Consider the following 68331-nt stretch of genomic DNA (forward strand, 5'->3'; position numbering starts at 1 on the left):
GGGATCGACTCCGACCCGCGCCGCTTTGCCGCCTGTCTTCCCCCCTCTTCCTGTCAGCTCACTATCAATAAAACGCGTGCCTCTAGAGCCGCAAACACATTAAAAAAAAGTTTTTTATTTTCCTGCGTCGCTCTCATCAGCGTCACGGGTTAGCTTCGGTGTGAGTGGTTGAAATAGCACATCGATAAAGATGACAGACAAGTGGCTTATCCAATCATATGCAAGGATTTTTGATAAGGCCCAGCCTTCAATAAAGTGTCCCAGATGTATGTGAGTGAAGCTAGGCGGAGCGACATGCGTCTGGCTTGAGTCAGGTTAGCGCACGTTACCATGACGGCTGAGGTTCACTTCCTGTGTGACGTCACATCACACATTCGCTGACTGAATGGAGAGAGAGCGGTGTCTCCACTAGAGCTACACATCTTAAATAAGAGGTAAACTACGATCCATCGTTAAGTAAAACGCTCATTCCAAACACAATATCAATAGCTATATTTGTCAAACGAAAGGAACGAAATTAACCGTTCCGGGAACAGTATTTTTTTGTTCTAACCGGTTCGGGAACGTCAATTTATTGGTGGAACTCATAACCAGAAACGTTATAATTCCGTTTCTGTTCTGAACGAGCCGATTGGGGGGAAAAAATCGGTTCAAAGCCGTGCTACAAAGTGCATGGCTACAAAGTAATGGGGGGAAAAAATATCACATTCTCAGAAATCATTTTTAAGGAATATACATCTGAAAAGTGTGGCATGCATTTGTGGTCCAATGCTTTGAGAGAAGGATTTTTCACTGCAATAACAGCTGCAAGTCTTTTGGGCATTTTCGAAATAGCTCAACATCAGGGAGGTTGGAAAGATGCTGTTTATGTGAACATCCATTTATAAGTCTTGCCACAAACTGGATTTACGTTTGCACTTGACTGGGTCATTCTAATGGCAAGGTGAACTTCACAGTTTAGTTGCGCACCTCTAAAACGCTTTCTTCCAGGATAGACCAATATTTAGCTCCATCCATCTTCTTATCAAGCCGTACCAGCTTCCCTGGCTTCGCTAACGAATAGCATCCCCACAGCATGATGCTTCTATTTTCTTGTTTCACCATGTTGATGGTATGTCCCGCACATATGTCCCGTGATAGTTTTTTCAACTTGTGGTGTTTTGCACATAGGCCACAACGTTTACTTTTGATCTCAGCAGACAAAGCACATTTAGACAATTTGTTGATGTATTTCCTACATTGTTTGTGGCAAATTACAGCCAAGGATTGTTTCCCCTTTCATTCAACAGTGGCTTTTTTCTTGCTAATCTTACATAAAGGTCAGATTTGTTGAGTTTTACAACTAATAGTTGTCTTGTTGACAGATATTTCCACCAGAACTATAAGAGTTAGCATGGCACCTTGGCGGAATCCCTGCTTAATGCTCTCCTTGCTTAGCTCACAGGTTTAGGCAGACAGCCACACCTAGGTAGGTTTGCAATTGTGGCACACTCTTTCTATTTATGGATGATAGGTTGAACAATGATTCATAAGATGTTCAAAGACTGGGATATTGTTTTATAATATAACCCTGCTTCAAATATCTCTGTAACCTCAGTCATAGCCTCTCAGGCAGATTTGTACAAATTAGTTCAAAGGGCATGAACCACTTTTGCCCAGCACTGGAAACATTCCATTAAATTAGAAAGTACCTCATACACCACATAGCACAAAGCTTATTATATATTTTCCAGATAAAAACTAATGTTAATACATATAGAATACTGCTTCGAGACAAAAGTGTGCTTCAAGGCCCAGCCAAAGAACCGCCATCTAATGGCTGTTTCATTTACTCCGGTCTCTGCTTTCACTCCATTCAGTCAGGTAGCTCTCGTGCTCCTGTACGTATTTTGCTGAGGCATGACATTTCGATTGTGCATCCAATCAAATCGAGACGCAGTAAGGAAGGTTGATGAGTGATGAGGGGTACAGCGTTGCATCGAGGGTTTTAGACCAACTGTTGCCATGGTGAATCATCTCTGTCAAAACCACCAAGGTCACAAAAGCTGACCTGGAGTGCTGTGGGGTTTCTGATTAGTAAACTGTACGTGGACCTTTTTTTATTTTAGGTATATTTATTTATTTTTTTCTTCTTTCCAGTTATCTTTTCATATAGACTAATTTGCTTTCCTGCTTTTTCTCTCTTTATCGTTTTGTTTTCCCTGCTTGTGCAACAACCCACCCTTCATTTAGCCTTCCTCTCCTCCTTTTTTATATTTAAGACGGACTAAATGTGCCATTATGAGACCTGTGGTATCTCCGAATTCATTATGTATGGCCTGCGCTGTCAGTGGGTCTGAACACAGCCAGCGTTGAGTCATTACAATTCAGTTGGCCAACACGCAGCCATTGTGCAAGCGTGGGGTTAGGGGAGATGCTATAATAAAATATTGAGGGCGAGCAAGGCAGCTGCAGATGCTAGCTGTCATGTGTGAGCGAATGAATGTTATGACAAGCGTGTTTAAACATTCATGTGGGGAGGATAGTTTAGGAGGGCTTTTCATTAACACCAATATGTCTTCGTCTCCCCGGTGCAGATACTGCTGGTGGAAGCATGGCAACAACAGGGAGGAGAGGAATTAACATCTTGCGAGGAGACTGTCAGACTCGCAGACGCACAAAGACGCTCGCTCGCGCGCACGCACGCACACGGAGGCAGGAGGCGCTCGGTCCTGCGCAAGAAGGACACGCAAGCGCACGCATTTACCGTTGGCTGACTAAATCAAACAGACACCAAAACAACTTTCTCTTATTTACCGAGACAAGTACGTCAAATTGCAACATGGTGTTTGGCGCTGATCAAACAGCTCGAAGCAGAAGTGAGCAACGCGTTCAAATGAGAGGGGGGGGGGGGGGGGGGGGAGGAGGAGCGCGACGCACTCGCATCAGCCGCAACCGCGATGTGAAAGAAATGATGCTTCAAATGAAGGAGAAGGATGTGGGAGCTTTCAGTGTCAAGTGTACATCACCTTCATGCTGTTAGGCTATCAGGACATTCAACCTGGTAGCAAGAGAAGAAAAGCTGAGGCATTTTTTTATTTTTTTGGTAAGTAGAGGGATGTTTAATGTCTGAATAGCCCGTTTAGTGATAGATGAGGTGCCACGTAATCAGGGAAGGTTGCAAAAAAAAAATCCAAGTACAAAAAAAAAGGGATGAAAAACAACAAATATTTTAATCTCCTGTTAACATGTCTGAAGTGTGTGCTTGACGTGATGAAAAGAGCCGGACAGCAGAGTTACAGTCTTGTCTCAAACCATCTTCACATCATCATTTTGATACCAAGGCATAAGGCACATGCAGAGTAGCTCCCTAAAAACTCCATCTACCAAAGTGCAGAATCAATACCTATTCAAATAATCCCGTAAAGTCTAATCAAGACGTAGAAGGAAAAAAAAAAGGAGCATCACATATTCTCTATATAAGTGGCTTTGACTTGCGAGATGTTTTTGCATAACATCAGCCATACTTAATGTCATAAATGACTTTAAATGCTGCAAGCTGCTTTAAAAATGTGCACAGTCATCTGTTCCACCTACACCTTGATGCAAACATTTTGAGTTAATCTAGTTTTTACTGGTTAGGCAATTCCATTTTGATATTCAAATTTCGCAAGTAAGTGAGCCGGTGCATGCTCTCGCAAGACTGATCTAATCAGTCCTAAATCAGTTAATAAGCCAAGGACACAGAGGAGATGACTCAGCTGATGTGAGCATGAGCTAATATTAGCATCCCGACCATTTTGAGGCCTTTGGCGCACAAGAGCAGCATCGTGGGTCAGGTGCTGTGCATGCTTTGGACATTAAAGCAGCGGTTAAGTGTAACCTCCAAATTTCATTAGCACATCAGTAAATGAGGTACGACCCATCGCTGAGGATGGATGAAACATGCTGCATTTTCTCTGTCCTCTAAAAACACGGGAATTCAATTTAAGGGAAAGCCTTAGAATTACTGTTGAACGTTAAAATGAAATAAATAAGCCTTGACTACGAAGAACACAGAATCTTGGTATTAGCATGTATAAAATCAAACAGAAATCATAAAATGATCTTACTGCTGTTAGCTGTAACAGAAAAGCAAGTCATTCCTAGTTTTGCCATGTTGACTTTTTTTGTTGTAATATCATGTTATGAGATTTTTTTTTTTACTGTTTTTGTGTTAAATGGACTTAACAGACATGCTGATTGTAACTTTTAAACAGCACATTTAAATCAAACTGAATAGCCTTTAAAAGAGCCCTACCTGACAACGGTGTTACCTCAAAAAGAGCGATGGTCCGGTGTTTTACGTTGCATCACTGTCCCAGTTTTTTTTTGCTTCTATTTCAAAACAGCCCAAGTTAGTCTTTGTTGTAAGGGTGAGAAAAGTGTGGGAGGTTCTTTTTTCAACATGCTAACAAAGAGCTTCAATACAGATTTCTAACTTAATAGTACCATACATTATAATATTACCACAAACTGTAGTGTTCAATAGTGTGCAATAGATCACAACAAACCAGTGTCTAACTGTGAACTCAAAATGATTTTATTTGTCGTTTTGAAATGTTTTTTTTGGGGGGTTTTTTTTGCTAACTGAGTAGTGTACCATGCATTTGTCTATGTGCATACTAATCCATTACTCCTCATCAGAATTTAGGGTAGAGATTTGCCCAAAGACGCACGTTTTTTCTAATAAAATACACATGTGTGTTACTGCTTCTCAGTAAATACATACGGGTTTTCCATAAAGGCCCCAGAGCTGTGTTTGAGAACATTAATGAACAAACGGGATCATGAAGACACCAGAATGGTGAGGGATACATTTATGGTGAACTTTAAAGCAGTGTCAGGTTATAAAACATCATCAAAACTGCAGAATTACAAAAGTGCAAAACTGTAAAGACTTGATCTGACAGACCTCTCAGATGGAGCGATCTATGATATTGTTTATATATATATATATTTTTGGAGCAGGTATTTCTTGAAAATGAGAATTTAGTTCTCCGTGATATTTATCCTGTACAAATAAAGATCAGATCAAATAAAAGGACAACTACTTGTTGGTCAATTTAAAACTGGCAGCTTCACATGGAGAACTACATTGTTAGGAAAAAAAAGCCATAAAAAGTTCACATAAAGTTTGCTACAATCCTGTAGGCCATACTGCAGACATGTGGAAGAATATGCTCGGTCAACTTTAGCCCAGAATGAAACCTTTTCCTTTCATGAAAAATGTGAGTGAGGAACACTAACTAGTAGCACACCAGCATTTCTAATGTGTAGAAGGGGTGGGGGTTGCTGGGCAGCCTGGCGAGGGGTCTGGCAGTCCTCCCCTTAAAAATTGTGAATGAAGTAGATGCCATTTCCTGTGTTTTGCTGTATTTTAACAGGTTGTTAAACATTTACTTTTACATGCATAAGTAAACAGTATTGTAGAGACATATTCCTCATCCGACCAGTCCATACATGCAATCTTCTGTTTTTTTTTTAAACTCACTGCTGTGGCTAAGACAGTGGAATTAATGTAACACAATTTATCGCAAACAGTGACTGCAGGGGTGCATTTTACTTGTATCTTATTTATTCTTGATTTAGCTGTATGCGTAACACCACACGCCACCGGGACAAGCAATGGTGACACTTACCTACATGTTTGAACAACTTTACCCAATGAACAGGTGCACGTTTGATAACTGCTAACTGTGAACTGGGGTCGGGGGGTCGGGGGGTCGGGGGGATCGGGTGCAGAGATAGGAGATGGGTTACTTTTTCCAGCTTTAGTGATAAGCCTTCTCGTAACAAAAAAAAAAAAAGCATGCAGCCTTCATGCTCATATGTGCCATACTGGTAAGAGAATTCTCGCACTGCACGGAGAGAAGAATAAAAGGCCAATAAATAAAAAGCCAAAGTTTTGTCTCGACTTGGATTAAGCCGTTTCCAACACCCCCCCAAATCTGGGAGACTTCCTGTAAGACATGAATCTGTTGCATTCTAACCGTGTCTCTGGCACAGGCACAACAAAGAGGGTCTTGTCTGAGTGTCTCCCTCCCCTCGCGTCTCCTCCCCACTCATTAGAAGCAAAAGCAGCTGTAGTCAGGTTCAAAGACAATCTAAATTCTTTCTCTTTCAGTCACGCATTAAGACCCTCTGTCTTTTTCTTTCTGGTTTTCCCTCATTTTTAATCATTTTCCCCCTCTTTGTCCCTCTCCAAGCACCACCCCCACCACCACCGCCACCATCTCTCTCTCTCTCTCTCTCTCTCTCTCTCGCTCTCCTCTCAAAACAATGTCTTCTCCACATGGCCCAGATAATGAGTGGTGGAGTTAAACGAGAGGAAACACGGCTCACTATTAGGAGGGGAACGCTGACTGAAGGGTTTAAATAAACGGAGAGAACTTGAGGCCAAATGGTATTTCCAAAGACATAAACTAATGGAGCAGGCAGACATTCTCTGAGCAAATCCGCACTCTGTTTAAAACACCATAATAGTTGTGAAAATATACACATCCGCGTGGGGCTAACTAAGAGGGAGACTGGCGGTGGGCAGACAGAAGTATGCGTAAGCGCAGCGGTCCGCCGATGCGGGCGCCGCAAAAACAAAGCGTCCCGCGCGCGCCTTGTTTCTTTCGAGAGTGAAAACGCTCCTTACCGCGCGTTCATCGGCAGAACAGCTGCTACATGAAAACGCTCGTCTTTGTCATTAAAAACTAATTAGGCAAACATGTTTTCTTAAGTGGCGCTAATATGCTCTCAGGCATAGCAATCCACACCCGCTCATAAGCACAAAGAGAAGACCTCTCTGATGCACTCTATGGGGTTAATTGGGTTATCTGGGCTGATTAGCATAACTAATTAGGATCCTTGTTAACGGATAAGTGATATTTATTCAATTAGCTCTGTGTGTGTGTGTGTGTATTGCCAAGCCCTTTACAGATTTGCGCGGTTCCTGGCAAAAGTTCAAGTGAAAACGAAGCAAAGCGGAATCGGCATGAAGTTAGGGCAGTTTGTGCCAGCGTGTAGGTTCGCCTCATCACTCGCCTTTTCTGCGCACTCGGATGCTCATCAGGTGCCAGACACCCCCCCATCAGGATTTACAAGAACACACCAGGCTGGCAATATCGCAGCTCCTAAACCCCTCATCATAATCATTAAGCCTCTGTATGGCGTAATTAAAGCTGTTAACCAGATGTACTGAGCGGAACCAGGCTGCGCGTGCCTCTCTGTGTCTGATCCGTGCAAATTTCTCGGATGCTTTCCAACATGTAGAGGAAGATTCTTCCTGTAAAAAAAAAAAAAATAGGGTTTTTGAACACTGTCGAATATTCTCGATGACTGATTGGGCTACGGTGATGTTTGCTGTGCGTACCAAAAACCAAACAAAAAAAAATGTCCAAAGTGATGTCGGTCTTTTGTCAAGGCAAACACTTGCACTTGAAGGTTTTTTGGTTAATAGAACAATGCTGAGCTCATTCCACCAATTTATTCGTTCATGTTTGCAAATCCAGAACGCCGGCCTTTTGCGACGCTTAACATGAGCTTAAGGCCGACAGTAAACACTAGAAAAAGCAAATCAACAGCATTCGAGCTTGCAAGTGAAAACTCACAAACAGGCTCCAACACTCACAAATAAGCAGGGGGAGGAGGGGGGGAGGGGGGGGGGTGAAAGAGAGACAGAGAGAAGGAGCGCTACATTTACTGAAATTAAACATTTTCTCATCAGCCTGAGGGTGCAGCAGGCCCACTAATGTATTATTCATCCCCACTTCACAAAGGAACATTAATCAATTATGAAGATATGAGGATCTTAAAGTATAGAGGAGAGACGAAGTACGGCTCATTCGTATTAATATGCGGCCGCAATTCTGTGCCCCCATTCCCTACACCCCCCCCCCCCCCCCCCCCCCACACACACACACACACACACCCTTGGTACTCAAATCAATATTTTGCAGATTAATTTGGAGCGGTTGTGGCGAGATGGCAGGATGGAAGGAAGTAGGGGTGTGGGGGTGGTGGAGAGGAGAGTGACTGAGGTCTGAATTAAGGTGATGTTCTGTTTTTCCTTTTTCCTCTCCACATCTTGGGAGTGTGGAGGTCCATTTGCGTGGTGTCTTTGGTACTGCTAAAGGAAACAATTAAAGCCTCTCGTTTAGTGTACATTCAATATAATAGAAATATAGCTTTATTTTAAAAAATAAATAAACTAATCCATATGGCTTCTGCAAGAGAAGAAAAACATGTCTTGAGCATATACAAAACCTTACAAAGCATTCGTACACATTGAACTTTATCAATTTTGGTTACCTTCCTGCAAACTTATGATGTTTTGTACACGATCAGCACAAAGTGGCACATAATTGGGACATCGGGGGAAAGAAATGCTGAATACTTTTTTTCTGTCACATGCATTTGTAATCTGCCTTTGTCGTTTTGATACATCTAAATAAAATCAACCAATTGCCTTTGAAAGCCAACCAAAGCTAACCAAGCGGAGTCCACATTGGTGTAATTTAACCTCAGCATGTATACACGTGTTCTATGAAGACCTCAGACAAGTGTTGGAGAATATAAAAAAAAAACACATATAGCACCTTTTAAAGCAAAATCACACATTTCACAGAGAACATATCAAAATATGGCTGCCCACATAAAACGAAAAGGCTGGGCAATCAAAGCATTACTAAGAGAAAATCCCAAGAGGGCACAGGTAACTCTGGAGGAGTTGCACACATCCGCAGCCTTTACGGACGAGTAGCAAAAAGGAAATCATAGTTGAAAGTAGCATTTTCAGTCTGCTCCAAGCTATGTTGAGGACACAGCAAACATGTGGAAGCGCTGGTCTGATGAGACCAAATGTTGACCTTTTGCATGTGAAAAGCCAACATGGTGCAGGAAACTAACACTACACATCATGCTACCTACCTACACTAAGGTAGGGTGGTGGCAGCTTCATGCTAGGGGGATGTTTTCCTGAGCAGGGCCAGAGAAGCTAGTGGGGATGGCTAGCAAGCTGGATGTAACTAAACACATGAGAGTCCTAGAAGAACACCTATAAACATCTGGGGTGCGGTGAAATAACCTTGAGATTGGTTCACTGACCCTACTCACTGAAGTTTGTGGTTATAACCGGAAACAATTTGAAAGCATTTAAGGGAAATGAATCATTTTTCAAGACAAAACAAATCACGTAGTTCACAAATCACATGGAAGTACCATTTTCTTTCTGCAATAATGTTTTTGGAATGTGATATTCTGAGTTGGGGCCATGATGAAACTTATATTTAGCTGAGCTTATACTTGTTTTACAAATCTTAAATAGAGAGCCACTAATCCTAACTCTCTTTGAAATGATAAATGGATCATCTTGCACCAGAGAATTAAAAGTAGGTAAGCCAAAAATATATTCTGCCTCTTTTCTTTAACCCAGTTTAGACAGTTTTGTCTACAGCTTTGCTTTGTAGCTTGGTAAATAAATTAGTCACTAAGAACAGTAATATATTTATTTACCTTGCAGTTCAGAACGGTTGCCTTGTTCTGCCACTTTCATGAGTCTAATCATTTCAGAGCTCCTTGATTCTCTTCTTCCATTTCTTTGTCCTCCTCTTCCCCTCCTTTCAGGTGTGACCTCTGCTCTTATATTATAATTTTATGTTGTGCCCAACTAGCTTTCTCTTTCTCTCTTTTCTCTTAGATAGGCTTGCAGTTTTTTTTTCCTTAGCGATAGCCTTCGTGTCGTTACAACAGAGTAAATAAGTGTTTACTTTGTAGTTATGACATCCTCTTGCTCGTTCCCATCTCAGTCATTGCCTTTAGCCTCGGTTGTGTGAATAGGTGACAAGGTTTTTTTTTTTCAAAAAGAAGGAGATGTTTTCAGATTTACACTCAAAATCAGACGATTTTCAGCTTGTTGTGCTCAGTCCGGTTAACCTGGCCGGCCGGATTGATAATGTGTAGCCTTCTAGTTCTGCACATTAACAATCTGGGACTTCCTGTTTTGGGGAAAGGAGGGAATTTCAGCAGGATTCTCTGAGTTGATTGGGCGAAGCGACACCTTGTGCCCGCCTACCAAGGTTTAGTTTTAGCCAATCGCGGTATCAAATTAAAATATAAGCAGGCGTTATGAGAAATCAGAAGAAGGTAAGCTAGTGAAGGCCCGTCTTGCTGTTTTTCGTTCAAAGATGAAATCATGGATTCTTACAAAACAGATGTGATTAGTACGTCCTGCCCTGGACCTCAATACTGCAACGTGATTGGCCCCACCATTTTTGGTTCGGACACAAATAGTTGAAGCCGGAGCGGTACAAGAGAAATTCTCGTATGTTTATGAACACATGATTACCACAAGAATTCATCTTGCAGGCAAGGTTACAGTCCGGTGGCTGGCTTGTAAGAAACTCAACAACCAGATTTTTTTTATTTTTGTTTATTTTTTACCAATAAATGAATGTTCCATGCCTAATCATGATCAAGTTAAAATAACAACACTGTGCTGTGTGGTGCCTGTTACTGAGAGAAAACAACTCAAACTTAGCTATTTTCATTAGTGGTGAGTCGTTTCAAAATTAAATCTGAGGAAGCACAGAAATCTAGGAACCTATTTAAAAGGTAGCTGTATTTCTACAACGCACTGAGATAACATTGAGATATGTATGCAGTGCATTCAAGGTACAAGAAAGGGAAAGTGTCGGCAGAAAGAAGAATGAAGTACAGCAAAGATGTTCTATTTTATTCTTTTCAGCTTTCAACCTACAAATGTTCAAAAATATGCTGGATTTGGAAATGTAGGAGGAAATCACAGTTAAGGTAAGGATCTACGTACATTCACAAAGGAATAGAAACAGAGACTGCTGTTTTTGTAATGTTGACTGCAATAGATTCTAATATAAGATACTAAACACTGTTTAAAATGTCATTTTGACTTTCTTTTCAAATAGTAAAACCCTGCTTAACAGCAGCTCCTCTATCAGGCGCATGATGAGTTGTGGGTTTAGCTGTAAAAAATATTAATTAATCACTTCTCGCTGTAGGAAGGCTATTCTTAAATGCTCTTACATAGCAGTTCTTAAAGTGGAATTGCTCAAGTTGAAAGGTTAAAGTTTTTTTTTTCTTTCCCATACATTCTCTTACAAGTTCCGACATGTAAAATTAATTTTCCTCTATTTACCAAAGTTGCCTCTATAGGCTCCAGTAGTCAGTTTATGAGAGAATAATTCAGGTTGTATTCTCTGGGCGGGCACTTGGGTGCAAAGCACTGTGCGCTCTCGTTCCCCTGGCTAATTTATTGAGTCTTTGCCGGAATCAATGCATTAGCGAGAGAACACGGGCTACCTTCGATAATTATAACTTTTTTACTCCAGAAGATATTACGCCTTTAAACAAAAGACTGGTGCAGTCGCAGCGGCAGATGCTTTTCTTCTTCTCCCATCCACATGCACAACACTGATGTCATTTCAACTTGTGGCCAGAGGGGGCAAACATCTGCAGAAACTTGCGCTATGTACCTTTAAAAAATATGATAATGGGCCTAAACTGGTATTGGTTGAGACTTATGAAACCTTGTAGATATCTATCTATCTATCTATCTATCTATCTATCTATCTATCTATCTATCTATCTATCTATCTATCTATCTATCTATCTATCTATCTATCTATCTATCTATCTATCTATCTATCTATCTATCTATCTATCTATCTATCTATCATCTCTCTCTCTCTCTCTCTCTCTCTCTCTCTCTGGATTTGTTTTTTCTATAGTCTAACGTTTTGAAAAAAGTTTGAAAACTAACTATTAAATTATATATAAACCCTTCAGACTTCTTTCTCCCCAGACATCTCCTCCAATTCTTCTGGAGGAAGCCCAAGACATTGCCAGTGTCCAGGGGCAATTCGGAACAAATTCCTGAGCCTTGTTGAGGATGGCTGACTCCCTCAACCTATCTCTAAGGAAGTTTCTGGCCAACCGGCGGATGAAACTTGGTTTAGCCGCTTGTATCCAGGATCTTGTTCTTTCGGTCATGATCAAAATTTCATGACCATAGGAGACGGTAGGAAAGTAGTTTGATCAGTGATCGACAACTTTGTGTTTTGGCTTAGCTCTCTCCACTACAACGGATCTGTGCACTGTACGCATCACAGTGGAGGCCGAACTATATATATAACTCCAACTCCTCCTATATATATATATATATATATATATATATATATATATATATATATATATATATATATATATATATATATATAGGAAGGGAAACAGAAAGCACAAGCATATCCAAAAGTTAGCAATTAAAAGAAAATGAATTATAATAAAGTCTATGTACATTCCCTAAATGGTTATATTAATAACTCTCTTTAACAAAGCTTGATATGCACATGACTCTATAAACCTCCCAAAGTCTTAATTAGTGCATTCCCTTCTTGCCAGATAATATTTAAAAGAAAATGTGGAGATCCAAAGTGACAAGGTTGTTTGGGTTTAAATGAGACTGCTTGTGTAATTTAAGAGCAGATCCAAACAGAAACACAAGCAAAATGAAATAAAATAAAAAAACTTGCAGAAGATATCATTAAGAGAACAACCTCCGCACGCTTTAATTGCTGCTCTAAGGCTCTGTAATTACACAAACCGGCAATTAGCAACAGTACAAATGAGTCAACTCACTTGCAGAATGGATAAATGGTAACCAAACAACATGCACATAAACAACTAACATCCCTGGGTTTGCCACAAGCTCATGACTGTGGGTGTTCATTTCTGCAGGCCTATGAGTGTGAGTTAGCGTGTGTTTTAACCAGAAGCCACAGAAGACAGTAAAACAGCAGTGGGTATAATTTAGTGACACCCTGTAAGGAGGTGTGGGAAGGCCGTAAAAAACTCTGCCTTTTAATCCCAGCCGGCAATGCCATGTTTGTTACCCAAGGCTGCGAGATATGCTGGTAATTCATCACACACGCCACGGTTTCCTGTTAAATCTGGCTGCACATGAAGCGCCCGTAGCACAGCTGCCAAACCAATATCATAAAAAAGGCTTTGCCACTTCTCAGGCGGGCTTCTAAACAAGAATCATGCTACAAAAACAGTCTCCTAAATTAGGTATTTACTAGTGTGGTCAGTCTTGGAGCAACACAAAAAAATTCTGTTAAGATAGCAGAGGTTGTTTTTTTTTTTTTTTGTCTTTATATTTATATGGGGTGGGGGGCTAAATATTCAGTGGTAATAAATAATAGATTTTCCACAAAAAAAAGCTCTTCCTTTATCTAAATGTGCTCAAATTGCGCTGGCTGTAAATTCTGTTTGACCTTCCTCTCCAGATCGGAGATGACTATGTTTTTATTTTCCAACTTAAATTTTGACGCCTTCAGACTCGTATCCTGGAGTAAGAAACCAATACGACAACAAAAGAAAAATAACAAAATACTGAGTAAAAACGGAGGGAAAACCCACCCAAAAGAATCCAGAAACATATTTATTCTACTAACAGAATTACCTACCTGTACAGTATGTACAGAATCAAGAACATACCATGATATACCGCTCTTAATAGTGCCGATCTACTCTCCCAATTTCTAATATTAAGCGTAACTGTGGTTTGAGTGATAAAGTCAAAACCCCGTGCAATATATACACAGCAGAGGCTTCTTAAAAGAAAAGGAAAAGATGTGGCATGGGTGTGTTCTAGAACAACATAAACCAGAGACATCCCCTGAAAGCATATTGCTGCTTAAACTTATTTATCCAATACTTTTATATTGCTACATGGCAAATAATGTGAGACCAGTGAACATTGCGTGTACTAGGATAAGAATATATTCTAATTTGAAAGCAGCAAAGTGGTCCCAAGCCTGATGAAATCTGTGCTAGTCAACAGTAGCTACATTTTGTGTGTGTGTGTGTGTGTGTATGTGTGTGTGTGTGTTTCCCAGCGGTAAAAAATTGTTAGCTCTGCCCAAGACACCTGTCTGATTCACTAGTGACAGCTGTCACACACCCATGATGGAAGGAGAGGGAGAAGAAACAGATCTTCCACTAGTGTGTGGATAAAAACTCGCAGACACACAAGCATGTATAAAGGCGCGCGCACACACGCACACACACACACACACATATGATTTCATATTTACCAACCTCATGAGATGAGCTATTCCGCTGAAACTTTGTGCAGATTAAAAATGTTAAACCTACATTTGATCAAGCGCGTCTACACTTTTGCACCAAGCAGAGAAGGAATGGCAAGATTTGACAAAAGTGACATGTGAGTAGATAGAGAGTGCTGAAAGTGAAATCTTTTACCCGAGCAAAGAAAAAAAAAAACTTTTAGTCAAATGTTGTATAAGTCACAGAGGAAAATGCGGGGAAAAAAAACTGACTTCAATTATAACTTTGTTTTAGTGTCTAAGAGAATAAGAGAATGTGTGCTCTGCTCTTAATCCATTGATTTTCTTGATATATTTTTTCTCTCCCAGTACCTTAGTGCCACTTTTTTGAGCTATTACTAAGCCAACTAACAATGTTGAAAAGAGATGGGTGCCTAAGCAAACCGTGCAAAAGAAAAGCTGATATTTTCAACTTATACTGTTTCAAAAATAAAGGGCCAATATATTTCCCATCAGAATTAGACTTTTGTTTTTCTTTAATGTTCTGCATAAAAAAAAGAGAAACTGAGAATGCCTAGGTGTTTAAAACGTTAGTTTCCCATAACTGTAATGTAAACACATAGGAATACAAATGACAAGTAGCCTGAGACAAGAAATCTTTTATTGGAAAAAAACTCTTTGTGTTTCTGGACCAATGAACGTACAATCAAAAAGTTCAAGACAAATATTTGAGACTTCTTTTGGCAAGTAAAATGCAAATTGCAGCCACGTTTTGGCCGCAAAATGTCAAAATGCAAATGCATTCATGTCTGTCACGAGTATGTGCGTGCATTTTGTTGCAGGTCATGATTATGCGTGTAATAAACGAGTCCATGGAACTTACAATATTGTTATATACAATAAGTAGTTGCACTAAACAAATGGCACGGTGTCAGACCAACAAATGAACACAGGAATCATATTTAGAGCAATAAGCTTTGTTACGATTAGCTTGTGGACAAACAGAGCAGGATGAATGAATGTGAATGAGGACTGTGTGTGTGTGTGTGTGTGTGCGCTTGTGTGCGTGTGTATGTGTGTGTGTGTGATATTAAAGCAAGCTCTCGATTTCTCAAGCTGTCACTCAGGCCTATTAAGCAAGGCTAACCAAATTAGTCATGAATATGCAGTAATAACATGCAAATTGCCACCACTTCCCCCCACCCCAAGTGTATGTGTGTGAGTGTGTATATGTGTTTGCCCTCAGGGCTATAGACATTGGCTCTGTAAACCCAATTCTTTCTACATCATTACAGCAACAAGGCATAATTCATAGGAATAATATAAACATGCATGTAGTCTGACATGCATGCATGATCACCTACACATAGGACAAAGGTCCCTTGCGCCACCCTCCGCATGTGACAGGCCTCGTTTATTGCAATATATATATATTTTTATTTTTTTTTCATATCGAGGAACAAGTTTTGGGGTTTCCTATCTGCATGTCAGAGCTTGTAAACACACCAACACGTAGATAGTCTGTTGCCTCCAAGTCCCCAGGGTGATGTTTAACACACCCTGGGTGCTGCCACAGCAATTAACCTCCCTGTTAATGAGAGGAGCTCTGTCAAGCAGCCAGATGGCACCGCCTGGCAAGCTGCCATGCACACACATGCATGCACGTATGCCCACACCAGTGCTCTCACAGAGGCACGCTCCGGCACACAGACAAGGCGCACACACATCAGATCAAACGCACGCACACACACATTTGCAGTCAGGTCTCCCTCCCGTACGTCTAACTGTTGCTGGTTGTCAGCGTCCTTCAGCGATTCCTAAGGCACCCCCCCCCACCACCACCTCCTTCCTCACTCTCTTCACCAGCATTGTCTTCTCTTTACCGTTCCCCTCTGCTCTCCTTAGCACCATCTCTGGCAGCTGCTTATCCCTGCTGCAGCGCTGCAGATGTCAACTTGAAGACATCTGCATAACAGATGACAATTTGCCAGATGGGAACAGCGGGGGGGAGGAGGAGAGGAAATAAACTGAGGAGAGAGGAGGAGTTTACAATCTATGTAATTAACAGAGAAACAATTAGCTGGATTAAAATTTATAGATTTGACGCACGACTGGCCGATCAACCTCACTGGTTAGCAACTGAGTTCACAAAGATCATTTATGTTTTGTTTTTTTACATTACGTTTATTTGAGATGACAGGTCCCGTTGACAACAACCCTCTTCAGATTAGAAGATGTTACTGAGAGGTGAGGACTCAAACATGGCTTTTTTTTTTCTTTGATTTGTTTAAAAATGTATTTTTAGGAAGCACAAAAGCTTTTAGATGCTTTTGGAAAGTGCATTTTATTTTCACTCTAGGTCTACTTAGTCTACAGGAAAAAACACAGTAAGGAAGTAAAGCTTACCATGTTACTGATCTATGCTTTTTTTTTTAACCCTGTGGTTCTTCCATCCATTTTCTCTACCTGTTTATTTTTTCTGTGCAGGATCACAGGAGGCCCAGCAGACACTGGGCAATAGGCCGGGCACAGCCTGGACAGGTTGCCAGTCCGTCACAGAGCGACACAGAGACCTGAGGGCAATTTAGAGTAACCATTTAACCTAAAAGTGTTTTTGAACTGTCGGAGAAAGCCAGAGAACCCGGACAGAATCCAGTCCGGGTTCTCTGGCTTGTGAGAAAACCCCAGGTCGATCCCAGGGTTTGAACCCGGACCTTATCGCTGCAGGAAAACAGTGTTACCAACTGTGCAGCCCACTCAATTAATTATATTAATTGCTCAGATATGCTGCATAAATTTAAAAACATAATTCTGATAATTATTACAACGCCTCGGTTGCTAACATTGAATAATCAACGATAAAATAAAAGGATCCATAAGGCTCCTTAAGGCCTCTTTGTCATTACAGTAAATAAATTAATGTTTGAATAGTTTGACACATCTGACAAGACAATTACTGAGTAATAACCTTTTCTGCTAGTATCAAGAGAAGATATGCTATAATTCTTTGTATTTGTTTTATTTGCTGTCTGCACAAAAAACATCTGTCTAGTATAGGGCTGGACGGTAATTCAATAACAATATACATCGATCGATAGACATGTCAAAAAAAGGGTGGATAAAAAGTTCAATAGAACTATATATTTTATAAATCAATACGATTTCTATTTTATCAATATGCTTTTTTTTGTATATCGTCCAGCCTCTAGTCTAGTAATAACCTGGTGGATTTAACTGCAGCATTAGATTTCCAGTGATGCAGAAAGATACAGATTTCTACCTTTGGTCTGATTTTGATAAAATCCTAGCTTTTTTTTTTAACAATAAACACTTTAAATACAGATATTTTTTCTGAAAGAAGGAGAGAAAATGGAATCATCTAAAATTGGGGTCAAAAGGTGAGAGCTTTACAAAATCATTAATGGGAAATTGGCAACATAATCTCTGTTGGGTGCGTCTGTAATGCTTTTCACATCAAATGCGTTTCTAATAAGAAAGGTAAATGAATAGGTAGATGCATATGCTAGATAGATTGTAAAGGAGCGTGGTCGCTAACCAGGACACAGTCCACTGTGTATGCCTACCTGTATGTCCATATGGCAGCCCACCGGGCCCACATATTGATCAGTTAGCTCGGCCTAATCGGAGAAGAGGAGCCTGACCTGGGAAAGTCAATATGGAGAAAAAGAGACATATCCTCCTCCTGTCCAGAGAGGAGTGGGAGAGAGCGGTAAGGAGAGAAATGAACAGAGTGCAGAGACATAGATGGAGGTAAGAGGTAAGACCCTAGTGAGGGAAGATATCAGTGACTGCCAGTAGAACAGCTGGACAACAGAAAAACAAGGTATGCCATGAAGAAAAGTCTTTAAATAAAAATTAGGAACTTTCACTCCCTTGCAGCCTAAATATCGTATTACTTCTGTTAACAGGAAAAAGTTTGGAGTTTAAATAAGAACAGTTGCACTGAGGGATACTGCCTGTGTGAGAAATAAGTTCCTACCTTTCCCATATGACAATCAGGATATTCTGTCAAAGCATCTTTTTTTTTTTTTTTCCTAACTAACTTTCAGTATTTGACTGCTTCTGCCAAAGGAAAACAGCACTCAAGGTAACTCAAGTGTAAAAAACTCTGCAGGAGATTATACTGAGGAAAAATAATTAAAATATTGGAGGAGATGGAAAATAAAAAATAAATAAAAAAACTGACATCCACTCACACATCAATACATTGATAGATCAATGTGTGTGTGTGTGTGTGTGAGAGAGAGCCTGTGTGTGTGTGTGTGTTCTGTACACCGTTTCACCAGAAATATATAAATAAATTTGTAGATAAACAAAAAAACAGAAGAAATGGAAAAGTAGATAAAAGACTTAGGTTTCACCAAGTGAAACACACACACATACACACCGGCATACCCGGCTGAGTGATGCTACCCTGGAGGGTGGCTTCAATCTGATGGTGTTTAATGTTGACGCTAGTGGCAAGAAACACACACACACACTCACCCGCTGTTTAAACCTGCCTGTCATTTCATTTCATGAGACCTGATTTACTCATTTCATTTATTTCATTTTTAAATATATATATATATATATATATATATATATATTATTATATGTGCACCCATTTAAAACGCTAAAGGTGTGATGCAAATCCCCTCATTCCTGACAGCACAGTACACTGACTGAGGATCCATCACGGCCTTCAGTGACTTTTACACACGGCGGAGAAACCTTAGCACGGCAACAAACTCAGCTGTGTCACATTGTGTAAGACCACTGATTCCTGCTTGGCTGGCTGCTTTAATTGGCTGCACTGCAGGCTGTCAAACTACTGACTGCTTCTTTTGACCATATTTGGATGTGTTTTGGTTTCAGATGACAGATTGTAGAAAATAACAAGTGACTGCGATAGTATCCACTTGTGTGGAGAAATGAACATTCCCTTCACAACATATATTATTATGTTAAATCCTTTAGAAAAATAAATGCAGTAGTTTGCTCAATAATAATGGAGAACTTGTTCAAATAAATGACATTTAAAAACATGATAGATACATGTGCCCAATTGATTGTTCATTGTTTAATTACCACAATAGTTTTCAAATCCAAAGTAAAGAACTTAAATGAATTGTCTTTCTAAGTCTGTAAGAAATGTGTAGTAGCTTAATTTATGACTCTGGATATAATGATACTTTAATTAGCTTGTTCAAGGTGTGAAACCAACACATCTGCCAACAACAACAGAAAAAAAGGCTAATGTTCGAAACAGAACAAGTCTTGAGGGGTTTTTAGAGCATTGCATGGTGGGAAGAATCACACGGGGGATTTGCATATTGCCATGGGGACAGTGGTGTTACAGTGACTCCCTACGGGACTCAACCTCCCTAAGGATAGACAGAGTCCCCGAGGCCAGCAATCTTACCTTTCTCTGCAGGTGGTTATTTGAACATATTCATGAGTTTATGTGAGGTTGAGTCATGAAGGTAATAGCTATTTTAGTCAAGGAGGTGTACTTTTCTTGAGATGAAGCAGTTTTCATCTGGGGCCATGAGAAATAAACTCGGCTAAATGGACTGCAACTGCATACCTGCGCCAGATGTAAGCCATGAGTCCGGTACGTTTTAACTGGAAACGGTAAACCTTAAAGGTACATAGCCATGTAACATGCTTATAAAAAAAAAGACCAAAAATTGTTTAATCGTGATAAAATACGATTATATACACCAAGCCTCCATCTTGATAGTGTTTATATGGTCCTTTTTTAGGTGAAAAACAATTTGCTCTTGGGCGTGATTAACAAATATAAACAGATATGGCCACATCTTTGGACAGTATCGTAGAACTATCATAGTGCCGGTTTGCTTAATTTATAAATTAATTGTAAATATTGACAGACCAAGTCTGACCGTTTTGCAATGCCTCTCAATAAAGTAGCAGCTCAGCATGATTGCAGACCATCCGTTATTAATTAAATAAACCAATCTACAAAAACTTTAACAGCCTCATAGCAGAACATTTACTCACATCAATCTCTGCGGTCACATCTGAGCCACTGGCAGGTTTAGCATCCGTTTCAGTGAGCACCAACGTTCATACTGTATTCTCAGCGACATTCCAGTGCTTTCCCTCTTGGAATCATATTTTTTTTTTCACTTTTTTTCACTGGATCTTGGGCTCTTCTTCATTGCCATAGACATATAGGAGTAGACCCTGCATTGACTGTCGTGGTGCAGGAATAACGGCCGCCATCTTGGGGCGGTCGACCTGCTACCCTATCCTGCTGATTTAACCTGAACAGACGAATGATGCCTCAGCACTGTGCAGCATATTTTAGTTTGAATCAATGGAGTATTGACGTCAGGGCTCGAGGGATAACTTTTAACAAGTATGATAAACAGATATTGTTTATATTTTTGATTAGAATGTGATTTTTCTAATATTAGGTAGAGAGATACAGGTCTACACGTAGATGCTATAAACAGAGTCCAAGTTTTTGTGACTTAGTCTCTCCAAAATTGCATCTGCTCGGTGAAGGCATCAGAGCTTTAGACATTAGTTAGTAAACAGCATATCTATCTATCTATCTATCTATCTATCTATCTATCTATCTATCTATCTATCTATCTATCTATCTATCTATCTATCTATCTATCTATCTATCTATCTGTCTGTCTGTCTGTCTGTCTGTCTGTCTGTCTGTCTGTCTGTCTGTCTGTCTGTATATATATGTGTGTAAATATCCATGTATATATATGTATATATGTATAGATAGATAGATAGATAGATAGACAGACAGACAGACAGACAGACAGACAGACAGACAGACAGACAGACAGACAGACAGACAGACAGATAGATAGATAGATAGATAGATATATACATACATGTACAAATGTGTTTGTGTATATCGTAATAAAAAAAAAATTATTACATCCTGTCAGAATATTCTATTACTTTTAACCCCACTAAGATTATTTAAATGCACTGGACCATTTGTTATACTAGCTATACCAAAAAGAGTAAAAAACAAAGCAACTGGACTTGTTTTCCATAGTTTTTCTGTAGGTTTGAAACCTATTCAAACTACGGAAAACAAGTCCAGTTGCTTTGTTTTTTACTCGTATTGGAATGACCATGCCCTGTATGACTGAGAATCTTCACCAGTATAATAGCTATAGTTTGAAAGTTTTCTGCAAACAAAATGTGAAAAATTTTTCAATATTCAGCGAGTTATAGTTGATTAAAATTGAATAAAATTGATAATGTCTTGACTGCACCTGGTCAACACATTACACTGAGCTGAGCTGTCGACCCCGCCCCAAGATGGCGCCCCCAAATCTTGTCAGCGCCCATAGCCGAAAGCGGTCAATGCGGGGCCTACTCTTATATTATGTCTATGGTTTTAACCCCTGCTGTGCATGCACAGTTCATACTTCCTTTAATATCGGAATTTAAACAAAAAGAGGCTTTATGTACTAACAAACTGAGTAAGAACAAAGCATAAAACACCAAAATAACAACTAATACGCCCACCAGGACCTGACATTTCATAAAACCTTTGTATGCAACTAGAGTGAGCGACTAACGTATAAATAAAAAAGAATTGTCAAATAATGTGGCTATGCACCTTTAAGATCAACGTCTTGTACCTACAAAGGTAAAAAAAAATATTGATTATTTAGGGCCATGCTGGTAAAACCTTTTGAATTGTTACACCTATCAATAATTGTTTTTTATCAAGTGATTTTAGTTATGATTTGTAACCTTGATCAAATATTTTTTTCAGGCTCTAACAAGACCCATCCAAGGAGTGGCAGCTTTCTTCTTCTCTTATTTAACCATACAGAGTGTAAAAGGGTTTCATACCAATGTTAAAATACCAGGATTTTTTTATGTAAAAAAAAAAAAAAACTATACGAAGATAAATAAAAAAATAATATAACTCAATAGAAAAAAAACTTGAATTCTTTTGTGAGGAGACTTAAAAACAAACTATTTAAATAATGCTTTCCTAAAATAAATCTTCATTTTATCACCGCAATATGCATTATTAGGTGGGAGTCTCTCATTATGGTACATTTCTCATTATTTTATCTGTGAGATGGTAAGGGCATCTCCTGTGCACATCCCTCTTCAGATCACCCAACAAGTTTTAAATAGGTGTTCTGGGTTCTGGGTAGGCCACTCCAAACGTTTATCTTTTTCTGGTGAAATAATGAGGTTGTTGAACGGATGAACGCCTTGGGTCGTTGTGGTACTGAAAGATGGATCTTCTATTCAGCTGTATGGTAGAAGGTTAAAGGCTTTCAGTTACAACAACCAGTATTCATTGGCATTCACTGGGTCCAAAGAATGATGCTGCCTCCATTCAGCACTCTGGGTTTGTTTCTTTTTTGTTTAGTAGTCGTAACCTTCTGAAAACATGGCAAAAAATTTAAACATTTACTTCATCAGACCCTAACAGATTCTTTCTTCCACAAGAATATGGCTTCTGTCTCACAGACCCTGACTTAGCCTGGTAACATGTAGAATACAGGAGATTGTTGTCATATGTACTAAACACTAGTAAACTGTCATATTTCTGTCTTCCATGGTTGACTCAGACGCAGCAAATACAGAGACTCAAATTAATAAATTATCTATTATGGAGAGGAATGACTTATGATAAGAGGTTGGAAACTGGCACCGGGTACGAGGAGGACTCAGGACGGTGACTGGAAAATAAAAAAATAGGCAATGAGCACCGACAACAAGCCAGGAGGTGATTGAGTAGAGCAGAGGCTGACTTACAGATAGCGGGATGACAGGCCTCCAGAGGAGGGTTAATGCCGGCAGTGGTTGTGTGGCTGACCGTGAGCAGTAGCAGGTGGACGGCTCCGGTGTAGAGTGAGATCAGTATGGCGGACAGGTAACAACTCGACAAGAGGAGACAGCCGCAGATCCACAGGAAGGCGCAGACCCTTGTAACTGGCGACGCTGAGGAAGCCACGATGAACCAGAAGATCCAGAAATGGCAGCTGACTCTGGCCAGGTACTGGAAGCAAAGACAAGGAGTGAACAGACGGCAAATAGCAAGGAGAACAATCAAGTAGACCGTGCTCCTCCCAGTCGACTAGGTGCTGTACTCCATGACCCCTGGACGGGAATCCAAGATTTGCTGGACAGTGAGGACAGGATGACCATAGACGATCTTGGCAGGCGGAGGGGACTTGGCTGGAGGACACAAGGTGCTGGAGACAACTGGCTTGACCTGAGAAACATGGAACACAGGATGGACTTGAAGATGGTCAGGGGGTTTAAGGTGGACAGCAGAAGGACTGGTGTAGGAATCGATTCTGAAAAGACCCAGGCACATAGGTGACAATTTTCTAGAAGACGCCTTGAGTGGGAAGTTCTTGGATGATAACCATACCTCCTGACCAGTTTGATAATCGGGTGCTGGGATCCTTCTCCTATCGGCATATTTCTTATTCTGATATATATATATATATATATATATATATATATATATATATATATATATATATATATATATATATATATATATGCACAGTTAGACAACCTTATTATTGAGAGCCTTTTTGTTAGTAGATGTTCAGTGTTTCATGCCACATGTCACAGACCTTGTTCTCGTCTTTTGGATTTTCCAACCTTGCCTTTGTCGGACATCTATCCTGCCTTTGGTTTCTGGACATCAACCTGGATCCAATACCACAACCGAGAGTCTTGTCTTGCCACATGAAATTGTCTGCTTTTCTCTGTCCAAACATCCTGTATAGGACCCATGCCTGTTCCTTGTACTCAGGCAAATCTTCTGCCACCCTGCCTGTTACCGCTACAGTGAGTAAAAGCTGGAACAAACTGCCATTTGGACTCCATGTTCACTGTCAGCGGGCGTTTCAGATTGTATAGTCAAGCGTACCTTTTCCTAAATTTCCCACATGTTATGCCATGGCAACATCTGACGAGGAGGAAGAGTTCATTTTCCTTCTAGCTTTAGAGAAACAAAAGAAATGAAGGTCCTATATAAGGAATTCCGGGTCTCCTGCCTGTCTGATCGTCTACACATCCAATCATCATGAGAGGCTGTGGAGCTACATTGTTTTGGTTATTTATCTTCCCCTAAAAGAAATAACATTCTTCAGTTGAGTTGTGCAGGTTATGTCACATTAAAGGGGGGGAAATATTCTGCAATTACGTACCTTTGTCTCACTTCTTTATATCACAAAACATGCCATTTTAACAGGGGTTGTATCCTTTCAGATCTAATATATTTCCTGCTTAAGATTTATAACTTAAAACAGCTGGGAGAGTAAAAATTAAGAAGTACAAACAGATTTTCATATGTATTACAAATTGGAATGAGGTTTGACAGCTCCCAGGGGTGTTAAGTGTGAGGAGTGTCACCACTGACTAAAGCTGTGAATTAGCATCTTGTTAACAAAGCAACATGACAATATTTTCATGGGGAAAAGGGTGAAGGCATCAATATAAAAAAATACTATTATAGAAAAAAGAAGCCAGACTGATTCAGTCCAAAAAAATGTTGTCAAAGATGGAAGAATAAATGAGACTCTAATCTTTACTTTGGGTTTCCTCTTTGGAGATTTAAAAAAGACTATATCACACACAGCTGTAATGTCAGTTGTCACTTGGTCTGAAAAGGAGATAATACAAAATAGAGCACAGCCATTTGAAAAGATATTTAACAACAAAACATGTCAAAAAGACACACACACACACACACACACATGCTCTTCAGCTTAAATACCAATGACATTTCCCTGTTTCACTTGACTCTGATTCATTGTTGTTTTCTGACTAAACATTAGTGAAGAAAATTGAGAAATTTATGTCATGTGTCTGTGGCTGAAAGGGACATAGAAAACAAAAAAATAAAAAAATAAAATAATGGGAGGAAATAAGCAAAAAGAGGAGTTTAAAACAGAACACAAAGAGGGAAAGTCATGGGGCTTGATAGAGCGAGACACACAGCAGGACTGCTGAAATATCGGCCACTCTATCGCTGTGGTGACTGGGGTCACTCTTAGAAAAGGAAATCAATTGTGGCAGCAGTGACTCACAGGTCAACACGTAGAGAGAGTATATGTGTGTCTGAGTGTGCTGTGAGTAAAAGCTGGTGTGTGTGTGTGCTTCAATTATGCATATGCTTACTGTGTGCATATGTGAAACTCTGTATTTCTGGGTATAAAATACCAATGCACACCAAAGAATTACCACATCCAGCGAAGAAGCCGCTGTACACAGAAAGCAAAATGGCAGCGTATGATGTTATTCTACCGTCTCGTGAGGGAACACGATGTCTTTGAGAAAACAGTAAAATGCAGCATGTTGCAAATGTAACGATCAGCCTGGTGCATATGGTCATCTTATGTGGTCTAGTCCTAAAATATTATGTTGGTTAATTTAGTTCTTAAGTTGATTGTATACAATCTGAGAATAAAAGATATTCGGAGTTGATATTTCTTTAAATCCAAATCACTTGGTTTTAGACTGTGATCGTGAATAAAGGCATAAACATAATTTAAGGAATGAGTTTTGTGCTGCATTACTATGCATTTTAAATTGTTGGATAAAGAGCTACCTGACATCACCAGGTGGTATGCTAAACTTATGTCCATTTTACCCTTAGGAAGAATATATCATGTTCTAAATGGCACTTTAGAATATTTTTTTAAGGCTTGGTCACCAATAGCACTTTATTTGAAAGAAGAGTGGTCAAGAGTGATGTGTATCACTGTATCGAAGGATTACCACCTAGATTAAAATATTTGTTTAATTTACGAAACACCGGGATCTTGATATGATTGCTGTCAACATTATTTGCATTTCCAGTTCCATGTGTTCTTGATCTGATCATCTGCTTCCAGACGCTAATGTCCATTTGCACACCTTTTAGCTTCTCTGAAACGTTTGCTTTTACAATCATCCATTTTGCATAGCTTTCTCACATCGTTCTATAAATCGGCTTTTGTCTGTCCTCTGTTTAACATGAATATTGCATTTTTATCAAAATATGCCACATTATCTATTAATAATCGTGCAATATTCTTTTTTCCTTTCTGATAAGTTAGTTCTCTTGTGCTTTACAAATTCTACGTTAAATGATAATTTTTATTCATACTACATCTAGAGTGTAAATCTGGTGTATGCTTCATACAAGTTTTTGTCACTGTTAAGTCTGAATTTCTCCATTGTGCGAAAATACTGGTATTTCTATTCTATTCTATTCTATCTAGAAAGTGTGTTGTGTTTGATTTTCATCCTTTGTTCAGACACTTTTGTGTCTTATGTGTCTTACATAACTTATACATATATATATATATATATATATATATATATATATATATATATATATATATATATATATATATATATATATATATATATATATATATATATATATATATATATATATATATATATATTAAAAAGTGCTCTGTGTTCCATTGTTGAAGTTTGGAAAATAATTGTATAACTTACCTTGTTTTTAAAAGTGCATGGCACAACCTTTGAAGGTAAATGTTATTTATTTTTTTCCATACTTGCTCTTACAATTGCCCAGCGTGTAAAAAAATTTGTTTTCTTCTATTTATCACAGTTACCTCTATAAGCTCCAGTAGTCAGTTTATGAGAGAGTGATTTGGGCCGAATCCTCTAGGCGTGCGCGTGGGTGTGGAGCACTGCACTTTTTCGTTCACCTGGCTACTTTGTTGAGTCTCCACTGTAATCGATGCATTAGCAAGAGAACACGGGCTACCTTCAATATTTACTTTTTTTTTTTCCTCAGACGATATTGCGCTTCTAAACAAAAGACCTGTGAATTTGCAATGGCAGATTATTTTCCTTTTCTCCCATGCACGTGCACAACACTGGTGCTATTTCAACTTGTCACCAGAGGGGGCAGACGTGTGCAAAAACCCTCGAACTTGCACTGTTCTCCTTTAATATTCTAAACAACCGTTTCCCTAACCTCTGTGATTATTTTCTTATGTGTTTTCTCATAGTTCTGCTGTTTTTTCCACTAACATTCACAGAATAACTGTAGTTATACTGAAATTAAATTGCACATAGGTTGGCTCTTTCATCGTTTAGGTAAATTCTGAAGACAATTAGTTTAATCTCAATTAGGTACACTATGATTTGTGGTTGTAGCACAATAAAATGTATTCAAGTGGCACAAAAAACCTTTGTAAGGCTTGGATGTGAGAAATATCTTGCCGTTTCCACTTGCAGGTTATCTTGATAATGTGAGAGTTCACACTTAAAAAGCGGTTTTGTTTTTCTTCCAGGTGTAATTCTGGTTGCTCAACCAGAATTATTTCAATAAATGAAAGGTTCAATTTGGGTCCAAATGAGATATATACAAGCATACAAAAAGAAATTCCATCTTGGCTGAAAGGATGGACAAAAAAACCCAGGAAACAACATTTTCCCCCCCCTTCATAAAACATTCATGTTCCATTGCAGCTGCAATGTGACAATAAGAGGACCTGGCAATTGTAGAGGTCAGTGGCTGATATAGGTGGGCTATTTGTGTGTTTAGTAGTGTAGCTGCATGTGAGTGTGTATGCATGTCTTATATACCCTTGGGTTAGCAGGAGTTATGACCTGCTTACATTATTAAGGTGAGTAGTAGGCTGTGTTATGTATGCCTAAACAGCCAGTCAATTCATTACAGATGCAATCCCTTAAGTAAATGAATAAGCCCATGGCTCTCCCTTGTGCTCTGCCTCTATGAACTGTAAAGGGTGCAAAATATTGGTGTGATGCAAAGAGCTTTAGATAAATCAGAAACAGGAACAAATTAATAATAAGGAATAAAACAGCATTAGCTGATTAAGCATGTAGAGCAGCGTGGTGGCTGTAATTTACGGGCAGCTGGCTTGGGTGTCCGGAATAAGGTCTCATTGAAGATCGCTATGTATGTTTGTTTGTGTGTGATTGTATGTGTCTGTCCACGATGTTGGTAATCTGTCATCAGTGGTCTCAGTTTTATGAAAAAAAGACTTACAGTCTATGATAACGAGCCCTGGGCGGGTTATGACTACGGTAAATGCAGTTGTTAGCAAGATTGCTGTTTTATGTGTAATAACAGAACATACTTCTTGTGGTCAGATAATGGACTGCCATAAACTAAAGTCAGTAATTTAGTTCTCGAACAATTTTGCGGTGTCCTGTTTGTTGATTGCAAATAGAAAGATTGTTCGTGTGTGTATGCATATTATATATATATATATATATATATATATATATATATATATATATATATATATATATATATATAGATAGATAGATAGATAGATAGATAGATAGACAGACAGACAGACAGACAGACAGACAGACAGACAGACAGACAGACAGACAGACAGATACATAGATACATAGATACATAGATATATAATGTTTTTTTTAACTATTATAAGCTACCCGTTCTTTTTCATATATATATATATATATATATATATATATATATATATATATATATATATATATATATATATATATACACTTCTTTGCAGGGTGTGGCTGGGAGGTGTGTTCCTACAATTGCAGTTCATCAGAATTTATCAGGAGGAGCATACAGAGGAGCAGACTCACTGAAGCAGACGCCAGATTGTTTTTCCCACCAGCTTGGGACCAGTTCCATTTTCATGCATGTTGACATGTCCCTATGTTCTGGTGCTCTGCTTCCTTGGATTGTTGGAGAAACCCTTTCAAGATTATTTCCCGAAAAAAATTGCTCTTTTGGCCACCCTCCTGAGATTGCTTAACAATTTACTACATGCTCACCTGGCTGTCTTCCCTTTAATGCCGATCCCTCCTCCCTCACCATTCTTGGAAAAAAAAGAACAATAAGAGACTCCATTACCAAATTACCATTTACCACCTGCTAATTTCAGACTCTGTGCTCCTCCATCAGCACAATAAATTAGAATCTGCATGATATTTGCATCATTATTGCCGTTGGATTTTTCAAATAATAACCACTTACCTTTCCTCAGGGTCAGACTATAACCACGCTGGAAACCCAGAAGATCCATTCACCAGCTCATTGCTCTCAAGAAACCTTTCAAGCTTTCGTGTTGTGTCCGTAAATGTTGTCAGCACTACAGGATTATTCATCACAAGCTGATCTTTGTTGTAGTTATTTCCTAGAAATGTTCTCTCCGCTAAACTTTTGTCCTCCCTTGAAAATGAAAGTGGAATAAAAATAATTACCGCACGGATTTACGGAGTCACAGCACATCAGATGGACTCGTTACAGTTCCATCCTGTGGCAGATTCATTAGCAAAGGTTTACAAGGGCATAGCTTTACATATGTAAGTTTGGCCTTATGGCTGACCTTACAATGCACTTAGTATCCTGTACAGGGAGTAATGCTGCAACCACTCCTACAAGCCATTTATTGCAGCTAACGACCGTCAAGCACTCATAAATCAGCATTAGGAACCTCTTTCGCCCTCTTTCTCTCTCGTTTAGTCTCCCCTCTCTTTGGCTCCCTCCATTCCTCTGATGTTTTTTTTTTTTTGTCTATTTTTCTTGTGCTTTCTTGTCCTCACTCTAATTTACTAATTTTATGTCTTGCAATATTTTAATTTAAAAACTTGTAACTATGCTCTATTACTCTTTTGGATTCCACCAAGTCTACTTTTTATCCCATTCCCTTTTGGGTTGACTTCTATAAACTACTGTTCTTTTACCCTGCTCCTCTGGTCCTTTGTATGTATCACTGCCCTTTTTTTTTTACCATCGCTTTTAGAAAATTCCTTTTCCTGCAGAAAAAGACAGAGTCCCTGAAATGCCCAACATGGTATTGGCACCTCTATTGATTTTAATTAAGCAAATTAGTTCATTATTCCAAGGATCAAACAGGGGCATTCATTACTGCCTTGAGAGAAAAAGGCAGGGGGATGGCGGGGGTGTATGGTTCAAGCAAGGCAGCAAAGTTAATATGGTAATGAAGACGATCAATTATCACTCACAGCAAAGTCATTAACAACAGCATTAGCATAGTCAACCGTCACAACCCTTTGACCTCCCCTGCTCTGTCTTTTTCATTCTCTCTCCTTCTCTACCTCCAAGCAGCTGCTACACAAGCAAATACTTGCGTCTGTGTGAGGTCATGAGGGGGGGTAGGGGCGTGAGGAGAGAGAACGATAAAGGTCACACAGTTCAAAGGCTGTTTTTTTCGATGCAGAGCTGAGTTGAGTTTCCACATTCTCTCGTTAACTTGAGTAGAGCCATTATTAAAACTCCGGGTCCGCCAGGTTTGAAGCAAGTGCTTTCCGCATTCTGTTCCATGAATGAGGTACACATAAGTAAGCCAGAGTTATTATCCTATTCATCCTTTATCACACAAAAACGGATATATAAATATACCCATTAGAATTAATCTAACTATGGGGCTGGGGAAATAGCTGTAAATATTGTTGGAGCCCCTGCTCATCCAATTGAAACAGATTAAAGTGTGTGTTAATGCACCCACATATGTGCTTGTAAAGCTAACAGTTGTGGTCATTTTGATCATGGGGCTGTTTGATTGATTCCAGAAACGTTCGTCTTTTGAAGATCAAGAGGTTTTCACCAGGCAGCGTAACTTACAAATGCCCTTCATGTTGGACTATTTTTGTTTTAATAACAGCCTGGATAGCAAAGTTGGGTTTTGGACATCGCATATAAAGAGCTGCACTAGATAAGAAATCCTTTGCACATTACCATCGATTGGGTTATGGGAGTAATTTTCTTTTTCTGTTGCTTGTGCCTCAAACTCCAAATATTCCTGGTTGTGTGAGAATTTCTCACTTATCAATTCAACATCATTCTGAGATTCATCACAGTGGAGACATTGTTGCTATTCACTAGAATATAAATTCGTACCTATGATGTGGACAACATGAGTTTTTAAAAGCAGCAATTTAAGAAGTTTTTAGTGGTGTGGTGACAATATGAATAGAAAACAAAGTGTCAGTATGCAAAACTTAAAGATCATATTTGATATAAAGTTGATTTCTATGCTGAGAGCAGAATTGGCCGTTCTACATCTAAAAATAAATGCAGCAGAATATTTCTAAGGGGTTGATTCTTTTACTTTTCTATGATTTAAATTGACTAATTAAACATAACACACAATAAGTGTAACCTGGTGCAGTTAGAATGTTTTGTGTTTGGCAATCATAATGCAAGACACATTTTTACTGAGTCTCAGAATATGATAAAAACAAATTCAAATATCAACAACTTCGGATTTGCAGAGTCATAGCTGACTATAGCACCCATAACCTAAAGTAATCACATTTATTAGTCATTTATCATTATCTCACATTGTTGATGATAAATTATAATCTACTGTTGTTTGTATCTTTCCTTTAGTTTATTGTGGGTGGACCATATTTCCACATTATTTATTTTAGGTCAAGAACTCAACTCTGGCTGATACAGTATATTACAGTATATTTTACTATTTTTTTCCACTAACCATTTTGTTGTAGATGTGTTATATTTGGAATAAAAGTCCTTATCTTAGTTTCCGATGAGGTTCAGCTGTCTTTGGAAACAGCTCTTAGATTAGACATTAAAGTCATTTGATATTTGAAGGACGTCATTGTCCTTTTAATAGCTCATTTCATACCATCATTTTAATCCACGATCTACATCTTCACACATCCCATTCAACTTGAAAGGTCCAGGCAGGAAATGAAGGTCGAGGTCGACCCTGAGCCACCCCGAGAGGTTAGAAACAAACCCGAAATTATTATGAGCTCTGAGGGTAAAATGAGATTGTTGAACAACTATGATGATGATTATGGAACTAAATTGGGGCCAAAAGTTTTGTTAATTTGAAAAAGAAATTGATGCAAAGCAATGTTAAAGCCATAGCAACACACACTGAGTGTGCAAAGAGAGCAGAGACAGACACTTGATCCTTCAGTGTCCAGTTATAATTATCCAGGTGGGTATTATTACTGCTCGATTGTGTTTTTCAAGGCAGCTGTTGTTCTTGGTTTGACAGAAATGCCTTTAATAGGCTATTGTATGTCTTGAGGGGATTAGCAAAATGGCTGATAAAGAAGCAAGGGTATTGTCAATCAAGTCCGGGGTTACACCTTCTACCTATCAGATTCTGTGACTCTGTTTAACTGACTCCAGGACAAACATAGTGCCCTTCAAGAGCACAGACTCGATACACGATCTCACAGCCCAAAACGGTAAAGCTATACTAACTATAAAGCCGGGTGACAGCAACCGTTAATGGAATGAATGTTGTTTTATTTTAGATATCGCATCATTAATAGGTAATTTCATTTCATATCAGGTATCCTATACATCAGGGGTGTCAAACTAATTTCTGTATGGGGCCACTTTGGCATCATGAAGTCATTAAAAGGGCCGCTTGCATGTGTAGAGACGATACTTTTCATTTCATAATTTCATTCCAGTTCTCACAGTAGTATAAGAAATGCACAGTAACATAAAACTAGCACCCTTAGGCCCAGTTTATACAGTTTATCTGCAAAAAAAGTTGATATTGGGGTGAGTTACACTTACAGGAGGCACAGTTTTAGCCACTTTATACACTTTAAAAGGATATATGCCTTTTTTTTGGCTCTCGAGGGCCGGATAATTTACCTTGACGGGCCGGATTTGGCCCGCGGGCCTTGAGTTTGACACCTGTGCTATACATTAACTTCCTTATATTTGTTTTATATTCCATGCTTAATGTTTTTAAACACCCACCAATGTTTGTATTAATCATTAATGCCACTATTAAAAACTGATATGAGGGGAACATTGCTTTTGCAAAGGCTGTCTCCTGAAAAAAGTTTAATGCATCTGCCTCTTTTCTTTCAGGAGTTTTGGATGGGTCACATATTATGATAGGAGCATCTGCTGTCACACCTAGTGACCTCAGAGCCACCGTCCTGTCATCTTTACATTCAAAAGCTGTGCATATTAAGACTTACCCAGACTCACACCGTCTCCTAAAAAGGTTTCATCCACCTACCTTTTTTTTTTCTTTTTTCTTTTTTTTTTTGAGGAGTCACAGAATCTGATTGTGGAAATTAGTGTAACACGTCTGCCATAGACGTAGCACCAAAAACGTCTTTCTTTATAATAGTGGTAGTACTTCCATTCTCGTGCTTCAATTCCTCATAAGCCTCCATTAAAATGTATTTTGCTCATCTGGTTCTAAGTATTCTGCACACAACTCAGATGCCACAGTAGTATCAGTGAACCTGTGACTGACCTCATGGTCTCTAGATGAAAGCAGTGGACACAAATTTACCTGCATTGCTTAAACCTGGCTTCACATAGTAACACTTCCTGAGCTTGGTTTGGCCTTCATGAAATGGATCAAGCTAGGGTGCACTGATCACACTAGTTCAAGTTTAGTTTTATGTCTTATTCTGGATTTCTAAATTCTGCTCTTGTGAAACAGCCCTCTGCATGCACCTCACTCTCACAAATAACAACACACATGGCAGTGTCCTGTCTTTTGTTCATGTTAAGGCAAGTTATGGCTGATAGTAGCGTCCTCGGACTCTTCCTTTCTAACCAGCCCGCTCTATACATCTCCTCCCCTGCCACTCTACATAAAGATCACGTTGAACATGGTTAGACGTTTGTGGCTGATTCCCCGCCGTGGTGCTGTGTTTACTTCACATGAATTGTCTGCACCTGTCTGGTGTTTTTTTGCATGTTTCTGTGGCAGTGTCACAGCACCACCAACGGGCTGGCATTCCCACTGTAGCATTTACAGTTGTCCTGCATCCTCTCATGTGGACGCACATTTTTTCTTAATCATTTGAGAAAATTTACTGTGTTCATCTTTGTGTGGATGAGTCTTAAAGGTATATGAAAAACGTTAAATGCCTATGCCAAAAAGACCAAAATACAGTTGATTATGTATATTAAGGCTATATATTCCAATCTTTCATCCAGATAGTGTTTCAATAGTCCTATTTGAGTCTAAAGAAACCCCAGCAACGGGCGCGATGAGCTGATGTAAACAGAGGTCTAAACTTGCTCTCAGTCGATGTGTAATGCAGTTTATAGCTAGACTGAGAAGTGAACTTGTCTTTCTGTGCACTACGCTAGTATGACTAAAAAGAACTGCAAGGTGAGTCAAATCTGTTATTACATATGCTTTGACAAAAACAATGTCACTTTCAAAGCAATTTCGATATTTGGCAGAATTACAGCTTTTAGCCAAAACAGGTGTAAATTGTTTTATTCCACGAATATTGCTTCTGGGTGTACGCATGCAGCCACATGATGTTGTAATGGTAAATATAAAGAGAAAAGGCTGTATTTACTACAAAGCTCAAAGTCAAATATAAAAAAGATTTTACGCCAGCTGGACATGCAAACCTTTCAGAAAAAACGTTGTATGCAACCAGAATGAGTTACTGCCATAAAAGTTTTAAAAATGTCAAATAACGTGAATATGTACCTTTAATGACGATTGCCTAGCTGATTTAAGAATGAGTCTGCGACTAAGATGAAGCAGATTTAATTGGACAGGTTTTTATCAGAACCCCTGCAGATGCAATTGACAAAAGCGTTGTGCAAAGGGCAAAAAGCCATGAATAAGACTGAGGCGTAGTTCAGCCCTTTTCCTCCACCTCGATCAGCATCTTTGTGCCGTCTGATCTCCAAGGTAAATGCTGTATATACATTATACTGTACTGTGCTTTATATAACCAGTTTATTTCAGTACATTCTATTGGATTTTTATGCACCACATTTATACAAGTACATTTTTCTTATTCTAAACCATTTAAAAAAGTTGCAGTGTTTGCAAGGAGAGCCGGAACAGAGTCATAGCATTCCAATGTATATCAATGGGGAAAGTTGATTTGACATATGAGGAAACTGAATTACGAGCTCTGTCATGGAACAAATTAAACGCATAAGTCAAGTATTAAGATAAATTTAATGTATTTTGGGAGCTTGCATCTATACCCTAACACTTAGCTTGGCCACATATAGGAGCGATCCTCCGCACAGTTTTACCACATCATGCTCTGGTAAATGTAGCAGGTTGTCTGCCCTTTGGTTTAGCAATCTCAGCTGTATGCTCTGAAAGCACACAGGCCTTGTACACAAGTAGCCAGGTCTTTATAAAAATAAGTATCTCCCCAAAATTGTTTTTAAAATAATATCATACACACAGGAGTGTTTTTAGAAAGCTTTTCATCCACACAAACCCGTATAAACTCGCCACTGTTTCAAATATGCCAGATGCATAGGGGGCAATGTACCACGAAGCTAAAACTTACATCAGCCAGTTCTTCAGAATAAAAGCGATGTTGAACAGCATTGTGCCTGGATAAAACAGCTGACCTTCAAGCACTTTTTCTCCTTTGCACCTCAACATATTGGAGCAACTGGGCTTGTAAAAGCCAACAAATAAAAGGCTTCTGAACCAGCTGTAATGTTTATAATGTTCCATGTAAGCTCTAACTTTGAAGTCTCAATACCGAGCTGGAAACAGGAGGTCAGTTGGAAATAAACAACCAGAGATGCCATAGGTTAGTGGATTTGTCCAGTTGATTAGAAACATGTTGTAAACAGTCAATCACAACAGCAACATAGAAATCAGCTCCTTCTCTGACACCATTCATTTTTTACTAGACAGTATGGCCAAGTCTATGACAATGGCCGCATATGTGACGTCAGCACCGTGTGACAGGCTGGGCCCTAAAAAACTCTGTCTTGTCGTGTTCATACACAGGCTATACAACCAATTTTTTTTTTTGAAATCTCCACTTTGGCCAGAGTTTTCAGAATCATTCGCTATTAGAGATGTAAAACGGCGTTTACGTGTGGATGAAAGGCCTAACCGCATAAAAATGTATCTGTTTTGCCAGATATCCTGCTGTGGACTAGTCCACAGGGGCCATGATCTCACTGGATCGATTTGAGTGAAGTATTTGACAAAGTTGGGTCTGTGTTTATTCTGGAATATCAATCTGAAAGGAGCTACTAACTAATAATTGTTCAGGTCCTGTTTTGTAAAACAAGTCCAAATCACAATTCCCTGTCCAGTGTGCTTTCAAACTAAAATGAAGAGTCTGTGCTGAAATATTTGAAATATGTGTTTGTTTTTACTGTTTTTTTTACACTGAGTTTGGGTCCTGTCATCACCTGGTGTTACAAATCAGCAAATATCACTCTATAGCCTCTTCAGAAAAAAAAGAATAAATAATAGGGGAAAAAAAATAGGTAATTTATGCACATTATTTATTCATGCTATAAATATTAGAGTTATAATACTATACTTGCAATGAATGATGGATGTTCATGCTGTTTATGCTGTCATTAAACCCCAATTTTATTGATTAACTGTATATTTAGGCATTTTTAGGGGTCTCCGTTACTGTTATTTTGTAGGTCTAAAGCTAAACAGTTTGAGAACTGCTGCTTTATCTTGGTAAACTTCTAAAACGTAAACTTTTGCAGAGGTGCCCAAATTTGTTGTTAGTCGGTTACCGGTACTCATATTCATTTGATTAGCATGACCTGGCTTGGTTAGGATTTGGGCTGACTGCAGAGGCCTAAGTACTCAGTAACCCAACAGTCCAAATTTGTATCATTTACCAATTTTGAACGTCATGCAGTGTGTTTGAGAACACATCATTTTAGGGCATGCTAACCAAGGAGGAAAAAATTATTGGAGCGTAGAGAAAGAGACAATAACTCTGAGATTTAAAGATTAAAGCATTGAATAAAAAAGAAAAAGAGAGAAAGACAACTTTGTAAATACAGAACTGGTATCCTGGGCACCTGAAAGAAAAAAAAGAATTGCCTTTAATACAACATAATTGATAATTCAAAATTTTAATTCATGCACGTTAGCAATTACCAACCCTTTAAGAGGACATATTTTAGAATCAAAGCATGTTACCATGGGGCAGCTTAAAGCTAGGTTTTAGTTGCCTGTAGGTGTTTTGTTTTTTTGTTTTATTTCCTGTGTGTGTGGTTTATAAGGACAAGACATATTTGTAATATGGATCCTTTGGAACACAATAAATGATTTCTGAAAAAACGTAAAAAAAACATGCACTTTTTTTCTGTCCTCAAAATTGTGCCAAACATTTAAACTGGTATTTCACTCCCACAAGATAACAGGTTGGGATTACATGCAGAGGATATTTTAATACTGTTTCTGTCTGTCCATGGATGACAAACAGGGGACAGGCTAATTGTGGTGTTCTAAAACAGAGAATACAAGCCTTGGGTTTGATGACATTACGACCGCAAAACAAACTCTGTTTAGTGTCTATTAGAGTTTGGCCCTTTTGTGCATCAACAAGACCATACACTACGATTCAATCAGACGTTAGCCAAGCTCTTATTACAGAGCTCACTGCATCGTTTTCATGGTGGAACGGTCCATAAGTACCTCTAAATGCTCCTCATTTGATTGGATTTCACATTACGGACATCAGAGCAGAAACACACTATTGTCCCCTGACTATCCTAATAGACTGTTGAGTGAGGCAGTCCATTTGTTTGTATTTGTTTACCAATGTAGACTCTGAAAATATACAAAGTAACATGAAAAGACCGTGAGAGGATCATTTAAAATGGCTGAAAATGGGAAATAATAGGCTAACAAGACGGAGCAGTCGCAGCAAGACAACGTTTCCTTGCACAGCTTTATTTCGGGAACCAGAATAAACAGTTGGGTGAACACAATCACAGATATTGAGCACTTTTTATAGTCAGTAAAAAATGATCAACTCCAACAGATTTTTTATGTCATATTAAAATATTTAAGAAAAAACTAAAATTAATGTCAGTTAAAGATAACACGAGTAAAGACCTAATGCAGATTTCAAATGATTTGATCTATCAAAAGGAATAAAACTACCATACTAACCTGAAAAAAAATAGCTGCCTTTTTGTGCCACTCGGTAATAACTGGCAATAAGGCTTTGACATTGCTTTGAAGGAATTTTGGCACAGTCTTTATTTTAGTTATTATAATTCAACCCCATTGGCAGGTCTTTGTGCATGGAAAGCCTGTTCAAGGTCAGATCACTGGATCTCGCTGGAATTTAAAGATGGATTATTACATTGCCATTCCAAACTCCTATTTTTTTAATTCATTTTTTTTTTTTTTTTTTTTTTTTTGTCATTCAGGGATAAACTTGCTGGTAAACTTTGGAACAATCTCCTGCTTTATAAGCAGAGTCATCTTTGAAAATTTTTCCTCAAAATGTTTGTGTTGGTTTTATTCCAGACTGCACACACACTTCCCAAGAAGTCAATGTCTGTGGCATCAGCCCACACATTACTTTCCAAAATATGTTTTATTTTATTTTTTTTATAAAATGGGCCTTTGTGCTAGTTGTTCTAACTGTGGCATTCTCTATTGATTCCATTCTTACCAAGCCTCTTCCTTATTAAACCATGGGCAATGACCTTAACCGAGGCAAGTGAGGGCTGCAGCACTGTAAATGTAATTGGTTATTTTGTGGCCTTCTAGATGGGTTGCTGAAGCACTCTTGCAGTAATTTAGGTTGCTGTCTCCTTCTGGGAAGGTTCATCACTGCGCCATGTTTTTTTTTTCTTTTTTTTTTTGTAGATAATATCGCTCACTCTGATTCACTAGATTCCCAAAGCTTAAGAAAGGAATTTTGTGATAGATGTCAATGACTTTTGTGATAGATGTCAATGACTTTGTCAACTACATTTAACTTTTTTGATCTTTTATCCAACTTTATGTTGTCAGACTGGTACTCTTCAGGATTGTTTTTTTGATTCTGCAAGTCTGTGAGTAATCCGGTATGGATGTGGCATTTAGCCATTGAAAATAATTGTAATCACAAATAATTTATGATTTGTTGAAGTGGGGATGTCAGCACAATATAAACCTATTTACAGAGCTCAAGATTGCATTGAGTAGTTTTTTTTCCCCTTTAATGAAATATTAAATGAAAACTGCTTTTTTACTTTGGTATTTTTATTTTTGATTATATGAAACATTCAAATGTGACCAAAAGCAAAAACAAAATATGTAAGGGACTACTTTTTTTTTTTTTAATTCAATTCAATTCAATTTTATTTATATAGCGCCAAATCATGAAACATGTCATCTCAAGGCACTTTACAAAATCAAATTCAATCATATTATACAGATTGGTCAAAAATGTCCTATATAAGGAAACCAGTTGATTGCATCAAAGTCCCGACAAGCAGCATTCACTCCTGGGGAACCGTAGAGCCACAGGGAGAGTCGTCTGCATTGTCCATGGCTTTGCTGCAATCCCTCATACTGAGCAAGCATGAAGCGACAGTGGGAAGAAAAACTCCCCATTAGCAGGAAGGAAAACCTCCGGCAGAACCGAGCTCAGTATGAACGGTCATCTGCCTCGACTGACTCTGGGTTAGAGAAGACAGAGCAGAGACACAACAAGAGAGACAAAAAAGCACAGAAGCACACATTGATCTAGTAATCTGTTCTACATTAGATGTAGTAGCGGGTGAGCCGTCTTCTCTGGATGATGTCACAGTTAACAGAACGCCAGACCAGGTGTACCTACTATGAAGATAAAAGAGAGAGAACAGAAAGTTAAAAGCTGAAATGACGACAGTCATTTCAATGTAATACAATGCAAAACTGGAGAACAGTAGACTGAAGAACAGTAGAAATCAGTAGAGTGAGAAAATTTGACCCTGATGTCCTCCAGCAACCTAGGCCTATCACAGCACAACTATAGAGATAGCTCAGGGTAACATGAGCCACTCTAACTATAAGCTTTGTCAAAAAGGAAAGTTTTAAGATTAGTCTTAAAAGTAGACAGGGTGTCTGCCTTACGGACCAAAACTGGGAGTTGGTTCCACAGGAGAGGAGCCTGATAGCTAAAGGATCTGCCTCCCATTCTACTTTTAGAGACTCTAGGAACCACCAGCAGACCTGCGGTCTGAGAGCGAAGTGCTCTGTTAGGAACATATGGGGTAATCAGAGCTCTGATATATGATGGAGTTTGATTATTAAGGGCATTATACGTTAGAAGAAGAATTTTAAATTATATTCTTGATTTAACAGGAAGCCAATGAAGGGAAGCTAAAATTGGAGAAATATGATCCCTGTTGTTGATTTTCATCAGAACTCTTGCCGCAGCATTTTGGATCAGCTTCGAACTGCATTTTGTGGACTTCCTGATAGTAAAGAATTACAATAGTCCAGCCTTAAAGTAACAAATGCATGGACTAGTTTTTCAGCATTGCCCCTGGACAGAATGTTTCTAATTTTGGCGATATTCCTGAGGTGAAAAAAGGAAACTCTGGAAACCTGTTTAATATGGGATTTAAATGACATGTCTTGGTCGAAAACATCACTGTATGTCAAATGTTATATTTTTTTGCTTTCTTGATAATTGTTCCGCATCTTCTACACTTTAGCTGGAAGAAGAATACAAGGAAGGAATGGGTTTAAGGAAGTGCCGTCAATGTTTTACGGTAGTTTCCTGACCCGGATGCAGAATCATACACGGAACACAATGTGTGTAAGATAAAAAAAAAAAAAAAGTTTTATTTAGAAGGAAAATGGCAAAAATTGGGCATAACTGAGAGAGGATCCAAGTCTGTGGTTGTGAAATGTCTGGAAGGGAGAGGAGTGGTTAAAGGAGCTCAGCAGACTGTGTATGTTCTATGATAGTGAGGACAGAGCTGGGCTTATGGTTTTGGAGTTGAACGGAGGCATTGAGGGAGGAGTGGAGATCCCTGTGGTTGATTTTGGAGAAGACGTGACGGAGGAGGGTTTGAGTTCCTGGACAATTTAGCTGAGAATGGAGCAGGTTAGTTCTCAGACTCTCTGAAGTGGATGACCAAAGAGCGGGCGAGTGGGAAGGAAGTCAAAGGAGTTGATGACTTGTGGAGAAAAAGGAGGTTCCTTGGGGAGCCTGCACCGAGGAGTTTGTGGGAGGAATCCAGGACCGGCAAGGTGACTTGAACTTGGGAGCACAGAGAGCACGAAGATAAGCTGACGTGGGGTAAGCAACCGTAGATGACTTCTAGAATCACTAGAAATTTCAAATAACCAACTTTAACAAGAGTACGGGGGGACCTGACTATACCATCAAAAATGATCATCAAGTGAAGAGTGAATGACTCACAGCTCCTCCAGCAGGGTTCCTCCGTTCAGGGACAAAACTCACACACGCACAACACTAAACCAACACACCAGGATCACGCAAAAACAGGAAACTGTAGAGAGGCTGGGCTGGTGAAGCAATGCCATTAAAACACATTAAGTTCTGCATTAATAAAAATTACTGGATGGCTTTCAAAACCAAGAAATGCAAGGCCCAGTTACAGTAACCTCTATAGTTGCAACGTAGACAGCTATGAAGCCATTCCTCTGACCTTCTCCGTAAATTCAGGTAAGTACTTTCATGCATAATAGGCCTATAATTACTTTTCTGTGTGCAAAATTCAGTAACAAGAGCGAAGACTGATAGAAGTCCAACCATAAGTAAAATGGAACAATAAGTTAAGGTCACTACATTAAGTGGTGCTGATGTCTTCAGTCCTGCCTCGTGTTGATGCAGTCTTTTAAAGAAGACTGTATAATTCATTCGAAACCTTAACAGAAGATTTTTTTCTATTTTTTGCCTTTCAACCTTTATTCTGCAAAAAAGGGAAAGATAATTTGTAGTTTTCTCAAGAAAATGGTGGAGGTCGCAACCTTTGCAGGTAATTACCGCAAACCATCTCTACTTGACTTATTCTTTAGTTTATATTCAAGAGTTGAATGTATCTTTGACAAAGAATGCTTGCCATTATGCAAAAACACAGGAAACCGATGCACAGTGCCATGCTGCTCCTAATTGCTTTTCTATATGCCATTATTCTACAAAATTATATTACTCCATCCAACCAATAAAGAACTGTCACAAAATGTACTATTAGCCATATTCATTGTGATAGCCATTGGCTGAATTCTATTAGGTTAGAAATGGTTCCGTGTCCATTAGTGTACACAAACAAAAGATCTAGATACAATAGTATTGCAGAAAAGAAAGCCATGAACTGCTCCTCTCTCCTTTTTCTCATTTTACTACATCAAATAAATTATTTTAACTGTTTTGCTCATGAATACTTGATATTGTTTACAAGTAGCCTTCTCATATTATTGACATATTTTACCCTGCTGAGTGCAGAGTACTTAATAAGCGTCCCTGGTTAAACAGAGATTATACTTGCGCTACAATGTTAATAATATGTATTTCAACACATAGCTACATTACTATCTCCTCAAACACGTGATAACTTTTTTTGTTAAAATCATTAGTTGCGATTTTATCATGTTTTTATTTCAAAGGGTCTGGATTCTTTAAATTTCAATTATTTACCTGTCTTAAAACCATTTTAATATCATAATCAGATTACACCTATATATATATATATATATATATATATATATATATATATATATATATATATATATATATATATATTCTCTCCCTGTCCACTTGTTCCCCTGGATGGCTGTTTACCCCAAACTTTGGTCCTCTCTAGGACATGGAACCTGAGTGTCCTTCTCGGCACATCTGCTGTTCCTTTGACTGCACTCTTCTGGACCTAGATCTCTGATGTTTCTCCAGATTTCTGTTGGAGGCACTTCTGATGGGGTCCATGCCCCGTGTGATAACCATAGGCACAACTGTTGTCTTCATCTGTCAGGCTCTCTAGCGCTTCCCTGAGCCATTGGTACTTATCCACTTTCACGTGTAACCTTTTGATGATGATCACAAAGTCTGGTTTGCTGACCATTATCATTTAGTCAGTCTGTATCTGAAATTCCCACAGGATCCCTGTTCAATAATTTTCAGCCACCTTGGGAGGTGATTCCTACTTTGATCTCTGGGTCTCCAGTTCATTTTGCCAAGATGTTCTCATACACAGCTTTTGTTTTATGCATGACAATAAAAAAAATGACATAAAAAAATCCAGAGTTCAGCCTGTTTGTTTTACAGAGTAAGCCAAACCAATATGCAGATTTTTTTTAAATATATTTCAAAACAACACCGTTGCTGTTAATTGCTAACTGCAAGTTTATTGTGTTGCATCGTTCAGTATTGGTAAGAATTATGCACATTTTGGGTTAATGAAATACAAAATGTATTTATTTATTAAGGCTGATAAAAGACATAAGATTCCCAATAATATAAAGTACTTAGATAAAAAAAAAAAAACTGAATTAGAGATATAACTGTGTATATTGAATACCAATATATACAGTTGATTAAAACCTACAGTGAAATGAAGTAGCATGAATAATCACCCCCACACTACATTTTTGGGCAACAATATGAAATTGCATTCTATTTTGTGACCAAAATTCAGAAGCTTCAAGACAAATTAATTTCAATACCGTCACAGATTCACTTCTTAAGACACATGGGTGTAAAACCCAGTAGGAAACAGCAATCTAGGACTTCCATAGCAACTATGCCTTGTCTTTCAAAAATAGACCAAATGAGAGCAAAATCCCAGACTAACCTGTGTAGGAAGTCCTTGGTGAAAAAAAAATAATAAGACAAATAGACAAATTTAAAAATCGACAGTGTATTTCATTTTAGCATCATCTCACACTAAAATGCAGGCCTGATTAATTTCTAACACATTTAACAGGGAATCTCAGAGAGTGGGAAAAAAAAGATTAAGTACACACACCTGAGGAAGACTAGCAGAAATGGTGTGGGTGGTGTTATCTACTACTGATAGCCTCCGGCTCTAATTCAACCTCAACATGTGATTAATGCATTTTTAACATTTGTGGTGGGCCAAATAAAGCTAATAAAAAAACTAAGTCGTTATTATCATATGATTAAAAAAAACTAACTAACAAAACCACAAATATGAATTGTATAACTTGTGGAGAAGGTTTTAGAACATCTGGTTCACAGTTAACACACGATAGATATTGTACCAGAACCTAATAATTAACGGGAGGATATTCGCCACAAGAAGCCACATCCCATGACCTCAAGCACAGATCACGAACTTTTCAAATGGACATTTCTTAGATGCTCACATCCAATTTTGTTTGCAGCCAACAGAGTTACAGCTGCAACATTTTAAGTTACGAAAATGGTGCAGCACGAAAAACGGCCTCTAATTGTACTCTGACAGGAAAAAAAACAGCAGGCAGCGCCACGCAACGGCTATTAGTTTATTCTTTGAACGGCAGAGAACTGTCTGAATACTGTTGAATTTAAACCATTGAATTAGCACAGTAAAATGACACACTGTTGAGCCTATAAGTTCACATACCCTTGCAGATTTTCTTTTTTTTTTTTTGTTGTTGGCTCATTTTTCAGAGAATGTGAATGGTAATACTGAAGAATTTCTCTGACTGTGGGTCATTGGCAGTCCACAGCCAATTTTCTGTTTTGCTTTTCGCAGTCAGTTAGAAAACAGACATTTTAGGCACAACCATCTGAAATACTGTTTGGGAGGCAAAGAAAAACCTCCGACTAACCCCAGCTGTCAGAAAGGACTCACTGAAAAAAAACAAAAATAGAGTGGCTGTTGCAGGATGCACAATAAGGAGAGACTAGAAATACAATGGGCTGCTAGGTCAGTCTCTAGAAGAAAGTCACTACTACACATAACAGCATAAAGACAAGCCTTAAAATGTCTGGAACAAAGTTATGAGCCGCTATGAGACTAAAAGTGGAGTTTATGGGAGCAACCATCATTACTGCATTTGAAGAGGAGTCAACAAGGCCCAACAAGGTTTCTACTTTAGAAACACGGAGGTGGAAGGCATGTGTTTTGTGGACCTGTGAACTGCAACAGCACAGCAAACCTGGCATACAGTTATTGTAAAACAGAATGCGGCATGTTATTAGAAAATCCTGGACGAAAACGTTTCAGCGGAGATGCTTGGCGTGCGATGTACTTGGATGTTCCAACTTTACAAAAATTGGCTACATCAGAAAGAAGGAGAAGGTTCTGAAGAGACCTTCTCAGGCTCCTGACCTCATTATTATTATTATCATTATTATTGAGCCAGTGTGGGGAAATTTCAAACATGCTGTTCACCCAAAAAGAGCCTGTTTTCAATTTATTTTATTTGCAATAAGAATGGACAGCTTTACCATCTGAAAATAAGGTGAGACATTCACAAATACCACCAAAGACTTTAAGTCGCCATCCATTTTTAAAGGCCGAAACTGACCAAACCCTCCGATCTGTCCGATGCAACGGAAAATCTGGTCAAAGCTACTGCGTAGCTCAGAACAAGGACAACCCCTGCTCTATTTTGATGGGAAATCCCAGAGTCAGACAGGAAGAGAGACACTTTGGCAAAGTAAAACGCGTCCGTTTTGGGGAAAATACAAAAACAATGTCTCGAAACCGCAAGGTAAATGGAATGCGATTTCCGGCCATATTCGTCCCCACATAGGTCCTTCCCGGAAAACACAGCTCGATATATAATCAATAAAACATCTAATTTAACTGTCTACTTATGCATGGTAGGAGCTCAGATTTACAGCAAACAGATAAGAAAAATAAACTGCGATCTTTCTCTGAGCTTGTTCGAGCCGCAACAGCAGCTTTCCGTTTACTGGTTGTGTATGCTGGAGAAAGTTCCAGTAAATTTATTGTTACCGCATTATCACTGTACATGGCATTAATACTGCAAAGAACTGCTTGGACTTTAAGAAAGATTAGCTAATTGAATAATTACCGTGCAAGTGGGATATTTGCTGATACCTGTTTAATACTGGAGAAAATCTTTTGGGAGGGTTTTCAAATATTCTGATAAAGTCATCTGGAAACCCAAAGACAGCTAGAGATGGGCACCAGACACACCTCCATCACCCTACCCCTTCTCTAACCAAGCAGAAATAAACAGGCATGAACAATGGGTGGATGTATAGATTTTATTTGATCTTCATAAGATAGTATGTGTTTCCTTCATGGGTTTTACTGTAAAGGTTTGCAGGGAGGTAGAAGACAGGCCCTCGCCTCCCCGCGACCCTGCACAGACTATAAACAATGGATGGATAGGTGGATGGATTGATGGATTTCAAGCTTTTGAAATCTGAGGGTCTCTGCATCACAAAAGAATGCTGCGTCCTTATTCCCTTTGGAGATTTTGCACAGCTACAAAACCAGTAACGTACCATGCAGTGATTAAAGCTCTGATGAAAAGCAAAGCCACAGAAATTGGAATTGAATTGTCCCGAAGGAATAACTGGGCACTTGTATTAAAAAAAGTTGCACCTACAGGCACAGTAGCAGTATTCAGTTTGTAGTTTTCCGTGAAATAAAACACACTACCTATGTGTTGCATATCTTGAAAGGAAAATGACACATAACAAGATGCTAAATATACTGCTAAAAGTATATTCATACACAGGTAAATAAATATGTAATAAACCTAATCCAAATTCCTTATTAACATTTTGCTTGAATATTTCAGGACACATCATGTTTCCTGAACTGAATCCCTTCAATGGGTTCAACAAAGAATGAGTGTTATAGTTTCAGAGGACAAGCCTCATGATTAACTGACCACATCAACCTATAAGACCTGGGCCCTCCTGGGTTCTAAACACATAACCTTGTTAGGTGGGCCTTCGACTGGGGCCGGCTGACCGAAAGCCATCTCTGAAACCTTGTTATTTTTGCTTTGATGCACAGTCCGGCTCACACAGGCTACATTCGGCAGCTAAATGATGTCACATGACAACCCCGATGATTAGAAAAGCCTTCTTTTTTAAACATGAGTGTGGATCAGTGCTCCTGATCTCTGCCGCTCAGATGGAAGCATAACGCAATTTGCCACCTGTTACAAGTGCTGCGGCTTTATGAAAGCACCACTGCGCTTCCTCCTGTCGTTTGTCTGACAGGACGGAGGTCATCCTCTGATGCTTGAGTCAGGGTGGACATGATACTCTGATCGAAAATGGATGAATTATAACCCAATGACAGTATCTCAAACTACACATAATGTGGATGCATTAATACACGCACATAATGTATGGGTTTAGGCTATATTTTACCAATCACTAATCCAATCAGTGAGTTCAGTCAGGTGTCTGGAATGCTTAACTTGCAAAACATCCAGGGTTAAATTAGGAGGGTTAACCCAATCAACACAAGATACGGTATGATTTAACATTTTATCATATTTGCAATAAAAAAAGTCTAAGTAAAAGAAGCCAAAATTCATTTTCTTACAGCAAACTTCATTCATGTAGGCTTTGGTGTAACAAATTAAGTCAAGGGGCAATATATCCATGCGACAGACTACATTTTTTTGCAATTTCAACTGACGATTTTAGGTGTTCACCAGTCAGAGGTGTACGAAAGGTTCTGAAATGTTACAGTGTCAAAACTCCTTACAATTTCCATAATAGCATTCTAAAGTCCTTTTAATGACAAGCCAGAGAAAGTGCCAAACTGATCAGGGCTTTCTCTGGGTGAGCAGAGTAGAGCAGTGCCACAATCCCCCTCCCTCACCTGTTTATGTGCAGAATCAGCTACTCCTACACTTTATGCTTTCTTAGATGAACAGTTAGCTCTGTGGAGACTGAAAGAACACCACCTATCACTCTAATCAAAGTAAAGCTTTTTCCTAGTTATAAAGCTGCAAGTGGCAACTCTGTAGAGAAGCTAAATGCAGGTTGGCTTGCTGAGCTGACAGCCCAACAATAAACCAGCTAAAGTCAGGAAGATGGACTCCAATGCTTTTCTCCTTTTCTCCAAATATCCATGTATCAAAATCAAAATAACAATAAATTAATGTTTTAGGTATTATTATTATTATTACTATTATTATTATTATTATTATTATTATTATTATTATTATTATTATTATTATTATTATTATTATTATTATTATTATTATCTACAACATGCGGTGAAGACAGTTCCTCCGGCAACATGGAAGACTTCTCCACTTCCTCGGCTTACAAATAAGATATTAGGTTATTTGCTAAATGGTTCTAAACACAGACAGTTGCAGTGTGAAAAGTAAAACAGTGTCGCTTTTTACTGTTATTAACGTAACTATTTTTTAACTACAGCTTGACAAACACGTTTGTTAAGCAGCCAGCTGCTTGCTGGCAACCCAGATTGCCTGACAAACTAATATTAGCTTTTTATAATTGAAGAGAAAGACAAAACATTTTTGCTGCTTAGGTCTGCGGATCAAAATCTAAATAACAAATGTCACACACAGTATTACAATAACTTTTAATTAAATTTTATTTACAAAGCGGCAATTCACAACATATTTCATCACAAGGCACTTTACAAAGTCACCAGTCAGAGGCTAGAGATAGGCACCAGACAGCGGTGATAGTCAGCAAGGAAAAATATTTTTGGCAGCAGTAGGGATAATTGTTGCTTTGTATTTTAAATAAAATTAATTAAATATTCTTTTTGTCCTACTTAGAAGTACCATAACACAAATTTTACATTATCATCTTGATATATGAAGCTTTTTTTCTATTTGGAAACAACCTGAATTTTAAGACTCTAAAATGGCAGTCACAGGATTCAGATTTTAGGATTAGTCGAGCTCACAATCTGCAAGAAAATATCTGTAATGGTGGAGAAAATTAATAAATAAGTACTCATCTCAGCTGTTTAATATTGTATAAATTTATATTAACCATGGTGGGTGTTTCTAACAATGGTCTTCATACAAAACGTAATGAAAAGCAAGCATTCTTCCAAGTTTATAGGGTTCTTGAAATGAAAAAAAACATATGCATACAGATTTTGAAAAGAAACGGGCTGTCACTTCAATTTTCACAAGTAAATAATGAGCAAAATACATTACTGGTGCGACTTTATGCACATTACTGTTGAGTGTCTCCTTTTTTTTTTTCTTTTTTTTTATTCAACAATTGCACAGTTTACATGAACATTCCTTTCCATTGAAAAAAATAATACAATGTGCAGTTTCTATAATTGCGGGTGTTTTAGCAAAAAACATAAATTAAGATTTACATCATCACATTTTGCCAGGGGAAGTACAAGTTTACAGTGTTGAGTGTCTCCTCTCGTTTTGTGAGTCGCAACTTCAACGCAGGAGAAAACGTCGATAGCTTCTCAGCAAATGAACGCTCTCGCGCCCCATTCTGTGCTGCCCTCTCAAGGCTTCGTTACCCTATTGGTTAATTTCCTTCCTAACGTCATCAATCATATCGTTCCTGTACACTATTGGGTTGTTTCCTTTAAGGGGCGGGGCGAAGTTGCCCAACCCGGAAAAACAAACTGTCTTCAACACACCAGGGGGAGAACGGTAGACTTTTACGCTCCACCGAAAAGAAATGGGTAAGAAAACATATATTAACACCAGTTAGAGACTATTTCTGTATCAACAACCTAGCATTGGCACATCGGTTGCGTTTTATCGGCGTTAAAACACACCATCTACTATAACATTGCGGTTAGTCTGCAGTGTAGTGTTGTTTTTTTCCCCACTCCGTGTTCTGCTTTTCCATCTTGCTTCATGTTTGCATTTAAAATCAAATCGATTGTTGATGTCTATCGGCATGTTTAATGCATACAGCATACAGCTCAAACGATCAAATGTACTGGGAATTATTATTCAATTTGTGTGTGTGGTCCAGGTGTATATATACCTAATGAAACTTTGATTAGTAACCTTGTGAGATGCTGGGCTCCCTCAAGATTATGTTCTGCATCCACGCACATAATTCCATTATTCCCCAAAATAATCAGGGCTAGAGATCAAAACCTTCCGCATTGAGATTCAAGGCAAAGTTGATCTTATTGATTTTTTTTTAGGAGACTGCTCACTTCATTCCTCTCAATCCAATCATCTCTCCTCTACTCTTATCTGTATTTTGGTTATATCTCTCTTTTCCAGTGCTGAGTGTACTGCTCACAAGCCTGCTGCCAAAATCACCCACCCCCAGTTCTGACTGTCACATACAGTTCTTGCCTTATTATCAAGATGTAATGGTTTCCAGGTATTGCTGATATTAAAGGCCAATTGGGAGGGGTGAAATCTGGAACATGATTTTATAGCATTTGAAATATTTGTATGAGTTTGTGTTTTTTGGAGACTAGCTTTCAACTTAAACAGTGTGTGTTTTAAAGTCATAAGAATATATCTGAACTCTGTCGGTATAAGTTGATTTTTATTCTCTTCCCTTATTAAGTCAGTTGACAAAAGCAGCAGAGTTATCATGGAAACCAATATGTCTTCACTTTACACATATGGTATTGTGTGTGTGTGTGTGTGTGTGCGTGGGGGGGGGGGGGGGGGTAAAGGACACTTTTTACTAGTAGATCCTAATGTTTTTTATTGATAGAACACTTCACATACCCACAAGTCCACACACAGTGCTTTACTTCAGTTAAAAATTGAAAGATAAAGTAAAAACTAAGTAATAACTAACCCTTTACTGTACAGCTTTGGTTTTTCTAGTAAGGCTTTCCAAAAGGTTTTGGAGTGTTCCTGGGAATTTCTGACCATTCTTCCAGAGGCACATATGTGAGACTGAGACACTGATGATGCACTAGTAGGCCCGGCTTGCAGTCACCGCTCTTATTGATTACAAAGGTGATCCATCAGATTGAGGTCAGGAAGCTGCACAGGGCAGTCGAGTTCTTCCATGGTAAACTTGCTCATTTGTGTTTTTATGGACCATGCTATGTGCAAAGATGTCGTGTTAGAACAAGAAAGAGCCATCCCCAAACAGTTCTCAAAAAGTTTAGCATAGCATAGCATTCTCTAAAATGTCCTTGTATGCAGACGTAAAAGGAGTTCCTTTCACTGGAACTAAGTTTCTGATTCAAACTACTAAAAAAAAGCTCCATGTCACAATCCCCTCTGCGCCAAACTTTGCACTTGGCAAAATGTAGTCGGGCAACTGTTGTTCTCTTGGCGAGGGCCAAACTCATGGCTAAAACACACTAAACCCTCCGATCCATCCGATGCTACGGCAAATGGAGTCGGGCAGACGGGCGTGTGTTTTTTTTTTTTTTTATGCAGCTGTGCTGGGTAGCTCAGACTATGGTAGACACCTGCTCTATCTTGGCCGGAGCTATGTGGCATTCTGAGGGGAATTAGACAGGAAGAGAGACATGCTGGGCAAGTAAGACACATCCGTTTTGGGGAAAATGTTTTTAATTTTTTAAATCTGCAAACCACAAGATAAACGGAGCGCAATTTTCAGTCAGGTTTGTCACCATATAGGTCTGTCCTGGAAAACACACGGCTCAATAAAAATAATCAATTTCAGTAAACTGTATACTTACCCATGATAGGAGCTCACAAGTACAGCAAATAGATTACATAATTAAATAGTGATCTTCTTTGAGCTTGTTCGAGCAGCAACTGCAGCTTTACGTTTACTACCCGGCTGGTTTATGCTGCCGCAGCTTCCGGGGTTTGTGGTACATTCTGTTGCGTGAGTAACACTCAATCTCGCGAGTCCGGTGTTCTGTAGAAGGAGGCCTCCCGGCCGTCCATAGGTGTACAGATCCAAACGTCGGGTCGGACAGATCCGATAATTTGATGTGTTTCAGTCTGCGGACTCATGTATAGGATAGCCAGGTGTCACTGTAGAGAACATTTCTCCTCTGCTTCAGAGTCCAGTCTTAGTGTGCTGTATGCCACTTCATCTGGCATTTTGCATTGCGGTTGGTCATTGAAAGGCTCAACTGACGCTGCTCAGCCATGGAAACCAATTCCACGAAGCTTTTTGCGCACTGTTTGTGAGCTAATCTGAAGTAGGGTGACCAGACGTCCCAAATCTCCGGGGATGGTCCCTGTTTTGGATGACCTGTCCCCGGCAGAAGCTGTCCCCGGAAAAGTCCCCGATTTCAGTGTATCACGATGGAGCAAAAAAGTTTAATGCAGTCCCAACGTAGATCTGAGCCGACACGCCTTGCCCGCCCCCGTCACCGTTGCAGATTCTGCGGCATCGTCATCGCTCCCTGTTGGCTTTTGTTCTTACTTTTGGTTACAATTTTACAATTCTAGGTGTGTTTTACAATAAAACACATAGCGAACCTGATCTGACCATTAATGATTTAAAACAACATCAATATCATCTTAAACCACAACTGCAGCCAATGCAAAAACTTTAAAAATGAAGCAATGCATGTTCTCCTTCTGGTCTTCAGAGGCCTTAGTGCGACGGATTTTTTTGAAGTAGTTGGATAAGAACTTTACTGTGAGTTTCTGTCTGTGAAGGTCATTGTCAATTAGTAAACTTCAGTTTTGGCTCTGATTTCAATAGAAAATGTACTGTAGGTCCTGAAATTGAGCCTTGCGGAACTCCTTTTATAATCTTATGATGATTCTATTTGAGATTCTGATGCTTGCAAAACGTTATCTGTATCATATACAACTGGAACCACTTAAAAGCTGTTCCTCATGCATTGCACGTCATAATTTTGTTAGGAGAAATGCTAGTATGAGTTGTATCGAAAAGATCTATGTTTTTAACTGAAAATAATTTAAAGTAAAGAAAAACAATAAAGCCCGTGTTTTAGACTTACTTCACAAATATGAATAAAAGGTTATGTATTAAACTAATATCCTATTATTTATTTAGTGTGTTATTTCTGAATTTACTGAGCATTTCATCACATAATAAGTCCACAAATTCCATAAAAAGGGGCCTATTATTTTACTTGGACATTTGTATCTGACATGTGTAAAGCAAAGTATTTTTATTGGAATTCAATTTGCAACTTTAAATGAATCAGAACCTTAAAAAGTTGCTTCTATAGTTTGAGTTTGATTGACTGGGCTTACTGTAGCCTTCACATTCTCCCACACTCTTTTTACAGTAGACAAACAGCGGCTTCATCTCACTTTGACATTTTTCCACCCAACAGTCATGTAAATAGTTGAAAAGATTTACAAAGCCGACAACTTTTTAATTTATTTTATTCTTATGTATTAGCCCAGTGCTTTTCATCCATAAAGAGAGGCTGAACTTAAACACGCTGGTCAAATACTCAACAGAATAACATGTTTTATTTGCATGACTTCCTCCCTCATTGGTTCTTGAGGAACACGCAAATTTGGTTCTTGCATTTATTAGGTGCTCCGCATTTTCCTCCACATTCATTGTGCCTTTCTCCTCTTTAATGTTTCATGACTTTTTAAGTTGTTTGCCGCAGACCCTCGTACTTATTACTCATACAGTTTTAGCATGCTCAACCTTCATACTCATGAAATCAATTAACTCCTCTAAATAATTTACCTTCTGAGCAAACCCAAATAAGGAAAAGACATTTTGCGGATCGCGTGTACGGTTCTTGCTGGTGTGGTGTTTTTTCTTTTTTTGTGTTCATGCATTAACTTGACTTTCTCCCCATGGCTCAAAGGAGTCTTGGATGATTAGAGCAAGAGGGGAAGCCTTGATAAAGCATTAGCGTGTGATGCACACATGGCCCAAAGACCCCTCTGTGCGTCTACTCACATTCATTTTTCATGAAACGGACTCATAACAATTAGTCTGCTTACCGCCTCGGTGATCTTAGTGTCCCCTGTAATGCCTGTGGTCTGCTGTATGACATCACTCTCTTAAAAGTTTTAAATTTGACTTTCTCATTCGTTTTCATAGACTAATAGGTCCTCACTTTACAGTTTTTTTTTATTTTTATATTTATATATATATATAATATATATATATATATATATTATATATATATATATATATATATATATATATATATATATGTGTATGTAAATAAATACATATTTATATATGTATTTATTTATTATATATATATATATATATATATATATATATATTTATTTATATATATATATATATATATATATATATATATATATATATATATATATATATGTATGTGTGTGTGTATGTATGTATTTTTTCCCACCAGAGCTTTTACGACGATTAATTTGCATACACAGAAAGGAAACAAAAATATAATGTTGCAATCTAGCATGCTATTCCAATGCATAGCTGATTTCTCTCTTCAAGCATCATAGAAAGCCAAGTGAACATTTATGCAGCATTTCAGCAACTACATTATGCAAATGCCACACCTAAGTGCCTAGTAATTACAATTCAATACATAAAAAACAGACCTTTTGGACAGCCTGTTTCCAGTGACAGAGAATGATAGCTCTGTGAGTGGCATCGTAGCGTTTCGGCTGCAGAAAGTGGGGGGAAAAAAAGCAAAATGCAGTTCCCTAGACACTGTCCATCTTCCCAGCCCCCCAGTCTTCAGACCCTTGTCCTAAACACCCTCCTGCTCTCCCCAGACACCAAAGCCAAGGTCAAGAAGAAAGTGAGGTCCTCCTCTGTCTATGGGCTATTCCCTGGATCCCTGCACCTCAGTGTGGCCGAGCTGTGTGCGCTACTGGAATGGTCCCTCCTTCTTTGTTGTGACCGTCATCCTCAAGGTCAGCTCTCTTTCCTAGGGAAAGATTTGAGCTTATCTACCCCCACCAACCCCCTCTTCCCCACCCCCCCTTATTTTTTTCACTTTAGTTATCTTTTCAGCCAGTTTTTTTCTTTTTCATCCTCACTGTATCTGTAGAAGATAGCTGAGAGCTCCCATCTGGCGGTTTCGTGACGCGCGGCTGACGCGTCTGTCTTTTTGTCTATCCATCGTTCTGTACGGGTAGCTGACATTACGGTCTATTGTCTAGCTTTCAGAGGACCCATTTCTGCTCCAAAGCTTTAGGCCGATGCTCTGTATGCTTTTGTAGCCTTTCCTCTCCTTCCTCACACTGGCCATGGCCCTGTTTGCCTTGGAGCAGTGTTACAGTGGGTTTCATGTAAGGTTGGATTTTTTTTTTTTTTTGTGGTTGATGTCCCTTAGCTATGGCAGGCAGCCTTGAGTCTGTGCGCTATCTTTGTCTAAATAGCATGCACAAGCTAATGGAACAAGAAAGGAATCAACTGTGATCTGAATCGAAATACCTTTTAACATTCCAAGGAATATGATTGTTTTTTTTGTCTGTTTTTTTTTTTTGTTTTGTTTTTTTACAGGTCTGATTTTTAAAAAAAAGAAAAGAGAAAAAATCCTCAGGGTTTTTAGGTGAATTTGCTTTCAGATTAGTTTTCTTAAGCCACCATCTCCCCTAAATAGCTTTCTTTTTATTTGCTGATTGGTGGGCTGACCAGAAGAATTCCTAAATCGGCAGCCACCAAAAGATCTATTCCAATAAATTCTTCTTTTTTGTGGAAGCATACAATCACACTTTTTTTTTTTTTTTTTTTTTTAGAAACATACAACCTTTAATTTAAGTAAAACATTTTATTTGTTTAAGGGGAAATTCCAATGTTGGGAAATATAGTTGTTGAATTAGCAATAACTTGTAACAATCACTTGAAAGAAATGTATGTTTATATTTAATTTTATATATATATATATATATATATATATATATATATATATATATATATATATATATATATATATATATATATATATACATATATATATATGCATGGTCTTTCAATATATATATATATATATATATATAATATATATATTTTCTTTCCTGTTTCAAAGATCCCCCTCAATATATGGTCCAGTATTAAGTCTTGGCCCATTGGTAAAAAGGTATAGTTATTTTTAATTAAATGCAGAGTCGGTGATTTCTCTGGAAGTTTCCCCAATTCTCTTTTTGAATAACTGTGCATACGCAAGACTGTCTTACCTTGCACTTCCGCTCTTCAGGGGGATCGCGTGAAAATTCACTCTGGCCTGATTCCTTTCTACTGAGACCTTCCTCTTCTCCTCATAAACTTGGACGTGGTTCACTTCGTGAGACTCTCAACCATGTTCAAAGTCTACAGAGAGAGCAGCGGAGCTACAACGAACGGCTAACACCGAAGCTAACCGCTAAGCTAACCGGATACATAAACACCTGAAGTGCGCATGAGCAATCAACAACTGGAAACTCACAAGGAACGTGCACGCACACGGGCGTTACGTGAACGCGTCAGAATGATTGGCACGTGGGACAGCCAATAGATAAGCTGATAATGGACAGAGGTGGTTTAGAGCAGGACCAAAACTCTAACCAATCCCTGCCATTCTGTCCGAAGAGCCAGGCCCGTATTAAAACAATGTGGTGCCCCTGGGCACTATACCTCAAAGCCCCCCCCCCCCCTTACCCGTGCTGTCCTCCGGTAAAAAACATCAGACATAATCAAGGGGATTTCTGTAATGTAATGTAATTTACTATTTACTAACTTACACAACGACATGTAGGCATATGAGCAGTGAGCAATATTCAAATATCTCATTTTAAAATGTTGAAATTTCAAAAAAATCTTGATTTATTTATCATTTATTATTATTATGACATCAGTGTTCACAAAACGAATAATGCATGGTCTTTCAACAATTTCAAGTAAATAATATAACAATTTATGAAAAATATATTTTTAAAGCAAGTGTCATGTGGTGCCCCCCCCATGGTTGGTGCCCCTGGGCACTGGCCCACTGGCCCTTATGGATAATCCAGCCCTGCGAAGAGCAGGGACTTCTCAGAGTATTTACAGGCCTGCAGTTCCCATTGGGATCGATTTATTTATTTATTTTTACGTCCTTTTTGTGAATACATAATGTATTTACTACTTTCAGGATGGAAGGACAATTTTACCCTGTATAAAAAAAAAAGTGTTTCTGAACAGGATTACCAACTATAGCTTTAAAGCATTTATACATGAGCTTCTCCCCCAACGTACTTGAACTAAAGGTGGGATTATTAATTTTTTCAGTTTCACAGTATGAGATTTAACTGCTGAAATAAAAGACAAATGTAGTTTAAGGCTTTTTGCACATTTTTCTACAGTTGCTACTAAATGTGTCTGCCACAGCATGTGCGTACATACTGTAAATATTTTTGTATTTTTTTTCCCCCCATCGGATCACTCAGGTTTGTATGGGAACTGCATGGCCTCTAACACACTCCGTCATTGCTGCCTAAACGCTTGTATCGACTGTGACTTTTGAGTATTACATAAGGAACATGGATTTCCAGCTGTCCACGGCAAAAGCCATGTAAATTCAAATGCTTAATTTTTATAGGCAGCCCGGCATTGACTGAAGTGCCTGCTTGTTATGTATTTGGCAAGTCCTGCAAGTCTGAAGGGAAGCTGTCAATAACAATCCCAGGTATTGATATGGCAGTGGGCAGGAGATGTTACTTGGCCCTCGACTCCAGCCTCCCTCTGATCCCTCTACATCATAATTACATTAATATTGACAGACCCTTGACAATAGTCACATTACTATTGATAGGTGGTTGTCAATACCGTGTTTCCCCAAATAAAACATATTCATTCATAACTTGTAAACTGCTCGATAAAAGGCTTTGAAAAGACTATTGGACCCGGTCGGGTTTACTCTCAGGAGAGCGCTGCTGCTGTGACGGGGATTTCCACCACCTGGCGGTGTGTGTATTTGTCGATGTGCAGTGTGTGTGTGTGTGTGTGTGTGTCAGCTATAGCCGGATAGATTAACTTGGTGTTGCATTAGAGCCCCACATAGATCAAGGCTTTCCTTGGCATACATTCATAGTTAGACACACATGCCCGTAATCTCTAAAATTTTCTCCATCAAAGGAAAACTTTCAGATTAAGCTGAACAAACAGAGCCTGTTTATTGGTTAGCGTACACATTCAGACTACCTCTATTTTTCTTCCTTTTTTTTTTTTTTTTTTAAATCCAAACTCCTCTCCTGTCACAGACAAGGTACTGGTCCCTTAACATGGCAGCATTTCAAATGAAGCTCAATAAATTTGTCATACCTGCTTAGTTCAGCGTAAATTCACTTTTTTTTTTTTCCATCTGTTTGCTAATTCCCTCTTATTTGGATGCTGCATCCTGGCTCTATTTAAATGTCTCCCATTCACAGACGGTCCTGCGCGTCGCAATAGAACCTCCAAATTGGCCCAGCATGTTAAGATTGCGGGTTTTTTTTTTTTTTTAACCTTCTTGAGAAGCATCTAAAGTGACCATCATCCCTCTCTCTTTCTGTCAAAACTGCCATATTTACCCGGCGGAAATCTCTTTTTAAAGCCTCGTGACAAATCCTGTTCATCAAGACACAAAAGCTACTGTCAAGGAAAGGCCTCTCTGTCTGTCTGTCTGTCTCTCTCTCTCTCCCTCTCTATCGGTGGCCTTTTTTTTGCGTCCGTCTCTCCCTCTATTAGTTAGTCTCCCTCTTCTTAGGCGTTTCAGTTGGGCAAAGGGCAGATAAAGCCGGAGAACTGAGCAGTTTGCAAATGTATGCGGCGTAAAGTAGCCCGGGCGACACAATGGTAAGATCCCATATGGAGCTGAATCCTGTGGGGTGGTTGGGGTGGGTGGAATTGTTCCACATTTGGCAGATGTTCACGGTGTACCAGAGACTGTGCCGTTAGCCTAATCCCTGGTGATGTGATTTGTACACACACCCCTATCTCCAGAGGGAGCAGGCACCGATGGCCCCCTTGGCTTTGCCTACTGTGCGTGTGTGTGTGTGTGTGTGTGTGTGTGTAGTGTGTAGCACGGTGTGTGTGTTTATACAGTGGAGAAAGCATTCTAAGACCCCCTGCTCCACCGTATGCCGTAGCTCAAAGCTTGCATTAAGGATGGGTTTTACATGTGAAAAGTGATTTCCGTTTCTGTGTAAAGAAAAATAACCTTTCTAACAGGATGGGTTTCCCCTCCAGGGCCTCTTCGCTCCTTTTATAACAAAGTTGTCCTTTTTAATAGAAGTGCTGCTTTATGTGTCCTGCTCATAATGCAAATGGATCAATTTTTGTCTTATGTTAAGATATTTAATAATGGCCACACCGGTGAGCTTCGTTATTGTCCCTTTTTTTTTTTTTTTCAGAACAGCATACCTAGGTCTGAAATTTTTGGGAATTTGAGTATTTTCCTGGTCTAAAAGGTATGACAAAAAATATTGAAAAATATTTGTATTTCCATAGTATATTGCCTGGAAATAAAGTCTGGAAGGTAAATAAGGTAAATGTTATATCCATCCATATATTCACCCATCTATCAGCCGTTCAGTCACATCGGTCTTGGCCTGCCATCTATTGTAAATTCATAAAAAATGACAGAGAACTCCGGAAATTTGAGTCTGAAGACGTATGGAACGTTAAGAATCCACTATTTGTTTCTATTTCAATTTCAAACTGTTGCTTGAATTCTTTGAAACTTTTGCACGTGTACGGCAGTGCCTGTTCCCTAAAGCTAAGTGTTAAGTTTCACATGCTTCACTGTTTAAGCTGCGAATGTTGTAACAACATACCAATGAATCGGTAAACCAAAGTAAGAACAGTGCTCGGAGAAAAGGCACGGCCGTTCCTTGTTTGGGTTCATTATGCGTGGACTGCTTGAAACAAAAATCTGAACGCTTGATCAATATCTAACTGATGTCTGTTTTTGGTATTTTTCTAGCAGGTGCGAACAGTAACCGCAACCGAGGGCCGGCTGGAAGTCAGGGTTCGGGTTCTGCCGTCGACCCAGGGACGCCGGTTTTGCGCATCAGCCAGCTGGACGCCCTCGAGCTGGACTCTGCCCTCGAGCAGCTGATGTGGACCCAGTTCACTCAGTGCTTCCAGAACTGCCGCCCAGGGCTGCTCACCCCCGTGGAGCCTGAACTGAAGGCTCTGCTGTACCTGCTGCTGTGGAGATTCACCCTTTATTCTAGCAGTGCCACAGTAGGCCAAACCTTACTGAGCCTGCGCTATCACAGCACCTCTTCGTCGTCTGCCCACTACAAGCCGCTGTCCCCTCGTCAGAAGCTGGGCCTTGCCGTATTTACCGCGGCCCCCCGTTGGCTGCAGGAGCGTTCCTACCGGCTCCTGCCATGTCTGGGTTTGGCCCCGAGAGGGGCCGCGTCAGAAATGGACGGCGGTTTGCTCCAACGAGGTCTCCGGAAAGCCCTGGCCCTCGTGTCCGGTCTGGCGAAGTTCGCCACCCTCGTCAACTTCCTTGTTTTCCTGAGGAACGGCCGTCACCCCGTCCTGGCTGAAAGGATTGCAGGAGCTCAGGCTGTTTTCAGCAAACCCAACGTGGTCCGAGACGTAACTTACCAGTACATGAACCGGGAACTGCTGTGGCACGGCTTCGCCGAGTTCCTCATCTTCCTGTTGCCGCTGGTCAATTTAAGGAAGCTGAAAACGGCTGTGTTGCTACGCGTGCTTGGAGGAAAAAGTTCTGACGGAGAAGGAGCAGGAGAGCCACGGGACGTGTGGAAAGACTGCGGACTGTGCGGAGAATGGCCAACCATGCCTCACACAGTGGGTTGCCGGCACGTTTTCTGCTACTACTGCATTAAAAGCCACAGCATCGCAGACGCTTACCTCACATGTCCTAAATGTGGAGCGGAAGCAGGGACGCCCGAGATGGTCAAGATGGAGATGCAGGTTTTGGACCGATGATGGTTCCGTCCTGCTGAGAGGGAACAGTCAGACACTTAGTCTGGTTAAAAGGGATAGTTCTGGCGTGGTTTAGGGCTGGACAATAATTCAATAATGATATATATCGATCGATAGATGTATGGTTCAATATGAAAAACAGGGGTCAATAAAAAGTTCAATAAAATAAAATGCATTCCAGCCTATCGTGTAGGTTAATACTACGGTCATTACATCCTCCCAACCAATCACAAACCCAGGAAAGCTCCATCAGCCTTCAGAGAGCACGTGCTTTTTTTTTTTCTTTTTTAACATTTACAGTTTTTGTAAAAAGTTGGTTGAATAAAGGGTTGAGTTTGAATCCATTTATTTAAAAATAGGTCATTAAGCAACAGCATAAAATGGCCAGTGCTGCACTTAAAATGTACATTTTGAATTGTTTTGATAATTATCGATATCGATCAATATGATTTCTATTTTATCGATATGCTTTTATTCCATATCGTCCAGCCCTAGGTTTTGTTAAAATTAGATAAGCACGTAAAATCTTACCTGCAGCAGATAACTCTGAGCATCTTCATTTAGCATGAATCCAGATTAGTTGGACCCTCAGGCCTCAACCCAACAGCAATGAGCAAATCAGACTTCTACCAGCTTAAAACAACTTCAATTTCAGAAACATCATAGCGGATTTGTGAACACCGTTAAAAAAAAAAACTTTACACCTTTACTGACGGAAGCCAGTGATTATTTGGAAACAGAGGTAGGAGGTGGTGTGCCACCAGTCACATAGAAGGGGTATTAAAAAAAATGGAAAAAAATAACTTTATTTTTTTTTGTGTGCTGCTTTTATATCAGTTACTCTGACCAGAAGCATTTGACATGTTTGGTACTTAGTGGCAGTATCACACGATCACTGTTTTTGGATAAATAACCATGCAAACAGGAAAGCAGTTCAAAGGATCATATCATAGCACTGACATAAACCGCTCCGTTTTTGAGTCTTGCTTTAAGACAACAGAAGTACACTTTGGTCCGCTTCACTTCCCATCTACTCCCATTATTCTGAAAGGTATTTTTACCACAGGTACGCAGGTATTACTTCTCGTAACCTTTAAATAGAACCTCGTTTTAAAAAAATTCTGAACTGTCCCTTTAAGCAGGAAATGGACACAAACGGATGGAGAGAGACATTCCTGGAGAAATGGGTTTATCAGTTCCCGTTATTTGCTCTTTTTTTTTCAAATATTTAGTCATGTATGACTTTATGACGGGACTTTTCTTTATTGTGTCTTTTCTGAGCACACAGTCGTCTGCCATGTTTAATGTATGTGTGCATATATTGACAGTCTTCTGTGCCCTCTGTTTCTCTGGCTGGACTTTGGATGGAATTATTTGTCTTTGGTGCACTGGACAGACTTCAGAGCACCACTCAGAGCATATATTTGATGAGCGAGTGTGTTGATTTACGCTCCAAATTGGCTCTGTGATGGGGCGTGTGGATGTGTGTGTGTGTGTGTGTGTTTGTTGAAATGGGAATATTTGTTCTGATGAAAAATGCAGAAAGTCAGCTGAATAAATAATGGGAGGAATTTCTGATGCCTCTCATCATGGCCAAATTAGCATTTGTTGTGTATTTTGTGCCTAAATTGTATTTCAACATCATTAAAATTGATAGAGTGCTACCTCTTGGGTGTTTATTTAGTTAAGTGGAGGAGTGAGGGAGAGCGAGAGATGAGGGGAAAGTTATAACAATCAGTACACTTCTCTCTAGACAGGCCTGGTCGTTCTAACTCCCATTATCCGTTTTCACAGCACCCCAACATGCTCAAGATCAAGGGGGCAGCCGGGGGCTTGGATTGACTCACACACACTTGACAGCCATCCTCTCTTTTCCCTTGGCCCTTCTCTCTTTTGCTGCCTTTCCATCTCTCTCTCTCTGTAATCTCAAGGGCCCTCGCCCCTATAAGACTGTAGTAAACTGTACCAAAACCCTGGCAGTCGTCTCTTTCCTCGCAGGCGAATTACTCTCTAATCCCTGTAATGAGTCCAAAGATGCTTATTTATGCTGGAGTTAACCTCCACCAGTGAGCCCAGCCCCAGGCCAAACTCACCCCAGCTGAGTGAAGCCTTTCCTGGGCTGACAAGAGAGGAGCAGGATACGAGGGATGGAAGGAGAGAGGAGGGAGGGAGGGGGGGTGTTACCCACCCCTTCTCCTTTTTCCTTGCTCTGATCACCACTGCTTAATTGCTGATTGCCAAGAACGATCAATGGGAACTGCAGGCGTAAGGGAGAGCCCCTTGCAGGGGGAGCTGGTCTCAGTTCTGCTGGCACAAACGGACGAATTTGCACTCAGACGAGGCTTTTGTCGGTTTTGAAGGAACGTCTGTCCTTACGAGGTTCATAAAAGCCCCGAAGAACATCGGGGTTGTTGCGCTGTCTTGATCCCGTTTTAAATAATTTATGTGATACTGACCAAACGTGATCTCCCCCTTTGTCCTAGAACTTCTCCAGGTCTCCGTTGCCGACGTCCTTTGTGGAAACGCAAGGCCAAGATTAATCAATTGCGTGGTTGAAAGCTCCTATAGAAGTACTGAGGAGCCCTGTGATGGATTAAAAGAAAACCTAAACCCTGAGGTGGTTGTTACAATCCTAGATGATGACATTCTGTGGAAAACAAGGGGGGGCAGAGGATTCCTGAGGATTCTTGGAGGTCCTCTTTTTAAATCAAGGACGTTTTGACTAATGAATGCAACACTAATGCATATAAAGCTCCAGACAGGAAAGACCGGTGGTCAATATTTTATGCACTACATTATGTTAATGTGAAGCAAGTCCCAGAAAGTGAGATTAGGATGGTGTTTGAGATTAAGGATGCATATATGATCAACCTTAATGCCTCTGGGACATGTCATTGTCTTAACATTCAAAGAGACTTACGGTCCAAACCTTTTCGCCGATATTACTCTGCGACTCTTAATTGAAGGCCCCGGTCCCCGGGAAAGAGAAGAGATAAAGAAGAAACATTGCATTAAAGTCTATTAATTGAGTTAGGACATGTATTAAATTAGTTGGGAGTTGGAACAGGGCTCCGGACTTAAAGCAGGTAACCGTGGCTCAGCTAAAGCCTATCTGTCTTCGGATCTTTTCTAATTCTCCGGCTCCGCGTGGAGTAGAAAAAAAAGAGGAGGAAGCCCACATTCCCAGCGGCTATGCAAAGCAATCTGCACATTCACACGCAGCCATTTAGGGAGCAAATTGGCCCTGTGCCCCCTCTGACGACGGTTTTAAGAGAAAGGGAATTAGGGCGTTGAATCCCTAACTAGATCTCCTTCTTTGATGAGCCTCTTTATCCGCCTGTCCCTCATCTCCATTTCTTTGATGTGAGGCGTTGATTTTCCTGATTAAATAGTTTTGGTTTTTTTTTGTTGAGTAAGAATCTCTTCTCTGGTCTCTCTAATGCCGGGTACTTTACTGTACCTATTGTAAGTTCGTTTGTGTGCATGCTTGTTGAATGGTCCATCTGTGGTATTCTCTAATTGGAACAGAGCCCTTGGCTTGCAGATAATAATAAGGATAGAACGCGCGTATTTTCTCAAAGAAAAAAAGAATGTTATCATTAAAGCTCACGCCTGGCTTTTACCTCTTCATTTGAAATGGCTGGAAGGACTCAGATAGCCCTATGATTTACTAATGAAATTAAAGAGTGAAAACATCTGTGCCTTTTCTAGTTCAACTCAACCCCCCCCCCCCCCCTCTGATCCTTCTCCTGACGGCGGCAACTTTCTGCCCACTTCCCAACAGGTAAGGGAATTACATCCCTTACGTATTGGCTAGATATTTCTAACAACTCACATCACTTTCAAAGACTGAATGACATTATTATTTTTTTTTGTTCCGTGCCAACAAAAGATGAAACAAAAATGCTCTATTTATTTGTTGACATCTCGGAGGATTTTTGACACCTGTATACCTTGTCTTTTTTTTTTTTCCTGTGGTATGTCCAATACGTCAATAGGAGTTACAAGTAGCTCATATTTCATCTATTCAATAAAAGACATGCCAAACATAAAACACAAAAATTCCTCCAAGGTAGACAAATCCTAGGTGTGCCGAAGTTCAGGGTTGCAGCCGCTGCTGGTACCTGCATTATGAGACTTCTTTCAACACCTGCCGGGCTTTGGATACCACCGGGCCCAATTATCTAAGTCTGCCTCGTCTTTTTAGCCACCTCTTCAGTCTAGCAGGTCAGGGGGACAATCAATCACTTCTAAAATAAGGAAAGTAATTTCCTCGGCTTTTATCACCGTGTTTAGGTTTTGTCTGGTTGCATTTCACACAAAGCTGGAGCAGCTTCGGTTTGGGAATTCCGGGAATTTGGCTCTTCCTTTTTGATCTCAGGTCCCAGGGTTATTTGGGAATTTATATTACCATACGTCCAACCCAATATGTGTAAGCTGAATGGGGGGGAAATACAAAGATCATGAAGACGCACCATAGAGTGCCGCATCTTATGATGGGAATCGATAAAGGTTGTGTTTTTCTTTTTAGAACTTTCAAAAGCTGGCTCTGTCCATGCCACATCGAAGGCAAGTCTGGGTGTAGTGTATGTAATCAACAAAACGCTGAGTGGATTTCTGTTTATGCCTACTCGAATAAACCTACTTGATGTCTTTTTTGTACGTTTCATTTGACTTCATCTGGTGATTTCAGGTAAAAAAAAGCTATTGATGAGCAATAACACTGTTTTCTGATACTGTATTCCAATGACTTTAGCCGCTAGGAAACGTATTACAAGCCAAAATATCAGCTTTCGCACAATGGTGAGATGGCAAACTAGCTTTGGCATGCACTTCAGAAACTTACTGATTTTGTTTAAACCCCTGGGACAGAACAAGACTAGCAACAAAAACTAAGGACTTTTTCTAGTGTTATTGGAGTGTTTTGGAGACTCTGACATTGAAAGCATGTCCTGTTTTGGTCGTCTCAATGAGATTCTTCCATGCAGTCGGCGAAGGAGATGTTCTGCCCTCCAGGTCCAGACTCCAAATGCCCTCGCAATCAAGACAGGATAAAAATGTTAAAGAACAAAAAAAATGTGTCTAAAATAAATCACTGCATTTTAATGGTTTCTCTTTGTGGCATTTATAACCTTAGTGTAAAAACATTTGTTTAAACACATAGTTTTACAGTGACATATTGAAGGCTCCACGACTTAAAGGTTAAAGTTCAATTCAGACAGCGGAAATTTAAACTATAATAAATAACTTTGCCAGTTTGGAATCTTGCAGGTTCCAAACCTCTACAGTGTCAATCACATTTCATTGAATATGGTCCATTATTAAGATTTGGTGATGGCCTTAGTGACTTTAAAGCTCAGCACACAGCCTGCTATTTCAACCTTATACAGGACTTAAACTTGTCACACTGTGCAAGCTTGCCATCATAAAATCTTAATAGTCCCTCCTGACATATTGCAAGTTTATAGAGGCATCTGAAAACAGCTTTGCAGATTGTTGCTACGGCAAAATTGCATCGGAAAACCCCAACAGAGGTACAATTTTAACAAAACAAGGACAGCAAGTCATCAGTGTTGAAAGGCATATCATTAGAATCGTACACTGAAACCAGAGAGAAAACGATGAGGAAAATAAGATAGATGGGAAATGCACATTGCGGGGCAAAATAGGACAATAATTGTACAGTTGTACTGTACGGTTGTGCAAGAACATACTCTAAAGAGCAGAGGGCCACAGGTTTAAACTCACTTCCAGAGATTATTTAATGATTCTTTCAGGACAAAAGATTTTATTTCAGACACAGCGCAAACCTATTTTGAACCTAGGCTTACGATTTCCTTCATTTAGTCCATTTAGTAGAAAATCAGTCCCTATAATACAAAAACAGACAGCTGCAAACTTCTGAGTGACATATGAGCTTCATTTATGAGTCAAAATAATAATAAAAAATTAGTTATTGTGATCACGTTTTTTTTTTTATGTGATCGCAAGCTAGTCTATTCTACATAAGTACATTGTGAAGTATATGTGTGATGTATATATTTTTGAATGTGTTGTGCTACTTTTTTTATTTTTATTTGTATGTGTCCTGTCTGGCAGTGTAGCATTCAGAATTGCTGTCCTAATGCCAAACAGAACCCAACAGATTTACTTTCAGAAGTGGAGCATTACTGCTTACGCTATAGTGCTCCGCTTGGTTTATAAATGCAAAAAGCTTTATTAGATTTTATTCTAGGACTATTTCATGTTCAATGGGCACAAAAGAAGGAAGGTAGACAAGAGACAAAATGCTAAAAGGGAGAAAGAGTGACAAAAATAGGGTAGAGGAAAAGAAGATAACAAGATAACATCCTAGGAGTCTGCTTCTACACCGGCAGAGAGATATAAAAAGAACAATAAAACCAACCGATAGTGTTATAGGTACAAACGACCAACACCTTGATAAGTATGCAGTATTATTTAATACAAGATGAATAAAGTGACTAGAATACCATCCAAAAAGACATGCAAGATGTTAGTCCGTTACTGACCTGTCCGCTGATTGGATGGGCCAAGGAAGGAGCAATAAGGGGATAGGACAAACAATATACCAGAGGGCATTATGGGGGGGATTACATGCAGGTGTGGCGTGTGCACCAGCAGCAACGTCTGCTTGTGTTTGTGTGTCTGCATGCGCCCCACCCTGCCTGCCCTGCGCACGGCTTTGGATATCCCAGTCCCCTTCCTACTGATGTCTAGAGCAGACTAAATGAGCAATAATCTGCACACATCCCTCCAGATGGCCTGGTGAATTTCCTGTGGCTTAAGGCGCCAGCTGAGCCCTTTGAAAGTTTTGATAACTTCTGCAAATGTGATTGAACCTCTGCTTGTTCAGGAATGCGGAGGAGAACACAATGTGCTTATTTCTGTTTTTTTTCACCTAAAAGAGATGAAGTAGGAGGCAAGCACTTGTTTTTTTTTTTTTGTTTTTTTTAAAAAGTATGTTGGTTTCATTGCTATTATTTAGGTATACTTTACATATAGGCTTGTTTGTCTTGAGTTGTAAGTCAAAAAAGTACTCCGTAAAAACCTGGAGCACTTGGTTCTTGGTTAAGATTTTCTGTGCGACGTTGCATTTAGATAAAGTACTGGATATAGGCTGCCAGCTGAACTCATACTGCACACTCTCTTGCCCTAATCGCCGTGTTGTTAGTGAGCGAGAAACATCAGAATCATTGTGCAATCAAGCAGCAGCTGTCAGCAACAGCAAAAGGAAGAAACTGAAAGGGAGCAGACCTGTATTTTCCATCATCCATCAATCAATGCAACGAGCAGGCTCTCGGTTCACAAAAGAAACCAAATACAAGCAGGAACATGTGTAAAGTGTCATGAATATTTGATAACATCCTGCCAATCTAACCAGCATTACTTCAGTTCATTGACAAACTGCAGTACTGTTACATCTCAGGGAGTTCAAGGCAATATTTTCCGACGTAGGTTAGATTAAGCTTTTGTGCCTGGTAAAAGTGCTCGTGCTTTGGGAACCCTTCCACGTTACGACAACGTTCAACGTGTTTTATCGGGATTTTATGGAGACCAAGGAAATGCAGTGCATAATTGCCACTCGATATTGCTCTGTCTCCCCTACATTTTAACGCAATATGCTGAAGTTTGTTGCTCCTTTGGGACAATTGTGAGTCTTCCAGGGGTATGAATAGTTTTGAAAGGCAGCCTTTTTTTTTTTAGAATGACTTGTGTAGGGCAACGCCAGGCACAGAAGAAGCACATGCCTGTCAGGTATGAAGCCGTC

The 68331-nt window shown here is 39.3% G+C and overlaps 1 protein-coding gene across 2 annotated transcripts; it reads left to right on the plus strand.

Moving 5' to 3' along the window:
* Nucleotides 1-49369: 49369 nt before the first annotated feature.
* Nucleotides 49370-60683, plus strand: pex2 (peroxisomal biogenesis factor 2). Of its 2 annotated transcripts, none has more exons than XM_021317192.2 (2): nt 49370-49458; nt 59560-60683. In XM_021317192.2, the coding sequence occupies exons 1-2, from the start codon at nt 49455-49457 to the stop codon at nt 60543-60545; spliced, it is 990 nt and encodes a 329-aa protein (XP_021172867.2). In that variant the 5' UTR covers nt 49370-49454; the 3' UTR covers nt 60546-60683. The 2 variants fall into 2 exon arrangements, with proteins under 2 accessions (XP_021172867.2, XP_021172868.2); XM_021317193.2 differs by having other exon boundaries at nt 49388-49458; nt 59563-60683.
* Nucleotides 60684-68331: the final 7648 nt, after the last annotated feature.

The sequence above is a fragment of the Fundulus heteroclitus genome, chromosome 21 (assembly GCF_011125445.2).
Source record: "Fundulus heteroclitus isolate FHET01 chromosome 21, MU-UCD_Fhet_4.1, whole genome shotgun sequence".
Taxonomy (NCBI): Eukaryota; Metazoa; Chordata; class Actinopteri; order Cyprinodontiformes; family Fundulidae; genus Fundulus; species Fundulus heteroclitus.